Below are 72089 nucleotides of genomic sequence, written 5' to 3'. Positions count from 1 at the left end.
CAAGCAAAATTGTAAAGGAGAGTGAACTTCTGCAAGGACTGATATCATATGCTATGGTGTGCTGCGCTGGGATAGGTTTGTTAGTGTACTGTTGTGCTGTGATTGGTTGATGATGAAACAGATTGCCGCTCTGTGATAGGCCAGTTGGTCAAGTGTAAATTGCATTGAGATTCATTAAAAAGTCTTAAAAAATACAAACTGTGGCAGGATTGGTAAAAAAGATTTGACGTGTATGGAACAGAATCAAAAAACTGAATTGAATTGTATTTATTGTACTGATTATTGTTGTACTTTGAAAAAAATCATGAAATGATTTAACGAATTTAAGAGTTGAGTGAAAGGTGTTGTTACAATTCCGATACAAGAAGGTGAAGAGGCACCTCCTGAGGGTACTCCGGCATATTATGTCACAATTGAATTGGGATTACATACATGTTTATGGCTCTACCAATGGTGCGAGATTACTGTAAAAGAGGGTTTAATGAGTTTTCCTAAATATGGTATCATCATCTTAGAATCATTGAAAAATTGAAGGAGAAGCTGTACGAAATGAAGCCACCTCCTAGACCCAACACAATGCAAAGCACTGAGTATGTGAGAGAAGGTATCATGTGACAGAGAAATAGAGAAATACCATAGTAAGACTAAAAGCGCATTGCATAATTATGCAGATGCTCGATGGGATGAAGCACAGCAGAGATTAAGAAAATCGATAGATGTATCCAGCTATTACCACTGAGGAACCTGAGCTATCGAAAAAGACTAAGACACAGGAGAAAGACAAAAGAAAAGATGAAAAGAAGGATGAAACAGATAGAGATTTGAGGACAATATTTTGGAAGAAATGTTTTCTTCGCATCCTCCACCTTATGCAAACCCCACCACTAGTACTGATAATATTGTAACTGCAAGTACTACAGTGGCTACTGCCCTTTTTTGAACTAAGTATAAGACAGATTGGGAGACCATTTCAGACATTTCAGATTACCCCACCACCTGTTGTTCAGACACCAACACTTATTGGATCAAATTAGTTTACCTGGTGTTACTGCTTCAATTATGACTGTATAATTACCACAAATTGCAACTGTACAGACAGTGCCTAGATCACTTGTGACTGCCCGTATTGTAACTGCCCCACATGCGACTGCCCCAATAAACATTGTCCCGACTCCAGCACCTCAGAGAGCTGTAGGAGGATTGGCTGCATCAGGGTTTATCCTAACCTTTCCAAATTCACAGATCATTGCCTGGAAACCACCACAAACTATTCAGTCATTAAGAGATGGGAGAAGGATTGTGTTTACAAACCCGATAATGCAGGGAGAGGCACATTTATTTTAGAATGGTATTTTCCCACCATAGTTTGAGGAAGCATCAGAACCTAGAAAGATAGAAAGTGCGGAACGACAAGTTACCCCAGAGCCCGAAAAGGAGAGACCAGTGTGTTGTGAGGTTAATAATAGGGCCCGTTCACAAACACTCCCATTTTTACATGCTCACGTTTAAAGTTGACATCATTTTAGACAATGACTTTTAGCATATTTTGCTTCCGTGTTCACATGCAATAGTGTACTCAGAAAGCGTTTCACTTAAAAATAAATTTGTTCGTCGGCACATTATCATACCATCATACATTTTGTCTAAGAAGTAAGTACAGTGGGCAAACTGCACTTGCATATTATTCTCTGTTCGGAGACAGCTCTGAATTGGTAGAATCAACAATGACAGCCAAATCTCAACTTAGGCACAGTGCGAATAAGACCAGTCTTTATTACATAAGCTTCCTCAAGAGGAGTATTTCCATGGATTGTCGTGGTCCTCCATGCCTGAATTCTAGCCCAGCTGAACCTCCTCACTATGCTGAGAGGGACGGCAGCCTGTTCTACACTAGACTGGCTTCTGAATGAAAGACGCACACAGGTAAATCGGGATTTAGACCACTCCAAGGTATCTGGCAGAACTGCATTCCCCCTATGCTCTCTAGGATAGGTAGTACTAGGTAGGAGTTCAATTATATGTATTCACATAATTGATGTAGTAATTATAATGGTTAAATTATTATTCTTTTTCACCTTACTTGTTATGCTGATTGCAATGGACTGTTTCCTTCTATTTATTATTATTATTATTATTTATTGCATTTCTATGGCGCAGCAGCTACCCTGAGGGTTTCCCGGCGCCCTGGATCAGCATTTTAGAAGACGTCTTGTGGCCGTTATAGATCAAATAACCAGGCTTTCACTCCTTTGCGGAATCGAAGATAACAAGGTTCCAGTCTGAGATGGATAGGGAGTGAATTCCAAAGTACTGGTGCTAGGTATGAGAAGGAGCGGCCACCTAGTCGAGCTCTTTTTATCCTGGGTACAGAAAATTTAGCTTGCCCTGCTGAGCGTAGATTTCTTGAGGGGATGTAATTGCTAACTATATTACATAGGTACTTAGGAGCTATTCCTGCATTTATTCTGTGCATATAGCACAGAGCTTTAAACTTTACTCTGCTGGAGATCCGCAGCCAGTGTAAGTTTTTGAGATGTTCTGTCATCCTTGTTCTCGCTGGGAGATTCAGGAGTATTCTTGCGGCGGAATTTTGTACCACTTCTAATTGGTTTAGTGTTCTATTCGTTGTTCCCAGAAATAGGACGTTACCATAGTCTAGTCGCGACATTATTAGTGCCTGGATAACAGTCCTTTGTGCTCCCTCTGGTAATTGCCATAGAATTTTCCTGAGCCATTTGAGGATCTGAAGGCATGTGGAGGCCGTTTTGGCAATGTGTATCTGCATGGTCATGTTGTCATCAATAATTATCCCTAAATTCCTTGCATGTTGGACTGCAATTGGAGTGTCGCCCATCTCATCAGGCCAGTGTGTTGGGTTCCAGAGATGCTTTTGATTACCGAAAATCAATAATTCGGTTTTGTCTCCGTTCATTTTTAATTTGTTCGTCTGGAGCCAGTCGGCCATTTTAAGTAATCCAGCACGCAGGGGCGAGACAGTGTTTTCGTTTGGGGTGGAAAGGGAGAACACCAGTTGCGTGTCGTCAGCGTAGGAATAAATGGTGAGTCCCATTTTTTCCGCAATTTCTGCTAGAGGAGTGACATATATATTGAATAGAAGGGGGCTTAGTATGGAGCCCTGAGGTACACCATAGGGAGATGAGTGTATCTCAGATCGATTATTTTTGGAGAAGACTTGATAAGTGCGTTGCTGGAGAAATTGTTCCAGCCATTTCAATGCCTTCCCTTTTATTCCAATCTCTTCTATTCGTTTGATTAGGATATCATGGCAAATGGTGTCGAAGGCGGCACTCAAATCCAAAAGGATGAGTGCCGACGTGCCTCCTCCATCAAGTTCTTGGCGGGTGATTTCTGTCACTCCAAGTAGGGTAGACTCTGTGGAGTGCCCTATTCTAAAACCCGATTGGGAGGGGTGTAGGAGATCATTCTTATTGATGAAATCTGACAATTGCCTATTGACGTGTTTCTCTATAACTTTAGATAGTGTAGGTAGTAGAGAGACAGGGCGGAAGTTGGAAAGCACCTCCGGATCACTATTGGTCTTTTTTAGTAAGGGGACCACCATAGCGTGTTTCCATTCTTTCGGTAGTGTAGCTTCTTGTAGGGAGGCATTTAGTAGTGCCCTGAGTATCTCGTGCGTGGGCAGCTCAAGTTGTTTGAGGACATGTGCAGGCAAGGGGTCTAAGGGTGAGCCTGATTTGATACTGTTCAGGGTGCTTTTGAACGTCTGCGCGTCTATTGGTATCCATGTTCTAATTTCTTGTTTAACGGGAACACTATGTTGGTCCTCTATGAGGGTTGCAGATGGGGGCTTTCCTCTAATTTCATTCTTTGGTGGGAAGTTATCATAAATAGTGTTTATTTTCTCATGGAAGAAGGTAGCTATTTTATTACATTGGGTGGTAGATAGGGACGGCGGTTCAGGTATAGCTGTGTCTCCTGCTAAATTCTTTAAGACCTTGAAAAGCGTCCCTGGATGACTCTGGGCTTCTAGTATTTTGTTTTTAGTGAAATTTCCCCTAGCTATTTTGCAGGATAAGTGATATGCCTTGAGTGCTGTCTTATACTTTTCTTTACTGTCGGGCTTATAATCTTTTCTCCATGACCTTTCTAGTCTCTTACATAAACTTTTTTCTGTTTTTAGTGTATCTGAGAACCAAGGAGCAGGGAGGCAACAAGATTTTTGTTTGCTTTTGGTTGGGGGGACAACCGTCAACGCCGCGTTAGCTAGCCAGTTATTGATTTTAGTATAGTCCTTCGTAGTAATGTCTTCTATTTCATAACCCTGTTTGGACTTGGATAGCTGAGCCTCCATATCAGGCATGCACAGTTTCCTCCAGTTTCTGACCCACATATCTGTCTTCTGCTGGTTTCTATGCGCTGGAGCCCAGATGGTGAATTTGCTCAGATGATGATCGGACCAAGTAGTGGGTACTGTCGAGTCCCATTTGATACGATCAAAGTTGGTAAATATGGGGTCCAGTAAGTGGCCAGCTTGATGTGAAGGGCCAGAATTCCGTAATTGAATATTTAGGGCTTCCAGGTCTGATATTAGGTTTGCTGTAATTGGGCATTTTAGATTCTCTAAATGTATGTTTAGGTCGCCCAATATGGTAAACATAGATGCTTCAAGTACCATGGGGGCTATAAGATCAGGAAGAGCCTCCGCCCATTCCCTAGCAGACCCAGGGGGGCGATATATCAGAAGTCCGGTCAAAGTGAGCTGGGGCGTCAATGTCAATTTAAATAGACCTACTAATTATTGAGGCACATATATTTTACACAAGAATTAATTTGCTTCAATAAATGTTTGAAATGCCAATTAGCATATTTCTTGTGTATCCCTTTGGGTATGCCTGAGCTAAAAACAAAAGGGTAGATCTGTTTCCATGATTTCTTTGGGGGAATTAGGGTTGTCATGTTCTGATGTTGCAGGTACCAAATGGTGCACTGTGAGCTAGCCAGGAACCAGGTCAACATAGCAGGTCAACAGCCAGCACACCTTTAGTGACACTGTCAAAGTATAACAGGATAATTCTGCCACTCTGGCTGAAACAAACTGAAAATTGAGAAATATGTGGTTAAATCCTGGTTTAAAAGAAGACAACAATCAAGAATGGCAACTGTATAACAGATAGAAACATGAAAAGTAAACAAAGGGAATGCATTGAGGAAGTTAGGGACTGCGAGTTAAACCAAGAGTGAAAAAGAAAAGTGATTTAATCTTCTAAAATAAGAATTGGAAAGTGGCAAACCACTGAAGGAACTAAGGAATTGGGTAATCACAATTATGTGTTTTTACTTCGCGTTTCAAACAGTAGCATTTGTCTCTGTTCAGTGTTGTGAACAGCGGTTACTGTAAGACTTGGGGCCTCATCTACACTAGAGGGAACTGAAATACCTCAACTTTCTGGAGGAATTGCTAACTATGGAATAGAAGCCAATGAGAAATCAAGCTCATGCTTACTTAGCACAAATATGTGCTTTTCTTCCATCTTTTATGTGATATTGTAGCATATCATGTCATTCCTTTAGTTGTTGTTATTTTCACTAAATAAAGAAGTGGAGGCCTTGCAATGAAAAACTAAGATTGTCCATTCACATTCAACAAGATGAACTATCTCAGATGAAAAGATGTACTTAAGTAACAACACATGTCAGATGAATAAACTCTGGGAATGACCAAATCTAATGTAGTAGAATGGTAATTTAATCCTCAAAAGTATTTTGTAGTAAAATGTTTCTTCTTGCTTGCTCCCCATTAAAGCATACTGTATAAACCATACATGTGCGTAGAAAATGTATGCAGCTCATATTTAAAGTCATAGAAAGGGACCTGATTTCTCAATGTTAGGAGCCTAACTTTTCCCATTCATAGAAGGCAAATCTATACTGGATTTCAGGTGGAACTTTACTGAGTTCTTCCTGTATGTTGTGTTTTGTATACTTTTTACTAGTGGATTGTACTTATTGTACTAATATCCTTTGTGTAAATCTTTAAAGTTTAGTCCTCGTTTGTCATTCTCATTGGCAATGTAGACAGCTTAATGCTAATGTAAGACATTTAACCAAGTAGAGGCAGGTCCAACAGGGAGCACCAATGTCCGATAGGGACTACACCTACTCCTGCACAAAAACAATCCTGCCTGCAACACAGGGACACTTGCACCATGGTGCAAGGGGCCCTGTGTTGTCTCTAGGCAGCTGTTTGTTTGCCAGCTCAGGTAAAGAGTAGGAATGTGTCATTTAATGTTAAACACAACATGTTCCTGCCCCTAGATATGGTGATCTCTGGTGCATGGAGGAGTTGGTGAGTGTGAGATCAGATTGGGATGGATGGTAAAGGAGTATGGGTTTGAGGAAAGTAGAGCAGTTGAAGCCCAAGTGTCTGACAAATCGGTTGGAAGTAGAGCTGAGGATGTTCAAAATCATTCCCGGAGAAATTTACCTCTTTTACAAATGTTTTATTTGGGAATTTTAAGCTCTTTATTCAGTGAGTTCCACGGCACCCGACCAAACTTCTATTTAGCACTTGGCAGGCAGCCTACAAGTGCCCAAATAAGCTCAAAATAATGCTCTATGTAGCCAAAACAGCACTAAAGAGAGTTCTGACAGGACTCCTCCGAGCTCCTGAAATTACCCACCAGTCACCAACAGAGCTTATGCATCACCCTATGTAACTTCTGCAGGTAGCCAAGACAGCATTTTCAGGCATCAAAAAGAAAATATATATGAACTCCCCTGAAGGTGCAGGCACACAACAGAACTCCTGCAGGCTCTCCACAGAGATTTTGCAGTCCCATCTGCACTTTGCCTTATGAGCTAAAGCTGACCTCAGCAACAGGCACAGCGAAGTTTTTCCAGCATTGTGTTCCTATTCAGAGGCAGTGACATAGCAGTACAAATACGTTTTTATTGTGGGATATGGCCAGATCTGATTTTTATATAGTTTTGTCTCTGTGTTGGTACTGACAAATCAAAAAGTTATGAATCAAATGTGTTCATAGTACCAAACAGTAGTGTATATTAATTGAAGCAAGGCCATCTGTAAAAAGGTCCTGGAAGTAGGGGTGCTGTAGTACCCCCAGAAATGATTATGCTAGTGTTCAGAAGGAAAATGAGCAATAAAGATGCATTTAAATACTGTGTTTATCCTATCACATTAGCTGCCTGTTCAAAGACAAAGGTCAAATATCAGGTTATGTATTTGAACTGGAGTGTACTATTATTTCTCTGACTACAAAGTGATAGGATTTTATAAAAGTGATCTTGATGATAATCCTGCTGGGGTACAGGAAACAAAGGAAAGGCTGTAGCATGTCCGTTTTTTCTAATACACAACATTTCAAGATCGGGTAATGAACTATACATTTATTCAAATTATACCTGCAATTAGAAAAGCACAAATGGAGCAGTATTTTGTAATTCTGAAGTGTAAAGGAAAGAAAGATTTCAATTGGATCAAAAGAAATCAAGACACTTTACTTGGTGATGCAGAAATCAAATGATAAATATTCACTGAAACACGATTTCCACACATATTTGTTTTTGCGCAATATATTTTTACCAGTAAACTGTATGTCTATGTAAATTTAGTGGCCATTACAACAGACATTTTGCTGTAAATGACAGTCAGACCCCCCAGGATATAGCGGCATGGATTCGCAAATTTAGCGGCACAAATATGAAAATTTAGCGGCACAAATATGGAAATTTAGCGGCATTTTTGCGGCACTTTGTTTTACTCATAATCATTCATTTTCAGCCTTAAATCAATGGAAACTGTTTTAGCAGAGTATTCCACTTTGAATAGGCCACCTGGAATATGGAATAGAGGAAGCAGCCCACAGGTGAAGGCTGTTTGAAATTGCAATTCTCCATTTGCTTTAGTACTAGTACTTCAATGAAAGGAAAGAGGGGCTCCAAAGATGGCTGCCCAGTGTTGTCGACCTTGTGGTAAATCAAAAGTGGGAAGCAGCGCCTCGGGCTGATTCTGGTGTAATGTCGGTCAATCCGTCTACTCAGTGTCAGAAAGAATAATTGGGACGACCTCGTCAGGTGGTGAAGTTGAAGTGCCCGCTCTGGCATGGGTCATGGGGCTGGAAGTGGGGTCAGAACAGGAGCCATAGGCAAGACAGACTCAGATGGTCCAGCTGGCTTCATAGGTGAACTCAAGTGGAAGGCATCTCTGCTCCTTGGGGCCCGAAGGCACACCATAGGGAATAGGTAGGAATGCAAAGATCCAGATCATGCCTACGTGGAACTCCTTGATCTGAGGCAGCATGGCAGTAAGTAAATTAGTTGGCTTTCGCAAGCAGCAGAGCGCCGCTCAAGCCCCTTGTGCTGGCCGTCTAACGATCCATCCATGGTCTAGCCCCTTCTTACCTGGTTGATACTCTTTCACATTACTAACCTTTCCCACCACCATGTTCTGCCAACCTTCACATCCACACTGTTCACAAACCCCCAGCCCCAGTCTTGCTGTGGCACATTCCAGCCACGTGACACACTCCACTGGAGTGCCCCCTTCGATCTCAGATCTGTAGCCTCCGCATCTGCTTTTAAAATTTCCCTGCAGCACTGAACTAACAATCCTAACTCATTAGAAGTTTTCTTGCCTCTCCTTCACTGCCCTCCCACTCCAAAGACATCATAACAGTCTGCGGTGCAGTCGCCATGTGCCATGCTGCTCCTGGCGTCATCATTCTCCTAGACAAGTTCTGACACATATGTACCAAGGAAGCTGAGAGGCATTCGAAAGGGGATTCAGATACTCTCCCTGAGCACAGCAAGAATCACCACGGCTCTATGTTCTTCACTGCTTCAAACTGAGCAGGTAGCAAGTATGTGTTTTACCATTTGATGCACGTGAGCACAGGTAATGTCAGAGTGATCCAGGGGCTCGTCTGTTTGTGGTGGAGCAGGCCTACGACTATGGAGGGGGGGCTTATGCACCCCACTTCTATCAGTCTGTTAATTTAACAGACTGATAGAAGTGGTAAAAGCTTTATTCACGCACAGGGAGGGAAACTGTTTGACCGAGATGTGCAATTACGTCATCTCGCTTTGAAACGCCGAAAATTGCCATTTTTGTGCCAGCGGGCAGCTGATAAGGGCGATTAGCGGGGAGAACATTGGCTGCCTTCCTGAGATCCGTTAGTCATCCCTCCAGACCCCCCAGGATATAGCGGCTTTTGTAAAAATGCCGCGCAATTTCTACAATAGTGCCGATTTCGCGGGCACTTTTGTAAAAATCGCGGCATTTTTACAAAAGTGCCGATTTTGCAGCAAATCGCGAAATCGCGATATCCGGGAGGGTATGGACAGTGTGCTACTACACCAGTGCTCCAAAATCGACCAACCTCTACATATCACCTCTTACTACTCTCCTGCTGAATGAGCATGCCACATTTTCTGCACTTGTGTTTTTTGTATGACCCGGATATTTCACAATCCCTATGCTTTCAGTAATATGACATTAATGGCAGCAACCCCACTCTAAAAATTGCTCCAGCACCACTGCCATCAGTTACTAATATACCTTTTAAGTAAGTTCAGGCACATAAAAGAGACATTGTAAGCATGCAAATTTAGTTTCTGCAGTCACTCGATGAAGTTCCTTCATAGGCCGTACTCCCCCTCCAAAATTTACTAACACTTTGTGTTGGGATTGTGTCACTAAAGTGACACAAACCAGCACAATGTGTGGATTTGGGATTTACTTTCCTGCATGGAAAGTTTCCCAAAATAAAGTAAAGTAGTACTTTGCACTACTTGCATCAAGGGGTCGTCTGTGGGGTGGTACATGGGTGTTTTACACCTATCTTAGAAAAGGGATTATTTCCTTATTGGGAAGTGCTGAATGCTTACTTAAAGGGTTCTCCAAAGTCGGACCTGGAGGGCCGGATCCATGCCAGGTTTTTAGCATATCCCCATTTAGATAAATGTAGTTATCGTAAAAGTCTGGCATGGATCCGACCCTCCAGAACTGACTTTGGAGAATCCTGCTTTATTTTTTATTTATTTTTTACAGAGTTTTATATAGCGCGAACTTGACCCGAAGGTATCGGGTATAAGAGCGCTTTACATGAGCACTAGTGGCGTTACATGAGGACAAATTAATTTTTGGTGGGCACGGGGAGATTTAGTGATTTGCCCAGAATCATAGGATGTAGTTCGTCGCACCCGAGATTCGAACCTGGTTCCCCAGCTCTGAGGTCAACCGCCTTAGCCGTTAGGCCAACTGCTCTTGATCGGACCATACTTTTATTATTATTTCTGTAAATTGATCAGCCTTGTGCATGAGATGATACGCCATGTTAATTGAATCTCACTCCAGCAGAATCTGGTAGCAGAGTGAAGGTTTACGTCTTGTGAAGGAACTATAAAATACTTGCCCAAGGTAGAATAATGCCTGAGTCTCAAACAAAACCAATGCCCAGAACTTGAAGACTGACAAGGTGTGATTTTCAAAGGCCATTGCTGTTTTGGAGGTGTGAGTATTAATAGGGTGATGCCTCATGATTTGTGATTATTTGTTGCGTTTATTGAAAGGTAATTTGAGGTGCATGAGTTGAGTGATTTGATGAATGTATACATTTATTGTGAAGAAGTTGAAGAGTTATCAGGTTCAGCATTGTCTAAGGGCCTGATTATGAGTCTGGCGGTCCAAGGACCACCAGACTCGTAGGGGCGCGGCGATGGTGGTCCAGCAACCACCGCACCGGTGGTCTGACCGCCCTATTACAACTTTGGCGGTCAGACCACCATTGCACCACTGCAGCCGCCAGGGAACTATGTTCCCTGGCCGCCTTATAGCGGTCTGAGAGCTGCAATGTGCTTGTTGGTGCCCTGAGGCACCGGGAAGCATATTAGGACTTTCTTCAGCAGTTACATGGAGGTGCATGCAGGAACTTTGCATTCCCTGTTACTGCATGGGAAGGAATGCATGACTTGGTGCATTCCTATCCATGCAGGAACGTGCACGTACTGTCCTGCAGCAGTGCTGTTTCAACAATGAGCCTTTACCCAGCACCGCTGTGGGACTGCCACGCCGCCTGCCCGCCAGACCACAAAATTACTTGCAATCTGGCGGGCATGCAGCGGCGACTCTTAGCAGTGAGGGAGCGTGGTGGTGATGTGCAGCCGGCTCCTGTACCGCCAAAAGTCATAATCAGGCCCTAATATCCCAGGATATTGAGATAAGTGTAGAAGACACTTTATGATTATCTTGTCTGCTAAAAGGTTTATTGTGAAGATCGTGAACTACTGGCAACTACACAATTGAGATAGGGATAATAATGATCTGCTGTGATTGTGCTTAAATCGATTGATGTTAGCAGAACCTGATTGCTCAAAAGGTGAGGTTAGATTAATTAGGGTAACTCCCCGCTGGTCGAGGTTTCACTTGCTAATGTGAAAATCATTTGCGTGAAAAGTCATTAGGTATGAAGCCCTTAAGATTCTGATTGTTGAATGCCTTTGATTTCTTTTGTTCATTTTCATTTATTAAAAGTTGTAGAATTGTGTGTATGAGAGAAACTGTAAAGGAGGGCGAACTTCTGCAAGGAGTGAGATCATACATCATAGTGTGTCTTGCCGGAATTGGTTGTTTGGTGTGCTGTTGCGCTGTGATTGTTTGATGATTACACAAAATGCTGTACTGTGATAGGTCAGTTGTTGTGCGAATACTGCATTGAGATTGGTTAACAAGTCTTCAAAGATATAAACTGTTACAGAATTGGAGAAGGAGATTTGACATTTACAAAACAGAATTAGAACATTGTATTTAGATTCCTTAATTGAACTAGTTATTGTGAAATTGGATGGAAATCATGAAGCGTTTTAAAGAATTCAAAAGTTTTGTGAGAAGTGATGTTATAATTCTATGTCAGGACCAGAGGCTCTGATTATGCTTTATCTTTCTTCACTTTAATTAACTTTTTCTCCACAGCAGCAAATTTTTTTTTTAAACAATAATATCCTTCCCATGGAATATTCAGAAAACACAGTTCAACAGGTTTCAAATGCCTTGAACGGACTACCAATCCCATGAGCCCATCAGAAACAACAGGTCATAGTCCTTTCTCCATGTCCGCACACCCTAGAAAGGTCCATCACACAAGCTGTCCTTTCTCTTTCTTCGCTGCTCCACAGCAACAGATAAGTCTCTTTCCTTGTTCTGTTCTCGATTTCAATGGATGTTGTTTAATGCCCATTATGTTTTAATGCGGTTGTTGGCGGGTCTCTGCCTCGCCTTGGGGGATTCTGGTGGTTGGTGAGGAGTTGTTTCCCTGCTTTTCTTTTTCATATTCCCCCTGCCGCGAGAGCTCCACTCCTTTCGCGTCTGTCCTGGGAGTACGGCTCCTCTCTGGACTGCTAGTGGGAGCTCACGGCTCTTGCTGATCTCCGCAGCGCGTCTCCTCTGAACGAGCGAGACGCGTTGTGCGAGACACAGTGAGGAGCCTTGTTCCCCACCGCCGCCAAACCCGAACACCCCTGAGGGGGTCTGTATTGCCCGCATTATACTTGTACGCCCCGGCGGGGGTCCGTATTGCGGTCACACCTTGTTTCCAATCACCTTCAGGCAGCTCCGTCCTTTCATTTCATAGCGTGCCGGGTGGCGGCTGGCACCCTGTCAGGCTCGGCCTGAGGACGTGCACGCCTGTGGCCCAGACAGCCCACACGCTGGGGTTTCAACCCGCTACTTAACCTTGCAGTTTGCCAGTCTGCCCATATTCTCATGGTTTAACCCTCGGTGCCCCGTTTGTACACAGTGGTTTGAGAAGCCTGGTGTGTTCTTAAGGGATAGTGTGTTCTTAAGGGTGTTAACCCTTGGTACCTATTTTGAGTGTTAGAGGGGCTGAGGCAGAAGGTGTTTCCTCATGTGTGTTGCTGTAGGGTGGTCTCCTACAAGGACTAGCAGACAATCATGAGTGCTGATGATTATTATGAGGATGAACAGCAGTACATTCCTCTGGATGATCACTTCTTTCAGGCAGTGGACAAGTCCACTTTTAAGTGTGTGCATGATGTGGTCACGCCCATGGAAGTGCGTTTGACGAACCGCATCATTGCTGAGTGTGCCAAGTTGGCCCAGGGCCGCTTGGGCCCCCCCTAATCCCGCCCCTACCTTACCACAGGGGGAGGGTCTCCCGGTACCTAAGAAGGGTCGTGTGGAGGCCCGGGGGTCCCAGGGGGTGGATCTGGATGCTTTCGACCGCCTCAGGGAGGCCTTTGAAGTACCCTGGGGTCTGCTAATCAGGCCCAAGGCCAGTGCTCTGTCTTTAAAAGGTATATGGTAATTGGTGTAATTATAATTGGCCAACACAGCCTACCTATAAGTCCCTAGTACATGGTAGGGCATATAGGTTTAGAGACTACAGTGGACGTAATGCATTTCAGTGTGCACTGCTGTGGTGTTTGTGTCATTTTAAAGCCAGGCCTGACCTGGAGGCCGGTTGTATAATAAAACTGTGTCCAAATTGGACTTCAGAATTAAAACTACATTTTTATTACATATAAGCCTCTCCTAACATCTGTCCTGGGTGTCCCAAGGGTATGGTGCTGTGTTATGAAAAGCAGGGACATTATAAAATATGTTTTTTATGTCCTAGTGGGGAAAAAACTGCCACCGTCATTTTTCCCCATTGTAGTGCTGCTAGCTCCATAGGATAACATTGGAAGGCTTAATTAAACTTTAATCAAGTCTAACCTTTGATTGGACATAAGTAGTAACATAATTCAAATTATCAAAACAATAGTTACAATAAATCCAACAACTTGCTAACGTATAATATGTTATAACTAGTACAGGGAAGTAGTTGTAGGACTTACTATGCCGAAGTTACCTAAAACATCCATGTAGCAGCCTCTTCCGAGTGGCCAGCCTCTGACAGCCTGTGCCAGGCAGCTCTCTGAGTAGGTATGAAGAGGCCTGAGGCTGAAACAATACAACTATTTGGTGGGAGGAGATTTGCTTTTTGGACAAGCCAGGGACAGGAAGGCAGCTGGGGAGATAAACCGGACTTCAAAGGTAGAAGCACAGGTGTCACAGGACCCAGGACAGTCCCACTTCCTTAATATCCAGCCAGATGGGAGCCCCCCCAATTTGATTAGATAAGGAACTGGAAAGGAAATGCGCTGGAAAAGTTAGCCACACCTGTTAGTTGGGATAGGCAGACCTGCACTCCAAGGAAAGAGTTTCTCCTTTTTGATTTTTGGAGCACTGCTCGTTCTGGGTCAACAATATGCCACACTTCCTAGGTGGTTGTATGTCAATAAAATGCAGTGTTTACACCGCACTACCATTACAACGCTGGTTTTACAACGCAAGTCGTTACCACGACATGCTCTGTAGGGTGCTGGACTTAGGAATAGTAAAATTTACTATTACAACATCAGCCTACGTACAGTAGGGAAGGTGTTGGAATAGTAAATCTACTATTCCTTAGCCTAGACCGCCCTCCAGCGCAAGTCATGGTAACGACTTGCGTTGTAAAACCAGCGTTGTAATGGTAATGCGGTGTAAACACCACGTCGTAATGGATGTTCCCCTCCTAGGTAGTGGTCATTGCAGAGGTTGGCAACTTGAACCCCATTTGCTGGAGTGGCCATCTTCTTGCCAGCCCAGAATGGAGGATAAATATGGGTGATATGGGATCTTTAGGAAGGCTCTTAAGACTTGGCTATTCTCTCTGTAGTTATTTTCTGAATCTGGAGTACTAGTAGACTTATTCCGGATGGTGATCAATAGCGCCATGATGCCTTTGGGTAATTGATGCGCTCTATACATTTTCAATCAAATCAAATCAAATCTGCAGTAGCCCCTCATATCAATGCCAGAAACATCTGAAGAAGATGGACTGCCCTGAGAGACTCTTGGAATGCACCACAGAAGGCTTGCACTAAGAAGTTCTGCGCCTGCTGGACTCTCAAGGCTCCAAACAAGAAACACTGTGCCTATCTTAAAGATTAAGGATTGTACGTCCTAAGCAGCAATGTGCATAAAAGTGTTGGAACAAGCCACCTGAACATCCACTGAAAGGACTACTCCATCTGACCAGCTTTAGTTGAAATTTCCTGGACTGACTAGGCGTATTGTAGGATAATGAGTCCCAGACATTAAGAGGCAAATCAGAGCTTCTGTACCCTTGCCTGGTGCTGCTGGACACTTTCTGACCCTCAGAAAACCTTTCAGAAGAACATCTGAAAATCTGGGAACTTTTGACCATGTTTAGTGATAAAGCTGGAGAGGAAGACCAGATCGACGACGCGAGTCAAGCTGGTGAGGTCGAACTGCGGCTCGGCCTGACTGAGCTGGCTTGGTCCACTGTAAGCTCCAGAGACCCTTGCCGTCAAACAAGATGACAAATACCTCCAGGGATCACTGAGGCATCGTGCTGCAGCAGGCCGTCATCATTGTTGTGAAATCCTGATCTGAAGACCAGATCGCTCGACGTCGTGAGAAAATGCACCAAAAAGTTACTATGTCAGAAGGTAAGAACTTGACCGGGCCCAACCGCTCATCATGTCCCACCCACGCTCCATCGCCGTCGGACTGAAACTTTGACTTTGTCCAGGTCCAGTGTGAGGAGTAGTGCATTATGCTTTTTGGCACCAGAAAGCAAATGTTTTAATTTAAAGTTTATACATTCATATCTCTGGTTCTCTACATTGGATTTTTGCCATTTTGGTGTCCTTTTAAAGATAAACATATTCTCAATTTTCATTAATTCGCTTTGCATTTTTATTGTATTTTGTCTGTACTTTTTTACTGTTCTGGTGATATTAAGTTCTTTACACACCTAACTGCTCGTCTGCCAGGGATTCATTTATTGAGACTTGACAGGCCGTTATTAGTGATTTTGATATTTTTACTAGCTGTAGGTACCTACCTGCATCTAGTAATTACCCACTATCCTACAAAAGCTAAAGGTAGAATTAGAGCAAATAATTAGGAAATGTTTGGAGTTTGAACATTTGAACCATTATGAGGTGAAGGAATTGATTTGTCTGAGTAAGGAAATTACTAGATGTGCAGTGATCACACATGATAAGTTGACTGATAGGGCCAAAAAGTATGATGGCAACATTTGAAAAAGTTTTGCTTTGCAGAGAAGTTATTGGGTTCAATTAGATTGAACACTTGAGACAATGCATTCTTCATGAATGTGTTTACAAATAACTGAATTGGTAAAATGCATTTGCAAATGGAATGATTTTGAGATATTTTTATGTTATGTTATACTGCATTTGTAGTGCGCACGGATACTTAAGAGAGTCCCGGCATGGAGTGCTATTGTTGGAAGCAGAGGAGGCTAAGCAAACCAAGGCTTAATCAAAAAGCAGGGTTTTGAGATGTTTCTTGAATAGTCTGGTGTCTTGAATGTTGCGTAGCACCAGCGGAAGGGAATTCCAGATTTCAGCCACTTTAAAAGATAGGGAGCTGCCCTCCAATGCGAGTAAGGCGGAAGCGGGAGATGACTGGCAGACACTGCCAGTAGAACGCAGATGTCTTCGAGGAACATAGAAGGAAAAGTGTCTCCTAAGGTAGAGTGGCCACAATCCGTGTAGAGTTCCATGCGCCAAAGTAAGAGCTTTAAACTGGACATAGCGTGCCACAGGAAGCCAATGGAGGTCCCGTATGTGTTGCTTCCTGCTTGATCTTCCTGGGATACCGAGCAGAACCCTAGTTGCCGCGTTTTGTATTGTTTGCAGTCTTTTTCAATGGTAGCCGGGCAGGCCAATGTACAAAGCATTGGCATAGTCAATGCATGACAGGATAAGAGCATGAGTCACCATTTCCTTAGCTGGCCGAGGACGAAACTTTCTGAGTGATTTCAGTGTGCCAAAGCACACTCCTGCAAGTTTCTTTATCTGCATAGCGAACCGGAGGTCTTCACTAAACCAGACACCCAAGTTCTCAGCAGGGTTGCCAACGGAATTGGGTGGGGGGTATTCAGTGGACTCTCCCTAAAAAGCTGAGGAAAAGATCAGTACAGAAGTACCTCTGACTTATCTTCGTTGCACTTCAGCTGTGCCAAATCAAGCCATTTAAACACAGCAGAAAGACAGTTTTTCACTTTGTCCGGGGACATGTCATTTTACTTCCAGGTGAAGAGGAGCTGGGTATCATCAGCATAGGCAATGATCTTGGCTCCCAGCTCCTCTGCTAAGTAGATCAGCAGGGCCGGACTGGCTACCGGGCAGTTGTGTGTGCTGCCGAGCATTGGGATGATTTCGTTGATGGGGACCTGTGTGTGCAAAACGAAATTCGTTTTTCTTTTTTTATTTCAAAGCGCACGCAGGTCCCCATCAACGAAATAAGCCCACACCACGGAGAAATCATCCCCCTGCTCGGCAGCACACACAACTGCCCGGTAACCAGTCCGGCCCTGTAGATCAGGGGAGTAACATAAATATTAAAAAGCAAGGGACTTAGAGTAGAGCCCTGCGGTACTCCCGTAGTCACCTCTCTGGGGGGCGAAAAGAATGGGGGCTGCCATACCTGCTGGGTTCTGTTTTCCGGATGCCTCAACAAAGGTGGATAACTGTTTAAAACCTGCTTTCTTGCACACCTTTTCGACGGCCGGAAGGAGAGATATTGGTCTGTAGCTAGCAAGTGTAGGGAGGGCTTTTTTAATAGCGGTAACAATTTAGCCTCCTTCCAATTCAGAGGAACTGTGGCAGTCTGGAGAGATAGATTTATGATGGTATTGACCTCAGGGTTAACCACCTCCGCTGTGCCGACAAGTAGCCTAGCCTGGCACAGGTCAGTCGTCGAGCCCGATTTAAGTGATTTAAGAATGGACAGTGTGTCAAGCGTGAAGTGCGAACCCTGTCAGAAGGGAAACTGAGTGGGTGGGAACAGAAATGATCGAACTGCCAAACCCAGCTTCCTCGGGGGAGCTAGTCACCAGACTGTCCTGGATTGCCTGGATCTTATCAATAAAAATGCATGATAACTTCTCACACCATTAAGTGGAGGCAGGAAGGGAGGTACATTCAGCGTTGGGCATTAAAAAACTCTGGACAATAGCAAAAATGTCCTTCGAGTTATTTTTGGACGCAGCCGAATCAATTCTTGGCGAGGGTCTGCCTTGAGGGAATCCCTTAGATATTGGAGAAAGCGCAATGGTCCAGGAGAACTGTATCAGGAACTGGTCAGACCAGGAAACCTGTAGGGGTTCCGTAATATATAAAGGGAAATTTGAACATACTGGATCTAAAATGTGCCCTCCACTATGAGATGGAGCGTTAGTCCATTTAGTGAGTTGCGCCATGTTAAGTGAGTCATAAAATTCCCTGGTGTCACTACCCTCCACACAGTCCAAATAAATTTTAAAATCTCCAAGAAGCAGGAAGTTCAGAAAGCGAAGGGCCGTAGGGACAATTTCCTCATCTAGGGCTTTCAAAAGGGCTCCCTAGGGGCCGGGCGGTCTGTACACCAGTGTTCCGCCCAGTGGGAAGTGTGGGGATATGGTAATACAAAAGTCTAGAGCCTCACTGTCGCCAATGCCTAGAGTTCTTCACAGGTAAAAACCCACGTGTCCCTGAACACCACTGCTATTCCTCCGCCTCTGCCCTCTTTGCGATCGGCCCTCACTAGTTTATACCCCTTAGGAATAGCTAACTCGATAGCTGGTTGCGAGAACTCATTCAGCCATGTCTCAGTCACAAATAATTTATCGAGCTGCTCATCTGAGAGGAGCTCAGATATATCTGGGGCATTTTTAACTAATGAGCGGGCATTGATTAGCGCCGCCGTGTGAGTTTGCCTTTCAGGGTGTTAGAGGGGGAACTGCCGGTGGAATGCTGTTGCCCAACTTGGTACAGAAACTAAACTTAGAATTCTCACACCTCCTGTTCTAGTGGTCAGAAATCACCAATGCCATTCACACTCACCGCATAGGATGTTTAACGCTAACAAATCTGCGTGGCTGTAAAACTGGGGAGCGTCTGACAGTTCTGCTTGAGCACAGGTAGCATGGCCGGCACTGGCCGCTTCCGGGACGCTGACATCGCAGACGGGCTTGCCTTAGGCGTGCTTCGGCGCTCCAGCATCTGCACAGTGCACATCATTTATGCAAGTATGCCCTCAATGACTAGAGTACGCCCTCAGCGAAATGGCAGCCTAGTCTGTATAGCCAGGACTCCCCGTGATGCATGGTGAGTGGGAGAGAGTGATAGTTTTTCAGTCAAATTTTAAAAAGCGTTAAATAGCACTCCAAATTAAAATGACAATAGCAGCAAAGTGGGTTTTAAAACAGGTAGCAACTCATTAGCAAGCCTAAAACACTCTGAACAGCTAAACGAGGTACGAGTAGAGGAGACAGCGTACTAACACCTCCTCGCTCCCAATAGCACTGGCATCCACGCAGTGCGCATCATTTATGCAAGTATGCCCCCAATGACTAGAGGGCACCCTCAGCAAAATGGCGGCCTAGTCTGCACAGCCGGGACTCCTCGTGATGCGTGGTGAGTTTATTAGAAAATAAATGTTCCAAGAAGCATAAAAAGATAAAGAAACAGTCAGAAGTAGATGGGGAAAATAACAAGTCCTTGACAGGTTCACAAGATGAGGAAGAAGCTTAGGCTTATCCACTGAGAGATATAGTGAGTGGAGTATATGACCATGGAGCAGAGGTGGTCTTGCAGCATTCACAAACACTTTTCCAAAATTGACAGACAAATCTATGCAGTGGTACACACAGGTTGACAGATTTGTCAACATTTTGAAAGTCCTCTGGATTGATTTTTACATTCGTTGTTATTGTAGTGCCAAATGATTTGTGGGCTGAATGTAAGGTGGTCATACAATTGCCCTGTGAAGTGCCAGCAAGAAATATTTGCACTAAGGCACCATCTCCTGTAGTCATTGAGCATTAGGAAGCAGTGATTACTTTCTTGAAAGGCAAGGTTATTCTGAAAGATTTTGATTGGGTAAAGATTAAAATGACATCAGAAGAACCCAAAGCGTCAGTGCACGATTATTAAGAACAATTGTTACAGGTGTTTCAAGAACATAGAGAGTATCCCAAACCCAATGATATGGGATTCTTTGCATCTCAGTTTGGTATTGGGTTGAGTCCAGAAATCAGTATGCACAGCCAACAGAGTGTAATCTGCTGGCAGACTAAATAGCTGGAAGAAATTCTGAGATACGCCAAATATTTTAGCAATGAACAGGAAATGAAGCAGCTAAAACTTAAGAAGAAATTCATGGTAGCCCAGACGAAGTTTGCTCAGAGAGGTTTTCAGAACCAGTCCTTTGCAGCAAATCAAGATGGTTTGAAAGGTTTTGGTGCACATGCAGTACTACAGGGTACAGAAGGAGGATTTCGTAGAGGTAGAGGTGTTCTAATTGATCCAGATTCTGGTAGGAATGTTGCAACTCTGAAGAAAAAGACTCCTTGCCACTATTGAAACAAGAGAGCATAGACTTAATCCTGATAGAGTAAATGTAATTGCACAAATGCAGGGAGGAAATCAAATACAAATGCAAAATGTGCCAGTTCTGCAGATGCAAGTGCCTATGTAGAAACAAGTCCCAATGATGCACGCTCCACAAGCCTGGATGGTCCCACAGAATATGGGAAACCCCAGGCTTAATTTAAAGCAGTTTTCAAAAGCAATTCTGAACCCGCTTCAGCACCAAAATCAGACGCCACTCCAACAGTTTACTGTATTTGATAATGATGGTTTTGGCTCTGACAATTCCCAATGATGATACCTGAGGGGGAGGAAGACTGCATGCTTGGCATAGTCTTACAGGCAGATCAGAGTGGTCCATTTGTAGAAGGAGAGGTTAATGTCCACTCAGTGTCGTTCCTTATCAACACAGGAGCTAAACGTTCCACTGTCAGAACAGGGAAAGTCCCAGACCTACCCCGCTAGGGAAAGAAGATCCAAATTGTAGGACTGTCAAATGAACAGATCACAAACTCAGTGTCAGAGAAAGTTCCTGTAAAAATAGGTTTGGTCAGGGAAAAACACCAATTCGTAATGTGTGATTTAAGCCTTGTACACTTGTTAGGGAGAGATTTGTTGTTTAAGTTAAATTAAACAATTTAGTGGACACTTGACGGTATGGAGTTTCAGACCCGTGATGAGGATTTGTGTTTAAAATGGCTTGACAAGATTCAGTTGTAGGATTGTTCCTAGTGAGAACAATTGAAAAGTTACTCCTGATTTGAAAGAAACATAGAACCCAGAAGTATGGAATTTCACAGTGATAGATATCGGAAAAATCGAAGGTGTAGAACCAGTCGGAGTCACAAGCAAACACATTGTATCCAAGAACACCACCATATGATCTGACACCAGAAACGGTTGCAGAAATAAGACCAGTAATTGACATGCTGAGCAAAGGAATTTTGAGGGATTTGGTTGGGATTCCATGCAACTCTCCGATTATGGGTTTACAGAAACCCGATGGAAAATATCAGATTGTGCAGGATCTCAGAAAAATTAACTGTTTTGTTCTTCTATGTTGTCTCGTGGTACCGAATCCAGCCTCCATACTTTTACAGATCCTGTGACAAAGTTTCTTCTCAGTGCCGTTGCACATAATTAACTAATGTCTTTTTTCCTTTATCTTTCAGCAGAGAGTTGTGGCATGGTGCCGAGTTCCAAAAGGCTATACAGAGAGTCCTTCCAACTTTAACTAGATCTTGAAAAATAATCTGAAGTAATTACAAATGCCCTAAAATATATATAACATTTTAGTGGCATGAGAAACAGAAGAAGCCTGTAAGCAGAATATGACTGCACTTTTAAATCACCTGGCTGAGAATGACCATGAAGTGACGCCAGGTAAATTGTAGTACTTTCAAAAAGAAGTTCAGCATCTGGCACATAACATTGACAAGTGAGTAAGAACATTTTCATCAGGAAAGGTAAAAGCAATTCTGCATTTGAATCCACCCCAAACACTAAGAAAAGTCAGGATATTCTTGGGAATGATTGGCTACTGTAGGCATCAGATACTTAATTGTTCCCTAGAAGTGAAGCCTTAACTGAGGCTGACACACAAAGATGGGTCTGATCCACTTCCATGGAACAACAATTGTTTGAAAACTTTCCTAGAGCCGAGAGAAAGTCTCTGTTGTGCCCCAGAACTAGGAATGCCTGATTACAGAATGATCTTTACATTGGTTTGCAGAGAGCGAGGGCTACACTCTCTCAGTGCTTACTCAAATGCATGGAGATGCTTAAAAACCTGTAGCTTACTTCTCAACAACTCTTTACTCTGTAGTCGCAGGACTGCGGTGCTTCTTTAAAGTGGTCACAGCAGTTTGTGTTAGCATTAAGAGGAGTAAAAGCGTAGTGATGGGACATCCTTTAACTGTAATGGTACCACACTCTGTAGAAATATTGCTTACCTGAACAAAAACCCAGTACTTGACTTACAATAGACTTACAAAGTATGAGCAGCAGATATGAGTTGCCGAAAATGTGACTTTGAAACATTGCCAGGCAAATATCAAAAGCAATAAAAAAGGAGAGCGGTGATGCGTGACCCCTCTCCAACTCTTATTCAGCCCTGTGGACCTCATGTCTTGGGGTCAAATTGTATATTAAAGAAACCCTTCTTGAGCCCCTGGGGTCTCATCCCCCCCGGGCCAAATCCTAAGGGGAGAGGGGCATGTGGCTCTCTACCAGAGCCTTTATAATCCCCAGAGACCTCATCTCCTGGGGGAAAAAAGAAATTAAAAAGGGGAGTGGACACACGCCCCCTATTCCCAAACCTTGTTAGGCCACAGGAACCCCATCCTCCAAGGCCACAATTCTGGAGTCACAAATGGGTGCCCCAGTCCCCAAGTTGGGATACCCAGTGCCCACCCAGGGCACCCACAAACCATGTGTTGGGCACTGCATGGGAGTCCCCAGGGACCCCAGCGGCCACAGTTGTCTCCCTGCATGATACTGGTGCCGGCATTGCTCTTTCCTGGAGAGAACAGCTATCTCTGCTTACTCTCTCCAGGTGGGAGCAAAGTAGGTTCTGTTTTCTTGCCCACAGTAGTGAGGGCAGGGAAACAGAACAGACATCTGTTCCCAGCTGGCAGGAACATGTTTAAATCTCCCACCGTCTAGGAGCTAACTTGCGTTTCCTGTCCACACTCCTGCAGGTAGGGAAGCCATGTCTGCTCCCATCTGGTGGGAGATTCAAAAATGCTCCTGCCAGGCAGGAGCAAAACACGTTTCTTTTCCTGCATTAGTGTGGGCAGGAGAATTTTTTTGCATGCATTCACAAAAGAGGATGGTATCCTTCCTCTTTGCGAGTGGGTTTACCACGTAGTTAAAGTTGGTTGTAAAATGCAAATGTATTACGACTGCATTGCGGTCGAAGAACTCACCGTGCCATGTATGAATCATGGCACTGCGAGTCGCTATTAGGAAGGAATTCCCTTAAGACGTCCCTTCCTAATACCAAATTGCAAAACCCAAATTGAGATTCGGTAACAAGCTACCAAATCCCTATTTGTGTTTTGTACATGCCAAAAATCCTTTTTTCATTCAACGAATGGACCAGTTTGTATATGTGGCCCCAAGTCCCTGAGTCCTGTAATGGCTGCCAGCAACATTTTTCTCATGTTGTTGGCAGTCAGTCACAGAATCGCTCCTGCAGGAATCTGACTCCTGTGGGACCAAATTGGCTTAGGGAAAAAAGCTCCCTAAACCAATCAGAATGCTTTATTTTTGAATTGCACTCCAACGAGACTCTCCAGAGACTAACATGGATCCAACCGTCCAGATACACAAATATTTTCGTACCGTAATTTCTCAAAAGCAACTGAATGAATTTACACCAGCTCACAAAAAGCACAATCTGTAAACCAAGATATAGGGGCCAGATGTAGGTAAGTTCCATTTACCGATTCTAAAATACCGAATTTTACCGATTCGGTATTTTAGAATCTGTAAATGGGATGTAGATAAGTATTCTGTAAAAAATACTGAATCGGTAATATTCGGTAATTACCGATTCGGTAAATACCGAATCGGTAATTCCCATTCATTCCTATGGGCCAGGAGGCCCATAGGAATGAATGGGAATTACCAAATCGTATATTTACCGATTCGGTAATGGGGGAACACATTCAAGGGTGGCAGGGTGTTACGTTGACACCCTGTTGCACCCCTGAATAGTGCATGGGTGCACATGTGGCACACATACATGCCCTAAAGGCATCTATGTCTGCCACATGGCACTTTTGAAAAAGGCACAATTTTGCCTTTTCAAAGGTTTTCAATATTTACCACCGACTTTTATTTGGTGGTAAATACCGAATCCTTAACCATGCAATGCACTCATTTGAGTGCTCCCTACATTTCAGATTCGGTAATTTACCGATTCGGTATTTTAAGGAATCGGTAATTTACCGATTCCTTAAATTACCGATTCAGTAAATTACCGAATCTGAAATGTAGCCACCTACATCTCAATAGCCTAATACTGGTCGGTAACGGCCGAAATACAGTAATTTTGTCCGTTACCGACCGGTATTGGGCTACCTACATCTGGCCCTAGGTTCCTTACAAATTTGGTGTAATTCCGTTCAGCAGTTTTTGCGGTGGCGCTGTCTTAAAAAGTCTATGGAAAATGCATGGGGATTGTTAGAAATTGGGGTCTGTAGTTGGCAGAGGTAGACACCTTTGTCCAAATAGGGGCCCTTGCTTCTAGTCAGGGTAAGGGGGATACACACTTTAGATAACCCCTGCTCACCCCCTTGGTAGCTTGGCACGAGCAGATAGGCTTATCCCAAAGTCTATGTGTAAAGTATTTGTACCTACACTCACAGTAATACAGTGATAGCACCATAAATCGGCACCACACCGGTTTAGAAAAAAATCAAGTACCTTTATCTGAACTTACCAAGTTTTAAGAAAAATAACTTTCAAAAGGTTTTAGCAACTGAGTTCATAGAAAACTATAGATGCGTAATTTCTTGCAAAATACTTGTTGTGTCAACAAAATTCACCAAGCCAAACAGCCGCAGTGATGAGAAGCGTTGATAAACAAAGAGATGTGTCGTTCCTGAGGCCTTCTTGGATGCGATGCGACAGTTCCGCTGTACACAGGGGAGCGATGTGTCGGGTTCGGTCTGTAGAGGCAAGCGATGTGTCAATTTTAAGATGAGTCCAATCCGCGGGTGATGCGTCGGGGAAAACTTGGCTCACAGGGACGATGGGTGGAAATCAGGGATGCGTCTGCAAACGATGTGGCACCGGCGAGCAGCACTGCGTTGACCTTTTCAGCCACGATCCCTCGATGCTTCGATTCTTGCTGCAGCGACATGCACAGCGTTGGATTCGGATGCGGCGCGGTAATGCGCGGAGATTCTTCTTGCACCACGACATTGCGTTGGAAAAACTGTCGCAAAAAGAGCGATGTGTCGATTTCCTTGTTGTTGCATTGCTTTTTCAGCTCCCAACAGCAGAAACAACCTCCAGAGGCCCAAGACAGTCACAGGCACCTCTTGACAGGTCAGAACTCCCAGCAAGGAAGTTCAAAGGAGCTGGGGTGAAGTCTTTGTGTTCTTGAGACTTCAAAACAGAGGAGGAAAGCTCTACTCAAGCCCTTGGGGAATTTCCTCAAGCAGGGGACACAGCACACAGCAAAGTCCCTTTCCTTGGTGGAAAACAGCAACTGCAGGCCAACCCTAGAAACACAGCCGCGGCAGTACTTCTCCTCAGTTTCTCCAGCTCTTCTTCCTGGCAAAGGTTCCTCTCGCGAGCGCACACTCACACACACACAAACACACACACACGCACACACATACACACACAGTTTTACAGATTGATGAGGTACGATTACAGCATTTACACCTATTAGGGCACAAACAAAACCTCAGCTCATGGCTTTTCTTAAAGAAAGATGAATGAAGTTTTGAAGGATTACAAAAATATAATTAAAATTATCGCCCATATAGGTCACCGTTTTTACCCTTTAAAAAAGGATGTATATTGAGTACAGACAGATAAGTAATAACTCCACTTTATTGTGTATTTTTTAAGTCACTGGGTTCAATTTTAGTCACCAGAATATATACATAAAAAACGCTTCGAAATGTGAGAACATTCTGAGCAGGGTGATAAAATTAATTAACAGCTTGAGGCGTTCAGTGTGGGGTGTACAGGTGAACTCGTGTGATGCCTCAGTCTTTAAAAAAGAGGATTAACGGGAGCATGGTATTACTAGATACATATTTAAGGAGCATACAAAACACAATAAGGATCATTTATTCAAAGTAAACCTATTTATAGACATTATACAACTAGCGACATTGTGTTCAGGTTAGAAAGATAGGAAGACATAATGAAGTGGGATCAGTTATCACTAGCCCCCAGTATGAGGTGTTTGGAATCTTTCTAGTGCAAGACATCACTGGACCTAGTTGAAGTGACGTGTACTTTATTACAGAGTTGGCTCTTGGTCTTCATCAACGTGTTGAGAATGAGGTGTTACTGAATCCCCTCTAGTTGCATGACACTGTGATTAGATATTTAGGAGTCTTTGTTAAACAATGCATCTTCATAATTGAGAATGCATTACGCCTCCAGATATGGACAGAATTAATGATTGTATTTCTGTGATCCAATGGCAAGAAATAGGGCTCACCATAAAAAACATACCATATGCAGCCCAAAGTATTCATGTCAAAACACAACATCTGGATAGAGTGTGATATTTGAAGAAATAGGCAACTAATATACCCGTTCCATCATTGCACAGTCTGTTAGTTATTCACTCTGAGCTCCTAATTGTGGGCAGCCACAGGACTCTTTTTAGTCTAAAGTCCAGAAACAGTACCACCTCGTAATCCAATAAAATATAAGATTTGGGATGTGGCCATAGCACCACAATTTCCAGTTCCTGTGCTTACGATACCATGGGGGGAGATTTACTAAAATGTTATGCCTTGTTTGTGTCACAAAAGGGATGCAAATCGGCGCAAAATCTTTTTTCTGATTTACTTCCCAACTCTAACATAACGTGAAAGTAGAGCAAAGTGGCACATAGCGATGATTTGTTTTACTTAGCGCCAAAGGAGTGTACGCATTAGCGTTCCCATGCAACCACCCAAGGTTTCTGATGCTAAACACTACTTACTAAATAAAGAAGACAGGGTTTAGTGTCAGCAAACTGTGCCCTTTCGAAGGTGGTGCAACAAAGGGTAAATGCTTTCATTTCTCCCTTCTTTTCTGACATTGGACATGCCCTGCACTTTATAGCACACATACAAAGAGGGAAAATGGTTAAAGTCAGTCTATGCATAGTATTTTGTACTGGAAGGTTATCCTTCCAGTACAAAACCTATGTTAGACTCAAAGAGACAACCTTGCACTATGGTTCAAAGGTGTCTCAGTGGCACGTGACAACTAATTACCGTGCCGGTGATAGGGAAAGGGTAGTGAGTGCCACATTTCAGTAAATTGGGTGGTCTCCTGCTCTCTCCTTCTCACACAGCGCAAAACAACGCAGCATTTGCGGCTGCTGCACTGCGCTGCTTGAGTGAGTGGTAAATCTGACCCATGTCTGACCTGTGAGTCAAGAGGTATACATGTAGTGTGACCCATATGTCCCAGTCCCACTTGTTATTGGAGTGAGGAGGGAGTTTGCTTCAGACAATCTTTTGCAACACACCAAAGCCTGAAGCTTTGCAGGGTTAGGGGACCCTTAAACCACACTTCCACAAATCTTCTCCTAGCAATCAATCAGGCCAGGGCTAGGAAATCCTCATTGCACTAGCGACTTCATTTATACAACTCAACCATGTTAGGAAGGATCTTTACATGTTACGTCCACCATTTCTGTCATCATGAAGGAAATAGTATCCCAAAACCAAGTCACATAAGATGGAGCGACAGACCATGCTAAGTCTATGAAGTCAGCATCTGGATGGGTGCAGCTAGGGCTAAGCCTTTATTTTTGTAGACCTTATTTTTCTTTTATTGTTTAGACGTATTGCCTTTTAATGTGCCATACCCAAGAATTATTGGAGTTAAGCTTTAAACTTTCATTTAGGGTATTTACATGAGGTAGAAATCTTGAAACTCTGCACCAGCTTTTGATTGAGGCTGCTAATTCGGAAAAACACTTCTAAGACTGATCAATAATAATTATTTTCAATTTCAATTTCAAAGTGCTTTATTCGAGTATAACTCATAAAAGCAGACATACAAACACATAATAAGATACAATTAAATTACAAAGATCGAATATGACATAAGCACGTTACACGTAAAAATAAATACAATTACATTTCAGCATAATTCATACAATCACAGATGTAAAGTTCATATAAATAGAATCAGGTTAAAAAACAAATCCAATTTCACTATTAAAAGTCAATAAAAAGTGTTGTCCGAAAAGACACATCACGTGGGACGGAACAGAGAATAGATAATCTAGCAGTCTCTGATCGACTAAGCAGAGAGTAGTTACCCTACTAGCAATCTCTGCCTAATTACCCACGCCCACCCCAGATACTTTGCAGTCGCTATTATAATCCAGGTTAAGGTGGTAGATTTTACAATACGCAAAGCTACCATACTACTTTTAGTACCCAGGTTTCTACACATGGGTGCCAACCAAACACGCCTTGGAGCGGAATATACGTGACAGGAGAACAAAAAGTGACCAAGCGTTTCCTTTCCTTCCCCACATACTGGGCAAGTAGCTGGACCTCCATCTCTCCACTTTGATGTTAAGTTGCGGAGAGGAAGAGAACCAGCCCTCAGTTGGAAAAACAGTTTCCTATCCATGGGTTTCGATATATAATCCCAATACAATTCATACATAGGAAACAGCTTAACCTCAAGGAAAGCAGTAGTCATGGACCCGTTGTTAGTACTGAGCAAACTCCGTTTTCAACCCGTTCCCAAAATAGGTTTTTTAAGGTTGACTTAGAGGGGAAGGATGACCCGGCTGGGTCGGACCACAATGCATTTAATCCCAGTTCACATAATGCTAATTTTAGTGATTTAAACCATCTAATTTTGTTAAATCGGTCCGCTTTAATAACATCAGCAAACCCTTCAGCGTAATGTGAAAGCTCAGGGGTGGTCCAAAATCTGCGCCAATATAATATCGGACGTAGTTTACCCTTTGCCGAGATTTCTTTCCTGCCAAGCTCATATCTCAGAGGCAAAAGCGGACTGCTCTGTGGGGTGCCTGTAAGTTTCCTTAGGAAGTTATTCTCCGATGTTTGTAACTCCTGCAGGTTTTCTTGCCCCCACAACTCAGCCCCATACAATGCTGACCCTATTGCTTTAGCCTCGTATATGATCAAGGGTGGTTTGATCGGTTTGGTCAACGATTTACTGTGTTCCTTAACGATGGTACCAGCCAATTGCTTATGTCTCAATACTGCAATACTTAAATGTTGGTTCCATCTGTTGTCATTAGAAATGTGAATACCCAGGTAAGTAAAAGAATTTACTACTTCAAGGTAGCGCCCACTCATGGATATTTTGGATTTAAAGTTTCTATGAGGATTAAAAACCATGAGTTTTGTTTTAGAAGCGTTCACCTCCAAGCCGTGATCACCACAAAACTTATCAAAAATTACCAGTGCTTTTTGCAGACCGCTAGGGGATTTAGATAAAATTAAGGTGTCGTCGGCAAACATTAAAATAGGAACTTTTACACCTGCGAGAGAGGGAGCATCCACAGCCTGAGATTGCATGCGGGAAACAATGCCATTGATAAAAAGGGTAAACAATGTTGGTGCCATTGAGCATCCCTGTCGAACCCCACGCTCAACAGGAAATTCAATAGTATCATTTCCATAGCCACCCCATTGAATTTTAGCGTAAGTACCTTCGTGGAGTCTCATGATCAAGGTCAGCAGGGTCCCTGGGACCCCCAGAGTTGCCAGCACGTCCCACAATTTCGCCCTTGGTACCAGGTCGAATGCAGCCCGTAGGTCAACGAATGCTGCATAAAGACTACCTCCACCCAGTACCACAGTCCTCCACTGAATCAGTTGAAAACGGAAGACCTGGTCCACAGTGCTGGTTGCTCTGCGAAACCCAGCCTGAAAAGGAGATAGAACGTTCTGGTCCTCTGCCCAGTCAGGCAAATTGTTAACAATCACTCGCCCCACAACCTTTTGAACAGTGTCAATTAAGCTGATAGGGCGGTAATTACAAGGTTGGGCACGATCTCCCTTTTTATATACAGGAATAATGACAGCACCCAGCCATGATACCGGGATTTCAGCACCCTTGGCAATATGGTTTAGTAGTAAGTAAATGTATTTGCTCCACCTATCGGTGTCATTTAAGAAAACATCCGCAGGGACCCCATCAATGCCTGGAGCTCGGCCACTGTGTACGGATTTCAGGGCAAACAGTACTTCACTCTGAGCAAAGATGTTGTCATCTGCAAACAGATAAGTAGGGCAAGTACTATTTACGAACTGGTCCCTAGTAGAGTACTGTTCGCTAAAAAATTTGACCCATGCATCATGAGGAACATTGTTATTACTAGCTTCTGCAGGCCTTTCGTGACCCCATTTGACAATGTGCCAAAATAATCTAGAGTGTTTGCAATCACTTGCACATTTCAATTTCTGCCAGTGGGCTTCGTCCCAATCTCTTTTTGCCCTAGCAATAGAATTTTTGTAATGCTTCCTAGCAGATCGAATCTCACCCAGGTTATTGCTCTTAATAGCAACTCCTAGATTGAATCTTGCCACCCTACAGTCATGATTATACCACTTTGCAGCTCTATATGCACAGACCCTCTTGTTATGTACAGGTTTTAAAAAATAACTTTTAACTTCGTTAAAGAGAGTCACGTGTTCTTTAATTATGTCTTCATGGCCCTGTGAAGTCCCAGCTACGCACTCCAGGGCCGCAATGGCCTTGTCAGTCGCTGCTCCTATTTTTTCAAGGACCTGCTGGTCTGTCCTGACACCTGACCACCTTAACCTGCGCATATCATTAGTTGGAACAATCGTCGGAGGCAAAAGTTGGTCACAAGGGGTCGTTACAATAACTTTAGACAGCCACCAATTGTGAGAGACACATAAAGGGTCATGGTCGCTTTCTGGCCTTGCTGTTACCAACATGTCGCTAACAGATGACCATATAGATATGCTGCAGATGACATAATCAATGCGGCTTTTGTTTCGCCCGTTATTAAAAGTCATGGCAGGGACTCGATCTGACTTAGTTCGACCATTCAAGGCTCGTAGCCCGTACTCCAGGCACATTGCATTTAATCCTAGTATGTCAGCCGTCCAGCGGGTTATCGGAGGAATATCTAATGTGGGGATATCCCATAGCTTATCTTCCTCTTCCCCGAAAGGGGTGTCACCAGTGATGAGAGGTTCAAAAGTGCGATTTAGATCGCCTGCAATTAGTATATTTTTCCCTGCAGAATGGATCTCAAGGAGATTAAACAGGCTCAAGAGAACCTCAGATTTACCTTTATTTCCGCCTCTGGCATAGATATTATAAATGTCTATGGAGATGGGTAGATCACTAGTGAGTCTGATGAGCTGGATATCTTTTTGGTCAAGCTCCACACATTTTACTACAGTTTTTAAAGACTGCCTGACCCATATGGTAAGACCCCCCAACGGACGCCCTTTAGGGCCCTTAATAGCAGGGACATGAAAATTTATGTACCCCAAGGCAAAAACAGGGTCACAGGCCCAAGTCTCTTGGAAGATACAAAGATCATACTTATTAATAAATCCAAACCAATCAGCACAATCCAATTTGGAACATAGACCAGCCACATTCCAAGACAAAAGGTTCCCCGTGTTAGTTACCATGACAGAACTAGGGCTTGTAACAATCTCATGCATCATCTTTCCAACAATATCATTACAATTGACATTTCCATTGGTTAGACCAGCTGGAGCCGCAAAAGGGGACCCCTTAGTTCGATCTTTAGTTAAGTAGCTAGCCTCCCCAGTGGTGCTTAGATCGCAAACAATTCGTGGCATAAAGTTGCAGTTAGGTGGTTGTCAATCACAGGCATCCAAATTTGAAAATGCAGAGAAACGATTTTCCAGCCCCAGACCCCACTCTGCAGAGGCAGTATCCTTCCTCCCCCTCTTGGTCACAATGTTCCACTTTGTTCTTAAAATACTTGAATTCAGACCACTTCCCTTCCTAGGGTAGAAAAAATCCAAAGTCAGTGGAACAATTGAAGTTGATCTCCGCTGTGGTGGTAAGATGTTGGGCAAGATATTAGGCAAAACCCCAGGGTCTGAAAAGTGAAGGACAGCACACTCCCCCTTAAACTTTTTGACCCTGTCCCCAATCCACTGGACCCTTCTCGCGTTTACAAGCTCTTCCGAGAGTTGCTGCTTTCCCCATGGGGAAATTATCATGTTGTTGGTCAGCCATGATAAAGATTTATTTATTAAGAAAGATGTTGTTTCGTGTTCTCCTTGGGCCAAGGGAGGGACATTAGCAAGGACAAGAACCAATGGGGAAGCTTCAACTACAAGCTCAAAGGTCCCTTTCCCAGTGATTGGATCAGCAACAACGGGAGCTGGGATCGTAGCATCTGGGACACCACCAGGGAAGTTAATCTGGGCTGCCATTGGAGGATTTAATACAGGGGTAGGGATAAATCCACTGTTTACTACAGTGGCTGGTTTGCTCAGAGTAGACTTAATCCTAGATAAGACAGATTCTGGGAGTTTGCCTACTTCCCGCAGGGTTTTTTCTAGCAAACCTTCTAGTCGATTAACCTCAGAGGTTAACTTATCTATTTTACTGACCAGAGGTTTAACTGCACCTTTAATTTTTGTTTCCATCATGATCAATAATTTATTGAATTGGGCATTTGAAAGTGTAACATAGGCCTCACTAGTCAGATCAGCCTCCTCGTCCTCTGATAATTTCCTCGGAAGGTTTGCAACTTTATTCTTAGCTGACCTTAAACCCTCCCGTTTTGACATAGCCTTTTGGTTTTCCCCAATAATCCTCGGGACTAGGACGGGTGCTGCAAGGGAGATTTGGGACTCATTACTAGTGGATATCTCTATCAAAGCTTCGTTAACACTAGTATCTTCAATATCAGCGACAGTACCACTAGGCTGGATGATGATAGTATCAGGCAGAGAATCAAGTATTTCACCATTTGAACTACTATTTATCTGATGCGCAAAAGGATCATCTAGCTCTATATCAATGAGGGGAGATTGATTAGGTGAATCTATTCCCAAGGAAGATCTCCTATCACTATTGATTCTTTCTACAACATGTACAAGATAGTTGTCAATAGTATTATTAGGAGTAGTTTGCTTTTTCGCAGGCATATTTCACAAAGCACAACAGTTACGAATGGATGCGCAAAATAATGATATCTGAAATGAACAAAATACTGCAACTAAGTATATATCAAGTCAAACAAAGTTCCGGGCCCAACCCAACCCTGGCCAACCTCGGACGGCCTCAGACGGCCCACCCTTTGTCCGGGCTTCGTCCGGGCGTCCCGCTCGCGTCCCGCGACGCGGAGGGAGCAGCGTTTTTCAAGCGCCTCCGGGCGCGGTGACCCCACTGGAGTGTTTCCGGTTCGCTGGGCAGTCTGGGAGGTGTAGTCTCCCTCCACTCGACGGCTCGCTAGGGATGACAACAGCGGCGGCGGGAGGGAGACCGGGGCTCTGCCAGGCAAGTAGAGAGTTTCTGCGGCGCTGCCAGCAACAGGCAAGTTCCCTTCTCAAAATAATCAACACCCTCTCCACCGAGGGAGCAGCGTTTTTCAAGCGTCTCCGGGCGCGGTGACCCCACTGGAGTGTTTCCGGTTCACTGGGCAGTCTGGGAGGTGTAGTCGTAATAATTATAAAAACAACAATAGCAACAGCAATAACATTTATAATAATATTAAATAACTTTCTTTCATAAAGCACTCCATAAAACACACCGACCATTTCTAAGTGCTGTAATTAATATGTGTTATTAATAGAAAATGTAATTGAACTCAATATTCCGACCTCAGAAGTTTAGAAGGCAAGTGACCTAAATGTTATAGCAGATGGCAGCAGTAAGTGATTCTGAACTACCGTTTGTTAGTCTCACATAGTACTTGCCTTCTAGTTTTGTAAATATATATTTAATTGTGTTTTCAACAATTTATCACTAGAATCACATTGTGCATATCTAAATATCTCCATCCATGCCAAAATGGCTCTGCCTTTCTTCAGTGGCCGCAGGGTGTCACCTTCAGTATGAAACATGACTACTTTGAACATGCAACCAGATCATTTAATTGGAGAAGAGAACCCTTGTTGTGTATAGACTTTAATTTTATAGGATGAGTTTCACAAAGTGTTGATACTGCTTTGAGTACCATAGGAGCTGTCCAATGTAACCATTGCCGTGTTGAAGGTACTGCAAATTGTTATATGTTGCGTGATATTTGGTACTTCTATGGCAAAAAGACCCACATGATACCTGAGCACATTTAATCTCCATTTGTATGCTGCAGTGGCAATGAAGTCAAACAGCAAAGCACATTCAACATGGAACTTACTGGAGTGGTCCACCTTCTACCGAGCCATGCATAGGTGGATCAGGCACGGCTCAAGCAAACCTGCAGGAGGCATAATTGCAATTGTGCCAGCATCTAAATAGTCTCATGTACTGAAGTTGTTTAGTAGTAATGCTTCATATGAAATTCTAATTCGATCACCCCAACAAAACATAAGATCAGCTCTGCTTAGAAACCTGTGCATTTGGTCACTGATGTGTTCTGCAGTCTCTATCTTTCTGCTCTAAACTGCACCACTCCCACCTTTTTTTTATTACATTTATGCTGTTGTTCAATATTATAAACATTTAAATATAATAGCAATAAAAATAGTGATTGCATAACTTGTATTAACTTATTGCAGAATAAGCAGTGGGATGGGTAATAAAACATGGGCTTTAAAGAGAGGAGGACAGTAAAAGAATGCCAGGCCTACCTATCCCCCTATCCTGTCCCCCCTAGCCAGATGGCAGACGTAGGACAGGAATGTGCAGTGGTCTCTGGTGAGAATTCATCCATGTTGGATTTTGGAAGTGTATTACTTTGTGGGACAAGAAGATGTCACACTTTTGGGTGTCACCCAGCATCTCATTGGACAGAGGTGCCCCCCTGCTTGCTGCCCCAGAACACTGAATAAATATGTGAGAGCTGCATAGCCTCTCAGATCTGCTGCCCTAAACAAGAAGGAGAGGAATGACTGCCCTGCTGGAATCTGGATCTAAAGCAAAAGGACTGCACTCGACCCAATGTCAAGAGTCAAGACAGTCACCTTTAACCACGACCAGACCTGGATTTTAAGGTCATCCTTCTGAAAGCTCCGGAGCCCCAGACTTCCCGGATTTGCCCGGAGTCTCGCAGAAACTCAAGCCGGTGAACCAGTATCAAATCCACCCTGTCCCTCACTATTTAAGTAAAAAAAATATATAGCCACCGAGTTCACCTGCACTTTACATATGCACCTCAAGTAGTATTAATCGAAAATTTTGTGAGTGTGATGATTTTAGTTTACACACCCATTTCTACTGTATACCTCTACAAATACTGTAACAACTTCTCTGTGGGGATGTCTTTTATACTAGTTTATATTTTTTAAGCCAAGGAATGAGAAAAAACGTAGCAGTAATGCTGCTACTTGCGTAGTATACAATTTTTAGCCTATTTTATTTCGCATCTTAAAACAGAAATTTACCTGAAATAATATCAGTTACTGTCAGTAATTAAGAAGTCTTTTTACTATTCTGTTTGTTTGCGATTTTAACATTTACTGGCTTTCCCATAGAATATATTATGGTCTTTATTAAGTCAAATTAACTTACTTTCACTCTCTCAACTCATCTTTGCACTTACTATGGAACCCCTGGCCAATGCGATTAAGAACATAGAAGAAACTAGATTGGTGGCAATTGGACAAGACACCCATAAACTAACCATGTGTGCAGATGACATCTTGGGTCAATACAAGAGCCAGTTGATTCCCTGGGTCCCACCTGGAGGAACTGGAGGCATATAGATCAGCTGTGCGGATTAAGGTAAATACAGAAAAATCTTAGGCCCTTCTGCTAAATCCCCAGCCTAACCAGAATGCAGTACTGTAGAAGCTCATATCTATAAACTGGGGGCAAAGACCATGAAATACTTGGGACTTCAAATGGTTAATTCCATTGACCAAGCAGCCAATTTAAACTACATCTACTTTCGGATCACGGACATAAAATTAAAGCATACAATATTGAAACAAAAATATCAGAAGAAAATGTCATTAACAGAAATATCACCTTCCCATACTTAACTAATAAAACCACAAATATCGAGAACACAAATATAATTGTTAGAAATGTCTATATTTATTTATATCGAAACAAAAATTTACAAGAAAAATACTGTCACCTTTAAATAAACACATATATATGTAAAAAATATTGATTCACACAATATCGACTATAATAATATTGCACAAATAACCACATTATCATTAATACATTTTTAAAAATACTACTCTTTACATTAAACACGGATTTAAAACAGAAATTAAACAATACATAGACATTTTTGAACAATAAAACTTATACAACATCATCATAATATTCATAATTCACACAAACCTTTTTATAACTAAACTGATAACAACATAACCAAAAGAAAATATTTGCATTAAGTACAAACATTTATAAAATAATCTACATATTAATATATATTAAATATACTAAATTAGCAGTTAACGTAGATGGACATAACTGATCAAAACAAAAATCAATCCAAAACTAAACTAACCAATAAAATCAAACTGTGAACAACCGGAACCAATAAAATCAGACAAACAATAAAATCAACAATATAAAAGGTACACTAATTTTATCAAGTAAATACTTCAAAAAACACAAATGCTGCAAGATGAGGAAACTGCCAGATTCTCTGAGCAGACCCTTAAAAATGAAATATATATATCTCAACAACCACCTTGTCAAGTAAGTAAAACCTATATTTAAACTAAAGTTACTTGTAAGTAAAATAATACATGTAAAATAGCAAATAAGTTACAAACCACTCTCCAACTTCTATCTCATTACATTTACTTCCTAGAAGAAAATACTACAACTTCAAAAAGTGCTAACTTGGAGAAAAACAACGCCAATCATGAACCAGCAAAAAGATATAACAAGGTAAGTATATATAAATTGTCATAAAAAGCAAACTCACCCCAAATGCAAGGAAAATACACCTAACAAACTTAACCTTGACAAACTACCAACAAATAAACATTTTAAAGGAAATTGATCACATGCTTCATATTACAGCACCCTTAGCCGCAAAGCTGCAAAAAGGTGTGACACGTCTATCAAGTACATATACGTAAGTATGAATAACGAAAGTAGTTACATAATTTTATACATAAATAACAAACTTATAAACTTGTAAAAATTATATTTATTTATATGTTTACACTACTATCAGATACAATGACAGAGAGAGCAAAATATATAACATTCAAGAAAGAAAAGCAATTACTAAGTCACGTAAATACACCTACAACCAAGAAAGTATATCAATGGAAAATGTGAATTGGAAATCTACTAAATATTATTCTAATGAACGATATGGGAGGGCCACTACAAAAGATGATAAGAGGGGCAAGTACTAGCTCCCAGTAATCCACACCTAAATTCCTAAAAGATATACTCCCAAAATTCCTTGAACATGTCACAGGCCAATTTAAAAAAGTTTAGTTGCACAAACAAAAAAGCCACCAACAGTACTCCTCCTGCCCCTAGAAAATACCAAAATACCTGAACGTTTAAAAATAACACATAATGAGGAACCCTTCCATTTATATAACAAGCTAAACAATGACAAATTAATCCTAATATTTTCTACAGCACATCATTTACTAAAACTGAACCATTCTGAAACCTGAATGATGGATGGGACCTTCAAAATGCATCCCAAACTATTCCCTCAGACAAACACCATAGATTTTGAATACCAAAACACACAAAAACACATACAAACACACACACACGTGCATGCGCGAGCGCACACTCACACACACACAAACACCCACACACGCACACACATACACACACAGTTTTACAGATTGATGAGGTACAATTACAGCATTTACACCTATTAGGGCACAAACAAAACCTCAGCTCATGGCTTTTCTTAAAGAAAGATGAATGAAGTTTTGAAGGATTACAAAAATATAATTAAAATTATCGCCCATATAGGTCACCGTTTTTACCCTTTAAAAAAGGATGTATATTGAGTACAGACAGATAAGTAATAACTCCACTTTATTGTGTATTTTTTAAGTCACTGGGTTCAATTTTAGTCACCAGAATATATACATAAAAAACGCTTCGAAATGTGAGAACATTCTGAGCAGGGTGATAAAATTAATTAACAGCTTGAGGCATTCAGTGTGGGGTGTACAGGTGAACTCGTGTGATGCCTCAGTCTTTAAAAAAGAGGATTAACGGGAGCATGGTATTACTAGATACATATTTAAGGAGCATACAAAACACAATAAGGATCATTTATTCAAAGTAAACCTATTTATAGATGCGATGACATTATACAACTAGCGACATTGTGTTCAGGTTAGAAAGATAGGAAGACATAATGAAGTGGGATCAGTTATCACTAGCCCCCAGTATGAGGTGTTTGGAATCTTTCTAGTGCAAGACATCACTGGACCTAGTTGAAGTGATGTGTACTTTATTACAGAGTTGGCTCTTGGTCTTCATCAACGTGTTGAGAATGAGGTGTTACTGAATCCCCTCTAGTTGCATGACACTGTGATTAGATATTTAGGAGTCTTTGTTAAACAATGCATCTTCATAATTGAGAATGCATTACGCCTCCAGATATGGACAGAATTAATGATTGTATTTCTGTGATCCAATGGCAAGAAATAGGGCTCACCATAATAAACATACCATATGCAGCCCAAAGTATTCATGTCAAAACACAACATCTGGATAGAGTGTGATATTTGAAGAAATAGGCAACTAATATACCCGTTCCATCATTGCACAGTCTGTTAGTTATTCACTCTGAGCTCCTAATTGTGGGCAGCCACAGGACTCTTTTTAGTCTAAAGTCCAGAAACAGTACCACCTCGTAATCCAATAAAATATAAGATTTGGGATGTGGCCATAGCACCACAATTTCCAGTTCCTGTGCTTACGATACCATGGGGGGAGATTTACTAAAATGTTATGCCTTGTTTGTGTCACAAAAGGGATGCAAATCGGCGCAAAATCTTTTTTCTGATTTACTTCCCAACTCTAACATAACGTGAAAGTAGAGCAAAGTGGCACATAGCGATGATTTGTTTTACTTAGCGCCAAAGGAGTGTACGTTGGGTGGTGCATTAGCGTTCCCATGCAACCACCCAAGGTTTCTGATGCTAAACACTACTTACTAAATAAAGAAGACAGGGTTTAGTGTCAGCAAACTGTGCCCTTTCGAAGGTGGTGCAACAAAGGATAAATGCTTTCATTTCTCCCTTCTTTTCTGACATTGGACATGCCCTGCACTTTATAGCACACATACAAAGAGGGAAAATGGTTAAAGTCAGTCTATGCATAGTATTTTGTACTGGAAGATATCCTTCCAGTACAAAACCTATGTTAGACTCAAAGAGACAACCTTGCACTATGGTTCAAAGGTGTCTCAGTGGCACGTGACAACTAATTACCGTGCCGGTGATAGGGAAAGGGTAGTGAGTGCCACATTTCAGTAAATTGGGTGGTCTCCTGCTCTCTCCTTCTCACACAGCGCAAAACAACGCAGCATTTGCGGCTGCTGCACTGCGCTGCTTGAGTGAGTGGTAAATCTGACCCATGTCTGACCTGTGAGTCAAGAGGTATACATGTAGTGTGACCCAAATGTCCCAGCCCCACTTGTTATTGGAGTGAGGAGGGAGTTTGCTTCAGACAATCTTTTGCAACACACCAAAGCCTGAAGCTTTGCAGGGTTAGGGGACCCTTAAACCACACTTCCACAAATCTTCTCCTAGCAATCAATCAGGCCAGGGCTAGGAAATCCTCATTGCACTAGCGACTTCATTTATACAACTCAACCATGTTAGGAAGGATCTTTACATGTTACGTCCACCATTTCTGTCATCATGAAGGAAATAGTATCCCAAAACCAAGTCACATAAGATGGAGCGACAGACCATGCTAAGTCTATGAAGTCAGCATCTGGATGGGTGCAGCTAGGGCTAAGGCTTTATTTTTGTAGACCTTATTTTTCTTTTATTGTTTAGACGTATTGCCTTTTAATGTGCCATACCCAAGAATTATTGGAGTTAAGCTTTAAACTTTCATTTAGGGTATTTACATGAGGTACAAATCTTGAAACTCTGCACCAGCTTTTGATTGAGGCTGCTAATTCGGAAAAACACTTCTAAGACTGATCAATAATAATTATTTTCAATTTCAATTTCAAAGTGCTTTATTCGAGTATAACTCATAAAAGCAGACATACAAACACATAATAAGATACAATTAAATTACAAAGATCGAATATGACATAAGCACGTTACACGTAAAAAAAAATACAATTACATTTCAGCATAATTCATACAATCACAGATGTAAAGTTCATATAAATAGAATCAGGTTAAAAAACAAATCCAATTTCACTATTAAAAGTCAATAAAAAATGTTGTCCGAAAAGACACATCACGTGGGACGGAACAGAGAATAGATAATCTAGCAGTCTCTTATCGACTAAGCAGAGAGTAGTTACCCTACTAGCAATCTCTGCCTAATTACCCACGCCCACCCCAGATACTTTGCAGTCGCTATTATAATCCAGGTTAAGGTGGTAGATTTTACAATACGCAAAGCTACCATACTACTTTTAGTACCCAGGTTTCTACACATGGGTGCCAACCAAACACGCCTTGGAGCGGAATATACGTGACAGGAGAACAAAAAGTGACCAAGCGTTTCCTTTCCTTCCCCACATACTGGGCAAGTAGCTGGACCTCCATCTCTCCACTTTGATGTTAAGTTGCGGAGAGGAAGAGAACCAGCCCTCAGTTGGAAAAACAGTTTCCTATCCATGGGTTTCGATATATAATCCCAATACAATTCATACATAGGAAACAGCTTAACCTCAAGGAAAGCAGTAGTCATGGACCCGTTGTTAGTACTGAGCAAACTCCTGTTTTCAACCCGTTCCCAAAATAGGTTTTTTAAGGTTGGCTTAGAGGGGAAGGATGACCCGGCTGGGTCGGACCACAATGCATTTAATCCCAGTTCACATAATGCTAATTTTAGTGATTTAAACCATCTAATTTTGTTAAATCGGTCCGCTTTAATAACATCAGCAAACCCTTCAGCGTAATGTGAAAGCTCAGGGGTGATCCAAATTCTGCGCCAATATAATATCGGACGTAGTTTACCCCTTGCCGAGATTTCTTTCCTGCCAAGCTCATATCTCAGAGGCAAAAGCGGACTGCTCTGTGGGGTGCCTGTAAGTTTCCTTAGGAAGTTATTCTCCGATGTTTGTAACTCCTGCAGGTTTTCTTGCCCCCACAACTCAGCGCCATACAATGCTGACCCTATTGCTTTAGCCTCGTATATGATCAAGGGTGGTTTGATCGGTTTGGTCAACGATTTACTGTGTTCCTTAACGATGGTACCAGCCAATTGCTTATGTCTCAATACTGCAATACTTAAATGTTGGTTCCATCTGTTGTCATTAGAAATGTGAATACCCAGGTAAGTAAAAGAATTTACTACTTCAAGGTAGCGCCCACTCATGGATATTTTGGATTTAAAGTTTCTATGAGGATTAAAAACCATGAGTTTTGTTTTAGAAGCGTTCACCTCCAAGCCGTGATCACCACAAAACTTATCAAAAATTACCAGTGCTTTTTGCAGACCGCTAGGGGATTTAGATAAAATTAAGGTGTCGTCGGCAAACAATAAAATAGGAACTTTTATACCTGCGAGAGAGGGAGCATCCACAGCCTGAGATTGCATGCGGGAAACAATGCCATTGATAAAAAGGGTAAACAATGTTGGTGCCATTGAGCATCCCTGTCGAACCCCACGCTCAACAGGAAATTCAATAGTATCATTTCCATAGCCACCCCATTGAATTTTAGCGTAAGTACCTTCGTGGAGTCTCATGATCAAGGTCAGCAGGGTCCCTGGGACCCCCAGAGTTGCCAGCACGTCCCACAATTTCGCCCTTGGTACCAGGTCGAATGCAGCCCGTAGGTCAACGAATGCTGCATAAAGACTACCTCCACCCAGTACCACAGTCCTCCACTGAATCAGTTGAAAACGGAAGACCTGGTCCACAGTGCTGGTTGCTCTGCGAAACCCAGCCTGAAAAGGAGATAGAACGTTCTGGTCCTCTGCCCAGTCAAGCAAATTGTTAACAATCACTCGCCCCACAACCTTTTGAACAGTGTCAATTAAGCTGATAGGGCGGTAATTACAAGGTTGGGCACGATCTCCCTTTTTATATACAGGAATAATGACAGCACCCAGCCATGATACCGGGATTTCAGCACCCTTGGCAATATGGTTTAGTAGTAAGTAAATGTATTTGCTCCACCTATCGGTGTCATTTAAGAAAACATCCGCAGGGACCCCATCAATGCCTGGAGCTCGGCCACTGTGTACGGATTTCAGGGCAAACAGTACTTCACTCTGAGCAAAGATGTTGTCATCTGCAAACAGATAAGTAGGGCAAGTACTATTTACGAACTGGTCCCTAGTAGAGTACTGTTCGCTAAAAAATTTGACCCATGCATCATGAGGAACATTGTTATTACTAGCTTCTGCAGGCCTTTCGTGACCCCATTTGACAATGTGCCAAAATAATCTAGAGTGTTTGCAATCACTTGCACATTTCAATTTCTGCCAGTGGGCTTCGTCCCAATCTCTTTTTGCCCTAGCAATAGAATTTTTGTAATGCTTCCTAGCAGATCGAATCTCACCCAGGTTATTGCTCTTAATAGCAACTCCTAGATTGAATCTTGCCACCCTACAGTCATGATTATACCACTTTGCAGCTCTATATGCACAGACCCTCTTGTTATGTACAGGTTTTAAAAAATAACTTTTAACTTCGTTAAAGAGAGTCACGTGTTCTTTATTTATGTCTTCATGGCCCTGTGAAGTCCCAGCTACGCACTCCAGGGCCGCAATGGCCTTGTCAGTCGCTGCTCCTATTTTTTCAAGGACCTGCTGGTCTGTCCTGACACCTGACCACCTTAACCTGCGCATATCATTAGTTGGAACAATCGTCGGAGGCAAAAGTTGGTCACAAGGGGTCGTTACAATAACTTTAGACAGCCACCAATTGTGAGAGACACATAAAGGGTCATGGTCGCTTTCTGGCCTTGCTGTTACCAACATGTCGCTAACAGATGACCATATAGATATGCTGCAGATGACATAATCAATGCGGCTTTTGTTTCGCCCGTTATTAAAAGTCATGGCAGGGACTCGATCTGACTTAGTTCGACCATTCAAGGCTCGTAGCCCGTACTCCAGGCACATTGCATTTAAGCCTAGTATGTCAGCCGTCCAGCGGGTTATCAGAGGAATATCTAATGTGGGGATATCCCATAGCTTATCTTCCTCTTCCCCGAAAGGGGTGTCACCAGTGATGAGAGGTTCAAAAGTGCGATTTAGATCGCCTGCAATTAGTATATTTTTCCCTGCAGAATGGATCTCAAGGAGATTAAACAGGCTCAATAGAACCTCAGATTTACCTTTATTTCCGCCTCTGGCATAGATATTATAAATGTCTATGGAGATGGGTAGATCACTAGTGAGTCTGATGAGCTGGATATCTTTTTGGTCAAGCTCCACACATTTTACTACAGTTTTTAAAGACTGCCTGACCCATATGGTAAGACCCCCCAACGGACGCCCTTTAGGGCCCTTAATAGCAGGGACATGAAAATGTATGTACCCCAAGGCAAAAACAGGGTCACAGGCCCAAGTCTCTTGGAAGACACAAAGATCATACTTATTAATAAATCCAAACCAATCAGCACAATCCAATTTGGAACATAGACCAGCCACATTCCAAGACAAAAGGTTCCCCGTGTTAGTTACCATGACAGAACTAGGGCTTGTAACAATCTCATGCATCATCTTTCCAACAATATCATTACAATTGACATTTCCATTGGTTAGACCAGCTGGAGCCGCAAAAGGGGACCCCTTAGTTCGATCTTTAGTTAAGTAGCTAGCCTCCCCAGTGGTGCTTAGATCGCAAACAATTCGTGGCATAAAGTTGCAGTTAGGTGGTTGTCAATCACAGGCATCCAAATTTGAAAATGCAGAGAAACGATTTTCCAGCCCCAGACCCCACTCTGCAGAGGCAGTATCCTTCCTCCCCCTCTTGGTCACAATGTTCCACTTTGTTCTTAAAATACTTGAATTCTGACCACTTCCCTTCCTAGGGTAGAAAAAATCCAAAGTCAGTGGAACAATTGAAGTTGATCTCCGCTGTGGTGGTAAGATGTTGGGCAAGATATTAGGCAAAACCCCAGGGTCTGAAAAGTGAAGGACAGCACACTCCCCCTTAAACTTTTTGACCCTGTCCCCAATCCACTGGACCCTTCTCGCGTTTACAAGCTCTTCCGAGAGTTGCTGCTTTCCCCATGGGGAAATTATCATGTTGTTGGTCAGCCATGATAAAGATTTATTTATTAAGGAAGATGTTGTTTCGTGTTCTCCTTGGGCCAAGGGAGGGACATTAGCAAGGACAAGAACCAATGGGGAAGCTTCAACTACAAGCTCAAAGGTCCCTTTCCCAGTGATTGGATCAGCAACAACGGGAGCTGGGATCGTAGCATCTGGGACACCACCAGGGAAGTTAATCTGGGCTGCCATTGGAGGATTTAATACAGGGGTAGGGATAAATCCACTGTTTACTACAGTGGCTGGTTTGCTCAGAGTAGACTTAATCCTAGATAAGACAGATTCTGGGAGTTTGCCTACTTCCCGCAGGGTTTTTTCTAGCAAACCTTCTAGTCGATTAACCTCAGAGGTTAACTTATCTATTTTACTGACCAGAGGTTTAACTGCACCTTTAATTTTTGTTTCCATCATGATCAATAATTTATTGAATTGGGCATTTGAAAGTGTAACATAGGCCTCACTAGTCAGATCAGCCTCCTCGTCCTCTGATAATTTCCTCGGAAGGTTTGCAACTTTATTCTTAGCTGACCTTAAACCCTCCCGTTTTGACATAGCCTTTTGGTTTTCCCCAATAATCCTCGGGACTAGGACGGGTGCTGCAAGGGAGATTTGGGACTCATTACTAGTGGATATCTCTATCAAAGCTTCGTTAACACTAGTATCTTCAATATCAGCGACAGTACCACTAGGCTGGATGATGATAGTATCAGGCAGAGAATCAAGTATTTCACCATTTGAACTACTATTTATCTGATGCGCAAAAGGATCATCTAGCTCTATATCAATGAGGGGAGATTGATTAGGTGAATCTATTCCCAAGGAAGATCTCCTATCACTATTGATTCTTTCTACAACATGTACAAGATAGTTGTCAATAGTATTATTAGGAGTAGTTTGCTTTTTCGCAGGCATATTTCACAAAGCACAACAGTTACGAATGGATGCGCAAAATAATGATATCTGAAATGAACAAAATACTGCAACTAAGTATATATCAAGTCAAACAAAGTTCCGGGCCCAACCCAACCCTGGCCAACCTCGGACGGCCTCAGACGGCCCGCCCTTTGTCCGGGCTTCGTCCGGGCGTCCCGCTCGCGTCCCGCGACGCGGAGGGAGCAGCGTTTTTCAAGCGCCTCCGGGCGCGGTGACCCCACTGGAGTGTTTCCGGTTCGCTGGGCAGTCTGGGAGGTGTAGTCTCCCTCCACTCGACGGCTCGCTAGGGATGACAACAGCGGCGGCGGGAGGGAGACCGGGGCTCTGCCAGGCAAGTAGAGAGTTTCTGCGGCGCTGCCAGCAACAGGCAAGTTCCCTTCTCAAAATAATCAACACCCTCTCCACCGAGGGAGCAGCGTTTTTCAAGCGTCTCCGGGCGCGGTGACCCCACTGGAGTGTTTCCGGTTCGCTGGGCAGTCTGGGAGGTGTAGTCGTATTAATTATAAAAACAACAATAGCAACAGCAATAACATTTATAATAATATTAAATAACTTTCTTTCATAAAGCACTCCATAAAACACACCAACCATTTCTAAGTGCTGTAATTAATATGTGTTATTAATAGAAAATGTAATTGAACTCAATATTCCGACCTCAGAAGTTTAGAAGGCAAGTGACCTAAATGTTATAGCAGATGGCAGCAGTAAGTGATTCTGAACTACCGTTTGTTAGTCTCACATAGTACTTGCCTTCTAGTTTTGTAAATATATATTTAATTGTGTTTTCAACAATTTATCACTAGAATCACATTGTGCATATCTAAATATCTCCATCCATGCCAAAATGGCTCTGCCTTTCTTCAGTGGCCGCAGGGTGTCACCTTCAGTATGAAACATGACTACTTTGAACATGCAACCAGATCATTTAATTGGAGAAGAGAACCCTTGTTGTGTATAGACTTTAATTTTATAGGATGAGTTTCACAAAGTGTTGATACTGCTTTGAGTACCATAGGAGCTGTCCAATGTAACCATTGCCGTGTTGAAGGTACTGCAAATTGTTATATGTTGCGTGATATTTGGTACTTCTATGGCAAAAAGACCCACATGATACCTGAGCACATTTAATCTCCATTTGTATGCTGCAGTGGCAATGAAGTCAAACAGCAAAGCACATTCAACATGGAACTTACTGGAGTGGTCCACCTTCTACCGAGCCATGCATAGGTGGATCAGGCACGGCTCAAGCAAACCTGCAGGAGGCATAATTGCAATTGTGCCAGCATCTAAATAGTCTCATGTACTGAAGTTGTTTAGTAGTAATGCTTCATATGAAATTCTAATTCGATCACCCCAACAAAACATAAGATCAGCTCTGCTTAGAAACCTGTGCATTTGGTCACTGATGTGTTCTGCAGTCTCTATCTTTCTGCTCTAAACTGCACCACTCCCACCTTTTTTTTATTACATTTATGCTGTTGTTCAATATTATAAACATTTAAATATAATAGCAATAAAAATAGTGATTGCATAACTTGTATTAACTTATTGCAGAATAAGCAGTGGGATGGGTAATAAAACATGGGCTTTAAAGAGAGGAGGACAGTAAAAGAATGCCAGGCCTACCTATCCCCCTATCCTGTCCCCCCTAGCCAGATGGCAGACGTAGGACAGGAATGTGCAGTGGTCTCTGGTGAGAATTCATCCATGTTGGATTTTGGAAGTGTATTACTTTGTGGGACAAGAAGATGTCACACTTTTGGGTGTCACCCAGCATCTCATTGGACAGAGGTGCCCCCCTGCTTGCTGCCCCAGAACACTGAATAAATATGTGAGAGCTGCATAGCCTCTCAGATCTGCTGCCCTAAACATGAAGGAGAGGAATGACTGCCCTGCTGGAATCTGGATCTAAAGCAAAAGGACTGCACTCGACCCAATGTCAAGAGTCAAGACAGTCACCTTTAACCACGACCAGACCTGGATTTTAAGGTCATCCTTCTGAAAGCTCCGGAGCCCCAGACTTCCCGGATTTGCCCGGAGTCTCGCAGAAACTCAAGCCGGTGAACCAGTATCAAATCCACCCTGTCCCTCACTATTTAAGTAAAAAAAATATATAGCCACCGAGTTCACCTGCACTTTACATATGCACCTCAAGTAGTATTAATCGAAAATTTTGTGAGTGTGATGATTTTAGTTTACACACCCATTTCTACTGTATACCTCTACAAATACTGTAACAACTTCTCTGTGGGGATGTCTTTTATACTAGTTTATATTTTTAAAGCCAAGGAATGAGAAAAAACGTAGCAGTAATGCTGCTACTTGCGTAGTATACAATTTTTAGCCTATTTTATTTTGCATCTTAAAACAGAAATTTACCTGAAATAATATCAGTTACTGTCAGTAATTAAGAAGTCTTTTTACTATTCTGTTTGTTTGCGATTTTAACATTTACTGGCTTTCCCATAGAATATATTATGGTCTTTATTAAGTCAAATTAACTTACTTTGACTCTCTCAACTCATCTTTGCACTTACTATGGAACCCCTGGCCAATGCGATTAAGAACATAGAAGAAACTAGATTGGTGGCATTTGGACAAGACACCCATAAACTAACCATGTGTGCAGATGACATCTTGGGTCAATACAAGAGCCAGTTGATTCCCTGGGTCCCACCTGGAGGAACTGGAGGCATATAGATCAGCTGTGCGGATTAAGGTAAATACAGAAAAATCTTAGGCCCTTCTGCTAAATCCCCAGCCTAACCAGAATGCAGTACTGTAGAAGCTCATATCTATAAACTGGGGGCAAAGACCATGAAATACTTGGGACTTCAAATGGTTAATTCCATTGACCAAGCAGCCAATTTAAACTACATCTACTTTCGGATCACGGACATAAAATTAAAGCATACAATATTGAAACAAAAATATCAGAAGAAAATGTCATTAACAGAAATATCACCTTCCCATACTTAACTAATAAAACCACAAATATCGAGAACACAAATATCATTGTTAGAAATGTCTATATTTATTTATATCGAAACAAAAATTTACAAGAAAAATACTGTCACCTTTAAATAAACACATATATATGTAAAAAATATTGATTCACACAATATCGACTATAATAATATTGCACAAATAACCACATTATCATTAATACATTTTTAAAAATACTACTCTTTACATTAAACACGGATTTAAAACAGAAATTAAACAATACATAGACATTTTTGAACAATAAAACTTATACAACATCATCATAATATTCATAATTCACACAAACCTTTTTATAACTAAACTGATAACAACATAACCAAAAGAAAATATTTGCATTAAGTACAAACATTTATAAAATAATCTACATATTAATATATATTAAATATACTAAATTAGCAGTTAACGTAGATGGACATAACTGATCAAAACAAAAATCAATCCAAAACTAAACTAACCAATAAAATCAAACTGTGAACAACCGGAACCAATAAAATCAGAAAAACAATAAAATCAACAATATAAAAGGTACACTAATTTTATCAAGTAAATACTTCAAAAAACACAAATGCTGCAAGATGAGGAAACTGCCAGATTCTCTGAGCAGACCCTTAAAAATGAAATATATATATCTCAACAACCACCTTGTCAAGTAAGTAAAACCTATATTTAAACTAAAGTTACTTGTAAGTAAAATAATACATGTAAAATAGCAAATAAGTTACAAACCACTCTCCAACTTCTATCTCATTACATTTACTTCCTAGAAGAAAATACTACAACTTCAAAAAGTGCTAACTTGGAGAAAAACAACGCCAATCATGAACCAGCAAAAAGATATAACAAGGTAAGTATATATAAATTGTCATAAAAAGCAAACTCACCCCAAATGCAAGGAAAATACACCTAACAAACTTAACCTTGACAAACTACCAACAAATAAACATTTTAAAGGAAATTGATCACATGCTTCATATTACAGCACCCTTAGCCGCAAAGCTGCAAAAAGGTGTGACACGTCTATCAAGTACATATACGTAAGTATGAATAACGAAAGTAGTTACATAATTTTATACATAAATAACAAACTTATAAACTTGTAAAAATTATATTTATTTATATGTTTACACTACTATCAGATACAATGACAGAGAGAGCAAAATATATAACATTCAAGAAAGAAAAGCAATTACTAAGTCACGTAAATACACCTACAACCAAGAAAGTATATCAATGGAAAATGTGAATTGGAAATCTACTAAATATTATTCTAATGAACGATATGGGAGGGCCACTACAAAAGATGATAAGAGGGGCAAGTACTAGCTCCCAGTAATCCACACCTAAATTCCTAAAAGATATACTCCCAAAATTCCTTGAACATGTCACAGGCCAATTTAAAAAAGTTTAGTTGCACAAACAAAAAAGCCACCAACAGTACTCCTCCTGCCCCTAGAAAATACCAAAATACCTGAACGTTTAAAAATAACACATAATGAGGAACCCTTCCATTTATATAACAAGCTAAACAATGACAAATTAATCCTAATATTTTCTACAGCACATCATTTACTAAAACTGAACCATTCTCAAACCTGAATGATGGATGGGACCTTCAAAATGCATCCCAAACTATTCCCTCAGACAAACACCATAGATTTTGAATACCAAAACAAATATCCCTTTTATATATGACCTACTAACAAATAAACAAAGTCACCATCCTGCTCCCACACAGTCAAGCCCATGTGCTCAACGCCCACCAGATTACAACTTTTACAGTCACTAGTAGGCGGTCTTTAGCTTTCACACAGTGGTGCTTAGGAAATAGGCACTGCATGGGAATGTCAAAGGCAGTGCCATGCCGTGTAGGTACTGGGGTGTATGCAAACAGGAAGAAACAATGTGCCCCCCTACATGCACCTCATGTCCCTGAGGCAACAGGGGGCCCTGTAGGACCCCTTTGTTTCCTCTCCTCCATGGCTTTCATAGAGGGACTGCCATGAACATCATGGGTGAGAGGACCTTGAAATATGCTTGGGGGGATGGCGGCAGTCCCACAAAGCATACTGCTGCCTCAAGACCGCTGCGCCACCGCCAAGTATCCCTGGAAGTTGCAGTGGTGCAATTTCGTAACAGGGCAGTTGGACCGTCGGTGCCCACACCAACAACAGAGCTATTGATGTCATAATTGGGCCATAAGTGTAGAATATGCTACAAACAGTCAATTTGCATTTGAAATAAAAATAATTAGAGCACTAGCCCATGTCCCTTACACAGAGGTAGCTAACCTTTACAATTTACTAATAGTAAGTCCTTTCTACCAACAAAACAAAGACAAACTAAGCCCCTAATGGATCATTTTGAAGACACTTGGGATGGCAGACTGCATTTACCCAGACAGAGACAGCAACCCAAATTGCAAATGCCATGGTGGAAGTCTATGACAGCATCTTGGCACAGGAAGCCCAAACAAACATCGCAGTGGAAGGATGACATAATGCCTTCTGATTAACACTAGGTAGGACCCAACCTACACTCTATAAATGTATGGAAGCATTACAAAAAGAGCAAATATACTAACAACTATGAATGGAGCAATCTGCTACCTAAATTGCACCTAAACTTACCAAACAAACCAAAAGAACATACAACATGTTATGCTTTAAATTAAAACTCTTCATAAACAACAAATGAGTAGATTAACAATAAAATGTAACATTTTCCATTTATTTTATTTATTTATTTTTGCAATTTATAGAGTGTGCAAATACCCTGGGGTGTCTCGGTGCTGCAAACTAGGTAGCGGTTGAGGCCAGAGGTGTGTTGTCTATTGATTGAAAAGCCAAGTCTTGATCTGCTTCCTGAAAGCGAGTAGGGATGAACAAGTTTTGATATGCTGGAGCAAGGTGTTCCACAGTTTAGCAGTGGTGACTGTGAATCTTCTATCACCCCTGGCTACTTTCCTTGTGAGGGGAATGTGCAGGAGGTTGGCCGTTGAGGAGCCGAGGGTTCGGCTGGGGGTGTATTCACATAAGGCTTTCCTCAGAAAGTCTGGTCCGCTGTTATGAATGGCCTTAAAGGCAAGGGAAAGGGCTTTGAACTTAATTTGGCTTGTTATGGGTAGCCAGTGAAGGCTTTGTACTATTGCTGAGATTGGATGGTACTAGGGGGTGCCTGTTATCAGTCTTGCTGCTGAGTTCTGCACCATCTGGAGTCTGTTGGTGACCTTTTTCTGGGCGTTGATTAGAAGGCCATTGCAATAGTCGATTTTGGACATGACTAATGTGTTAATGAGGGTTTTCCCAGCATTGGGTGGAAGGAAGGGTAAAAGTTTTTTGATCATCCTTAACTTATAAAAGGAAGATGAGACAATAGAGTTGATATGTGAGGTGAAATTCAATTTGTCGTCAAATAGAACACCTAGGTTTCTGACCTTAGACACCGGGGGAGGTGGTGGGCCTAGTTCAGTAGGCCACCAGATGGGGGACCACACTGGATAGAGCTTGCCGAGTATCAGAACCTTGGTCTTGTCGGAGTTTAATTTTAGGCAATTTTTGGCCATCCAGGTGCTAATAGAGATCGTGCCAGTTTGGAATGAAGAAAATTATATAAATATGACTTTCTGTTCTGTAGCTGCAGACCCTCTCCTGTATTCACATAGTCAAAAATAATAATCCACTGAAAACAAGAAAAAAACAATGTAAAAAGATCAAAAACAATAAAAACATAAATCTAATCTAATAGAGATCTGTTGAACCTGATACTCGTCAATTAGCATTTCACTAAAGGTTTTTGTATTTCCTCCTGGGTTTGCTGATTCTCCTGTGAGGCCTCCGGGCTCGGGGCACTTCATCACTGTAAATACAATGTAAAAGTGCATGCGCCCTTCCTACCCATGTTGGGAAGTGGCGCTGACTCGTTGTTTTGAAACATGTGCTGGTCTGCCACCACAGACTGGTGTGTGCGCCCGGACAGCTAACATGATTAAACTCATGAGCAGCCCATTGCAGGCTGTTGTATGTGTGCACCTGCCCCTATGCTGCCAGTGCTTGCATTGGCAGCCTGCCATTGCAGGCTTGTGCATGCACACTGACATGCATATTATTTACACCTTTGTCCTGTCTGTCATTGCAGACTCGGGTGGGCGCGCCTGCACCCCTTGGTACTGGAGACTATATGCCTGATTACGACCTTGGGGCAGTTGCACCAGCTCGCAGCTGGTAGGGCTGTGCCAAAGCCGCAGAAGAACCGCCGGACTGATTACGAGTTGAGCTTGTGCAGGCGAATGGTCCTTTTGCCTTTCCCACGGCAATGCCAGAAAAACAAGCGCCGCAAGGGAAATGGCAAAAATGTTCTAGCACGGCATGGATGGTGACGTCCATGCCGTGCTTGAACTGGGAGTGCAAGCAGACAGGGGGGCACATGTAGTGCCCCGCTGAATGCATCCTCATGGTGTGGGGGCCCTTTGTACCTCCACCACCAGCCTTTTCATGGCAGCAAGCCCGCAAAGAAATAGCTGGTGGTGGAGGAACTCGTAATTTGCTCAGCGGGACTGTGACAGTTCTGCTCAGCATGGTAGACTGCGCCTCTGCTGCAACACCGCCCGTCAGGGAATGGCAGTTCCCTGGGCCAGGCGGCGGTCCACCACTGCTACAACTTTGAAAGTCATAATTTAGCAGACGGAGGACCACCACTGCTGCACTACCACGAGTGCAATAGTTGGAAGACTTGAAATCAGGCCCTATCGCAGGTCTGTGTGAGCCCTAGCGCACCTGCGCCCAGGTAGTGAGGAATGCCTATGTGTGTTTTCACTACCTATGAGGTTTGCTCTTCCCATAGGTTAACATGGGGAAATGATTGACACTACTTCAGGCTGCAGTAGTGTATTGCAGTGGAACAGCCTCATGGTATTTCCTGTCAATGGATTCGCCATGCTAAATTCTTTCCAATGGTAAAGGGGTTATTGGCATATCTTGTTTAAAAATGCCACTTATAGAATATGGACATTTCTATATTCTGAGAGCCTTGTGTGCCAAGGTGCATGGATCCGGTGGACACCAGGAGTCGGGGTAGCACATTTGTGCATTCCTCAGTGAAAATCCTAAACCATGGGCATACCACTAGAAAAACAGACCTCTGCCAGTTAAGCCGACGGGATAGATTGTAGAGAGAGGTTTTAACACTTAGCCTCTAGGGGCGAGATCATGCCCTGCTATATATTAAGATCTGCATTCCACAGCCTCATTCCAGACAGGCCTACAATTTCGGGGACACATATGTGGTCCAAAAGGGAAACCAATATAGCACCCCTAACTTTAAAGATACACAACAGTATAATTACTGGTGCCATCCTTCACCACAGGGTGAGATACGCTTGCGGGGGACGTGGGATCAGAGAATCCAGACTGCATGGTGCACATTGCAAATTTAAACAATTTATGAACGTGTATAACATGTTTTACATTAAATATAATATATATTGAAATTATTTATAAATAACTATTTATAAAAAAATAATGTAACAAAATAAATCAAAATTGTTTATAATATTAATTTGCATATAATTAACATTGAATTTACATTAAAATCTTTTCAAATCTCCCCACCCTTTATCCCTTAAAACCCAAAAAAGCCTATTACTTAAAAAATATTTGAATCCATTATTTTTAGACTGTAATACAATAAAGACAAACTTTAACAATGTAATAATTAATAATTAACTACTAAAAACACAAATAAGAAATTTATAATATATATATAGCCAAGCACACAACAGTATATAGCATGCAAAAAACATACAAACAACATTACATACAACAATATTTTCTAAAGCTATATTTTTTAGAACAATTTAAAAAAAAACACATAAAATGATCTTCTTACCTTCGATATTCCTGTCAGCAATATTTTTGACATCCAGATGTTCTTGAGAGGATATTTTTGTAACTTGATATTTTGTATTCAATATTATGTCCAAACACCCTAGATACAGAGAGATTTATAAAGGGATTTTAAAAGCTGGATGCTTTAGCACCACTACTGTTTGGGGAAGGTCAGTATCATTAAAATGTCTGTCCTACCTAAATTACTCTACCTCTTTCAAATGCTTCTGACAGCCGATCTACAGAAAACTGTAAATCGAATACAAGTGATGATATGGAAGAACAAGACACCCAGGGGCCTAGTACGATGTCGGTCGGAGTTTCCCCCGACCGACAGCGTGGCAGAAACGGTACCAACCGACCGCCTGTCGGTGGTCCCGACTGCCTAATTATGATACGACTGCACATGGTGCAGTCACATTCCCACATTTCCCTATGGGAGTATGTGTTACGGCTGTAAACCGGCTGTAACACATGCTCCTATAGGGAAATGATAGGTTGTGTTAATCTCCGCACCCTTTGGTAGGCGCCTCAAGGTGCCTGCCACAGGGTGCAGTGATTAACAGGGGGACCCATAGGTGCCCCCTCAGCTCCCAACCAGGGGCCGCAAGGGAAAGGGGTCCCTGCTAGGGGACCCCAAACATGCTTTCTGACAGGGTATCCATGACAAAAACGCCAGCATGGAAACCCTGCCAGAAACTGTGCATCGTAAACTGCTGCCTATATAGATTATGGGCTGGTTTCCACTGAATGACGGACTCCGAAGGTCAGATGCTTGACGACCAACATCGTAATCAGCCCCTTAGACTAACAGCAACACACACACTTCAAACAACAATGTCTGCCGGAGGTAGGGGAGGATATTGCTTGCATTTGAGAGCAACCAATTCCCTATTTTACTCTATGCTAACAACGTAGTGTTAATTGCACATACTACTAATGGTTTGAAAATTTTATTGGACACATTTTCTATTTTTATGAGTACCTTGGATCTCAGGGTATATCTATCTAAATATTATTTTATGACTTGCGGGTCATCTACCACTAAAACCAAAACCTACATCTTTGGTAATTCCAACCTGGAGAAAGTAAATGTGGATGACGGACAATTGTCTGCAGCTCAATGCAGGAAAGACGGAGGTGCTGCTCCTCGGTAAGAACACCAATTACTGGAACGAGCACTGGTAGCCTTCATCCCTGGGCACCATCCCACCTCCTAAATCCCTAGTTAAAAACCTTGGTGTCTGGATGGACTCCGCACTTAGCTTCCAGACCCACACAAAAAAAGTGGCAGCTACCTGTGTGGGCCTGCTGAGGAGCCTCAATCCCATACTCGGATTCTTCGACCCCAAGATTCGCCAGCTGATTGTCCAAGCCACAATTCTCTTCCGCTTGGACTACGCCAATGTTCTTCTACTAGGCGCCAACAAAGCGGAGATTGCACGACTGCAACGCGTGTAGAACACCGCGGCAAGAGCCTTAGTCGGTCTCCCCCGCAGATGTTCAGCCAGAGCCACGATTCGAAAACTGCACTGGCTACCCATCGAATCGCGTATCCAGTTCAAAACACTCATTATGATTTTTTAAATACTTAAAACTGGACGCCCAGAACTACTTCGCCCACTCCTAACACCTTATGTGCCACAACGCAACCTTCGCTCATTAGGTCAACACCTACTGACTGTTCCCCGGACGAAGCTTGCCCGCACTGGCGGACGCTCCTTTAGGGTGTTGGGAGCCAAACTATGGAACACCCTTCCTCTGCACATCCGCTCACTGGAGAACTTGACTGCTTTCCGAAAAGCTGTCAAAACCCATTTGTTCCCCTCTCCCTAGTTCCCCTAGCTCTTTCCCTTTCTTCCTTCTGGAGCTGATGTGGTCTTCTTAGCGCCGGGACGCCTCTTTGCTGGGGCAGCTGTCGCGCTCTACCAAATGCTAACATAACATAACATAACATAACATAACATAACATAAATGCTTTTAGTTACCTGGGGATTTTCTGCAGTTCCTCCTCTCAATGGAAATGGCTTTTAACTGCTAGGACACAGAGCCTTAAAAGCAATATAGAGGCAATTTAGAGATTTTCTAAAAAGTTGGGACAGAAACCCATTAGGGATTTGCTTTATCTGTACAAAATAAAATGTATTTCAGCAGGTGCATTTGGCACAGGCCTGTGGGGGTATTCCCATGTGGATATTCTCCAGAAAGTTGAGAATTATATTTAACGTAGACTATTAATCATCCCACTGGACTCTGGAACTTTCATTTGGCATGAATAAGTAGGTCTCCCTTATTTTGGGGCTGGCCCCACTATTATTGTGGATCAAGTTATGGCTAAGTCCAGAGGCAGAGTAGGTCCGCTTTTAGATTGTCTGGTACTGAATGGGGTGGCACAAATTCATTTGGTGACCTTTTTAAAGACTTTTGCCTTAATAGGTAAAAAGGATATTTTTGAAAATCCTCTATGATCACCAAAAACAGTAAAGAAGAAGAAAAATCGGGAACATTTTTTAAAAGAAGTAAACTTAGTTCAAATGTCAGGCTTCAGAAATGCCAGTCCATGGTAGCAATTCAAGTATATGTACAGATCTCTACAACAGACAACGTGGAACCATATCTTGTATAGACAACAAAGCCCAATTATCATTGCTTCTTATCCGTTTTTAGACTTTTTAAGATACTTTTAAAGTAGTTTTTCCAGTATTATTGAGCTTGGACTTATGACTTACCGCCCTGCACATGTGACCAAACTAGCAAACAAGACACTAGTCACTTTATTCACGTTTGCCCTCTATTTAAGCACCCCAGTGTAGGAAGGTAGGATCTGACTGCATGGTTACCCCCACTTTTTGCCTGGTGTTTTGCTGGTTTTTGACTAGTCTGACTGGTATTCTGCTAATCGGGACCCCAATCTATCTGCTTTCTCACTAAAATGATTATGCATGTACTTTGGCACACTCCAGATTGGATACTGGAGTACCCTTATAAGTCCCTAGTATATGGTACCCATGTACCCAGGGCATAGGTCCCCAGAGACCTCCAATGGGCTGGAACGTGTATTATGCCACCCATGAGAGGCCATACAAAATGGAACTACAGGTCTGCCACTGCAACCTGTGTAAGCTGGTGCTTGCACAACTTACTTTAGATATAGATTCACTATATCTATTGGTCACTACACGTAAAACTTATAAGTCACCCCTATAGCAGGCCTTATCAATCCTGAAGGCAGGGTGCTGGGTTTAGGCGAGAGTATACCCCTGTATGAGCAGAGCCTCTCTACAGCCTATGGAGACCATTCTCCTGGGTTGACTGAGACTCAGCCGGACATATAGGTAAAGGTGCATTATAACCTCGTGGTAAATGCTATCTCGAAAACAGCTGCATAAAAACATATTGTGTTTGGTATCAAACACCTTGAAATCATACCTCCACACCGATAACCGGTGTGGGAGGTATGATTACACCCTCCTGAAGCGAGCTTCGTGGGGTCACTGGTCTATGCAGGGCCAGACTTCTCGACCCAAACAGCACAAAATGGATGCTGCCGACCAGAGACACATTTCTGCCCTCCTGCTGCTGAGCCAAACTCCGGCAGAGGAAGGCAGCACAATAGGTATCCTGCCACAGGGAAGTGTGACCATCTCCCAGACAGGATTTAGTGTATTGGGGCTGGGTGGGTGCACTCTGATAGTGCCTGAAAGTCTGCACATGGGGTACATTTGGAGTCCCTGTGCATAGTGCATTTTACACCAGCCACTGGCTCCTACTCTGCTGCGAAACTGGACAAAAGACGTCGAAGTGATCTCCTCTCTTTCCTGCCCCTCCCTTGGAGGGTCCCCTGAATCTGTCCAACCCTCTGCTGCGGGTACAAAATGGCTTACCTGGCTGTAAGACTTTAGATTTTATGTGGACAAGATTCTACAAGAAGAAACCAATGACCTTTCTACTGCATGGACACTCCGGAATTCCCTAGACCTTGACTGAGCTTGACCTTTTCCCCCTTTCCGTTCGAAGCTTTGTCTGTGCCTTTGCTCCATACAGGACCTGTGGTGCACTAAGCACAACTGAAGAATCTCCCTTGGGGTGAAGGAGTCACTCCCCTGCATTTGCCGGCACCTCAATGCAACTGACTGGTTTGCTGCTCCAGAGTTCCTGTGGACTCTGTAGATTTCAGCAACACAGGAGGTGGGTTATGAAGGTTTCTGAGGTTGATCTGTCCTCTCAGCAAGTTTGAGACCAGTATTCCTTGTGGGTACTACATAACCCGAACCCCTGCGCCCCTTATCCATTTGCAGTTGCATATGCTTGTTGGCAATTCCCGAGCTTGTACATTGGACTCCGTGCAGTCCTGTCCCTGTGTAGTATTTGCACTAAATAACTCTGGCCTCCTCATACGGAGTGCTCCGTGGGCTGGTATTTTGCAATCTTGCTCGAGGTCCCCTCGCAACTCCTGGTCATTCAGCCTGTGGGCCCTCCTGAGGGTCATGTTGATTTCTTTTGAGCTTTCCTGGTTGCTCCAGATGTCCCCCGACTCCTCAGTGCTTGGTGAGTCCCCTGGACCTTTCTGGTCCACACCATAACCTACTTGACCTTCCTGTGTGGGTTGCTTTTGCCAATGCTTGTTGGTACTCCAGCCGGACACGGACCCCTCAGCACTCAAAATTCGTCATGGGACATCTCACATCCAGCTCCAGGTCATCGTCGACATCTCCTGGTCCTCGTGGCTGCAGAGTCAAGCATTCCTACTTTGCACTTGAAGCACCCGACATTAGTGGGCATTCGTCTACCAAGCCCCTGGTCACTCTGAAGTGACACGGATTCTATCCCCTCTGCTCTCAGATTTCTTCCTTCCAGAATACAGGCTTGGATTCCTCCGGACCCTTTTCACCTTCACAGCAGCAGTACTTCTTCACAGTCCTCCATTGAGAATTACAGAGGTTTCCGACACCATTCCAGACCCATGCTCCTGGCTCTTCTGGGATTGGTAACTCGGGTACTGTGGTATCCACGGGTGGGGTGGCTTTCCAACCTCCTAAGTTCCAAAGGGATTGCTCGAAGTCCTCCTAGAAGGGTCCTTAAACTTTTAAATTGTAACTAAGACATCCCCATAGAATTGTACGGAGCCCACAGTTGTGTTAGAACACTGCACCTTCCTCCGTGGGGTCCCTATCTACTCGCCTTGCGTGGTTCCTTAGGGTCCCAATGATTATACGTGCTCCCGACCTTGTCTTCACTCAAGCCGTGATTGTTATACCACTATTTTAGTATATGGTTTGGTCTCCCCCTGGAGCCCACTCTGTACTGTGCTACTTAAAACTGTTCTATTGATCTTGTATTGCGTGCTTTATTTTCTATCCTAGTGTAGAGGATAGTAGAGAGTGTTACATTAATAAATACATATTTTTATATAACTACTGTGTGGTTCTCCTTTCATTTGATTAATTCAGGAGGTGATATTCTGGTATAATAAGCTGCTTTACATTACTTCGAGATTAAGCCTGCTCTCCACAGCTACCACTAGGATAGCTTTTTAAAGGTTATCTTTGACCTCATACATCATAAGTGTTGTTTGGACTGGTGCAAGGTTCCCACATTAATGAGTGGACATCTTATACCAGGCCATCTACTCACACCCAGAAATTATTTTTTAATGACCTGTATTGTGGAAGTCCAAATTGAGAACACACCAGGAGGGCTTAACTTACCTACAAAGTATTGTGGCTAGGGAAACCTGCTTCGCTGTTTTGAATTTTAGGAGAAAAGCAATAGTTATTAGAAAGAGATATAAGAAGATTTCTCTGTGATAAAATATGGGCGAGAATGTACTGTCATATGCTGTTATGGGTGAAAATGTATTTTTTATATGTTGTTTCAATATAAAGGGACCTATTACGTTGTTGGGCGGACTTGCGTCTGCCCGACACCATCTCGTAAATGGGACCCACTGACCTCTGGTGGGCGGTCCTGACCGCCTCATCTTGATGCAACCAAACACTGTTCGGTTGCAACCTCCCATTACTCCATGGGAGCTCATGTTACGGCCGTCAACCAGTCGTATCACAAGCTCCCATACAGGAATGGGAGTCTGTGTTCATCCCTGCACCGTGTGGCAGGCACATCAGGCATAAACATCCGTTTGTTAAACATAATAACAGCTACTGTGTTTATCTTTTTCTTTATGACAGAAGGTATTCCTGAATTCTTTATAAACTAAACTCATGGCAGGGGTACATTTACCCCAAGGAGATGAATGTTATATAGTAGGTGTACTTGGTTGTGTGCACAACGCATTCCCGGTTTACTTGAAACTGAAAACGGTTGGATTTAATTTGAGCTATTTCTAGAAGAGAAAGAGGTTGGTGTTAGTTTGTAGTATATTTGTAGTGTCCTAGGAACGTGTTGCAGTCCTTGTTTTGCTGGTAATATTGTTTGCATATAGTAACCAGCTAATCGTTGCACCTTCCAGTAGTAATCTGGGTGCTGGAGTTTTCCATGGCTGATGTCATTCAAGTATATATTGAATAGAGTTTGGCCCACATACAAGCCCTATCCCACTCGTTATTGCTTGAATGTGTTTGTCTTTTTGATGTATAGTCGAGCACTGCATAGAAAGCATCATATATTTTTGCTCTTAGACAACGTTCTGTGGATTTTTGGAAACGATCTTAGTTCCAAATTGAGTGGAAGGTGTTTTATTTGGAAGACCAGAACGTCTGTAAATATGTCACATTTTTGCATTCTTTGGAAATATTTATTTTATTAATGCATGCCCGTTGTACATGTGGTCAGTGAACCTGAAACTAGTATATGGCTCTGTTATTGATGTATTCCTGGATTCTATTGTGTAGAAGCGCATAGAACACTTTTCCCTGGTTGCTTCTTACACAGATACCTCTATAGTAGTTGGAATTAAACTACTTTGTTTTTGTGTGCGGCTGAGATAAGTCCATACTACCACGCTATTCAGAACTGACCGAAGATGAGTTCCCAACTAAAATAAGTTTGGCATTGCTCTGCTCATCTTAGTTTGATAGTACTGTATTTGGGCATCAGTTCATTATCTCTTCCTCCGTTTCCTGATCCCAGTCATTTAATCGAGTTTTTAGAGCGTCCCAGACAGACTACTCTAGCACAAACAATGGCCAAGAAAGATTTGTTCTCAACAATTAACAATGCCTTTCTTCCCTTTTCATCATGAAAGATAGGCAGCCCTCCAACCCATATCCTTTCGCCCTCCAGACCGGGAGATCACCCAATATTAAATTTAATAAATACGGAAATGAAAAAGTAAAAATATGCCTGGGTGACAAAATTAAGGAAGGAGGGTGACTAGAGAACTGGAATGAGGAAAACATGGACTAATGAGATTACCGGTAATTAATTAATTAATTATTGTGCCTGCCGTGGTTGCTTTGCCTTGACTTTATACTTCTTAATGGCCCCTTTAGCTCCTATAATATCACTGTGGAATTTAGAAGATGTTGAAGCTAAAGGGGTGCTTAATCACATGTTTCAGCTTGTAAGACTTTGTGATTTGGTCAGGTTTCATTTGTTTTCTTTTCCTCGATGAGTGGATACCTGAGTTTGTTGAGATTTGAAAAGAGCTGTTTCCATATGTTCCTGTCTGCGGCACCTTGTTCTTTCCCTTCTTTCATTCATCCAGGTTGTGAGGTCTTAAAACACAGTCAAACCAGGAGTTCATGGTTTCTAGTCTTTCCCTGTATCTATTTGTATTGCAGCCAACACTGCAATGCTAACTTTCTTCAGGATGCTTTTGCCATCTATTGTGATCTGTTGCGCCCACCTTAGCATTCTGATTGTGCTCACCCAGTAGAAAGAGCTCCAGTTGCTTTTCTGTTGCCTCTCTTATAGAACTGTGTATCCATTAATGTATGGTGTGGTTCTCCCACCTATACCTGCATGGTAGGTTCCTTGCTGCTTTGGTTCACTGAGACTACTGTTTCCCAGACACTGCAGATGTATATAGGGTTAGGATTGGTTATGGTTCCAAAATTGTGTTTGTGGACTCACATTGAACACTTTGAAGATGCTTGTTGGCATGTTAGTCACATATAGTTTAGGTCACTGCTGCATAGTTAGTAACTGTGAATTGGCCCCAGTGACTCCCCTTGTGTTCTGACACTAATAATCTGATGGCCCGAAGCTTTGCATATACTTATGCAGTAATGTTGTCCGATGGCTGTTCTGGTTTCTGGCCTGTTTCTTTGTAACTGGTTGTGTTTAGGTTGGGGTGGTTCTGTAATGTGATCCATTCTTCCATGTTCATATTTTCTATTTCTTTGTCGGTTCTCATGATTAGTTCTCTTTACTTCACAAATGTGTCTATGGTTTTGGGGAAACAGGCTCTCTGATGCTGTGTTGTGGCTTGCATTCTAATCGGCATGTGTGAAGCATAAGAAAAGCATGCATCACTGCCTATCTACCGGGCTGATCTGTGTTTCAAATGCACACAAAACTCTCCTTCCAGGATACACATACGTTTCTAAAATATGTTCATATTACACAAGCAGAAAAATGTCTGTGCTGGCTCAAAGTGGGCAAATGCAAAACAACAGTTGATGGACAGAATGCAGAACAATGTCATACATTCACCCCAGTACAGAGATCTGGGCCTAAATCCATCGTTTTTTGCACTCCACACCACCCCAGTTCAGACATGGCCAAAGTGGGCGACACAGGAGAACGTAATGGCCTTGTGCAGGATTTGTATTTTATTGCACAGACCTAATATCCTCCCCAGAATTCGGAGCTCTGACTCTCTATCTATAGCTCCTTGAACAATGGTGGTGCCAGAACACAACAAATCAAAATGTATTTGGTATTCTTTCCGATTTTGGACAGCTCAATTTTTGGGCGGGCTGCCACTTTCCATCTGCTTTGAGCTCATGGAACCTAAATTCAGTAAAACCTTGAAATACTGGCTGTTTCCTCGTTACATTTTTATTATGTACTTCTTGCACATCCGCGTTATAGTGCCAAGAAACCTCGGCGATCGTGTGGCTGCAAGTGATTTTTAACGTAAGATAACACATTATAACATGGCCCCCTTTGACGATCATGTTTTAGTATGTGATCTCAAACTTTACTACACAAATTGCTCCAGTAATATAAATGAATGCACACACAGGTCATTTCGAGAAAGTCAGTTTTTAATGCACATCAACTGAAATCATGTTTTAGTGATAATAAACAGCAGATGGCAAGACCATCATGGCTGGAGGGCCAAAGAGAGCGTATCTGCCCAGAAAAATAGCCCTGTACCGACAGTATGTTGACCTCATTAGCAATCTGAGCATACCATTTCTGCAAAGTTTTTGACTGCCCCTCAAAAGACAGTACAGCTAATTTAAATAGATAAATGAGAAACTAAAATTCAAAGAGCACCGAAGAAAGCGATATTTACGAAGTCAATATTTTACGAAGTGCTTGTTATTAATTAATAGCCAGAGCTGAATATGAATACGGATATCGCACAAACCGAAAGCAAAGTTAAGCTTGTTTGTAGAATGTTTCCAAGTGAAAAGCAACTGCTTCAAAGATTCTATGACCAATAAGCCACGGTCTCAGATACCAAAAGGTTGGATTTCGCATCCTTCCTTTCGAAAATTAATAACATTAGCTCATTGTGTAATAGGAGCACCTGCTGTTTTCTGATGCTTTTAATGTAATATTATTGTTGAAAGGCAGAGGCATTATGAGGTAGGTGAAATGGGTCACATTTAGACTACTGACTCTTTATATGTGTGGAAAAGGCTGTTTTATTGAAACAGGTGGGACCACATATGCATCATCGACCAAAGGCCTTACAGAACTAAAACCTCACTATATATTCAATAGCCTATATGTGATACACCCCTCCCCTAACCCCGTCCTCATAAACATACCCTTCAAACTTTGACATTATGTGCTGAACATGAACTTCCTATGATGTTACATTTCAACTCCAGGACTTCCAGTGTGGGTTTGCAGGGACCCTCCCTTTCGGCCATCCTCCTGCTTAGCCTATATTAGACAAAATAACCTTAAGTAAAGTCCTGCAAACTTGTGGGCCAACCGCCACCAAAACAAAGGCACCAAATGACTTTTTCTGCCCCCATGTTGCAAACTCATTCTAACCAAACACTTCCTCAACTACAACAAGTATAATCTCAAACCATACTCTGAAATAATCCTCTGATGTCAAACCTTGATCCACCCGGGCCCCCAACAGTTCAGATACCCTAAAGGCCCCAAACAATCTACAACAATAATGTGGAAAACAAGACAACTTCAACCTGTGAATAATAAATCTTTGGCAGACTATGCCTCACTCCACAAAAAAAACTGCCAAGAAAGAGGCTTCCTCTTGTGTCCTGACCTACCCTGCTCCCTAGCGCAACCCTTTAACTCCCTCTTCCCCATCTCTCCTGCCAATGGTGCATAATCCCACAACAATTTCCCCATGAAAGAAATGCCTGCCAGCTTCCCTGAGATCGCAACTCTGTCGGCATCAATATGAACCGCACTACGTCCTCCACTCTCTCCCATTCCTTCTGGTGGCGAAGAGCACCTAAGCTAAAAAATTCACCGAAGCCTGGTATATGCATTACGCGTAGACTCTGCCAAGGACACAACTACCAGTTCACACATCCTTTTCTCCTGCTGTCCATAACTCCGGTGGCATCTGAGTTCTGTCCCTGTCTGCTTCCATCGCCAATCTATGGAACCTCTCCCACTGTGCAACTGCAATTTCATTGTCCAAGCATCATTCTGGGTCTGAAGCCTTCGCTCAGTTCCACTGGCTTCCTATTTGTGAGCACAGTGACTTCAAAGCACTATGTATGGCGTTTAAAGCATTGAATGGCCTTGGCCCAGAATATCTGAAACAGAAATTAATTTGGTACCGCCCATCTAGAGTCCTACAGGTCGTTCTCAGCCCACAATGTTGTGGTTCCCAAAGTAAAGACAGCATACTCAGGAGGCAGGAGCTTCATTCACCGTACAGCCAAAAGACTGAACTCCCTTCCTCTTTCTCTTAAGAAATGCACAGGTCTTCCTGCTTTCAGGAAAGCCTTCGAAACATAGCTTTTTAAACAATAGTTTTTTTTACTTTTCCCCTTGTTAGGATCCCCTGCACAGACTTCCTTATTCTCCTGTTTCCTCTCTTCCAGCAGCACGAAGAGCCTAGATGCTTTTGGGCAGAAGTGCGCTATACAAAACTATTTTTCATTTCATTTAGGAGATGAAGCAGGCACAGTTTTAAGCAGATACGCAGTGACATTTTTGGAGCACTAATACCTTCGGTGGGGGTAGCATTAACTGGCTTTAAGATTAGAAAATTATCAACCTTAGTAGATAGACTTGCTACTAATATGGCAGGTGCCTTAACAATTATTAACAAAGAATTGCTGGCTATGAGAGCTATTATAATAAAAAATAGGCTTACTTTAAGCATACTTCTCGCAAAGGACTGCAGAGTCTGCAATGTAATTCATGCTAGAGAGTGTTGTGCTTACATCCCACGGATAGATAACCAGCTTAATAGTTACATTGAAAACTTCACTAATATCACTCATTAACTAACTGAATTGGAAGAGACATGTGCCTGGGAAGAAAGAAAGAAGTACAGTATTCAGAACTATTGGAAAGGGACTTTCCAGGATAGGCGAACGGTTAGGGAGAATAGGAGGGGGAATGCTAAAATTGCTGTTGACCCTTCTCTTGGTCATACTAATGTTGTTGCATGTGCGCTTTTCTTACTAAAACCTTTGCGAAGTAATTTTATCACATAATGGGTTAAAATGTAGGATCAAGAAGCTGTCAGCGACAAGAGGAAGAAAAAGAAATAGAGTCAATATAAGGGTAACTAGTCATGTAACAATAATCAAAATATAAATAGAATTACTATTTCACTACTTTTACTACGGACCCTACTCCTTTCACTACAAGTACTGCTGCTACTACTACTACTATAACAATTAATAATAATATTAACATTGATAATAATAATATTAAAATAATGATTGTTTTCTACAATGCTTATCAATGCATATTTACAGTTTGGTCCCACTGTACATAAGAGATGTTAAAGGTTAAGTGCTGTATTTCTTGTTTTGCACAAAAGTACTCAAAGGGACTTGATCGCTTTAAATCACCTTCATTTAACTTGCTACCTAATAAGAGACCTCTCTATTGGGTGGGAGGCAAACACAGCCCATTCCTTCAATCAGTACTGAGTCTGCCCATGCTTTGATCAAGGATAGCTGCTGTGGAAGCTTTTGCCTGCTTGATTGAGATTGACTGCAAACATCAGACCTGACAGACCGATCTTTAACAAATTAACCCCTGTGACCTAATTAGCCATACATGAAATGCAAATGAGATGTTACGCGTTCTTCTATCCTGACAGTTCACACAGTGGCAGTCGTCGTTTCCCTTAGCTAAGCCAGCACGCTCATGACAATGACATTTTAGAGACGCGTCACAATGGATATGAACAGATAACCATATCGGTTTTGTACTTTTAGAGCCATGGGCAGAAAATAAAGGGCATGTGATTTCCTAACTGCGTTTCTGTGCAAATCACAATTAGGAAATCGCAATTCCAAATGTACAAAAACCTATAAGGTGAAAATAGCCATTCCTAATGGGGTCACAATAGACCTATTTTATGAATATTAAGGAGGTAGGTTGCAGTTTGCGACCCATTAGGAATTACCACCATCACAGGGATGGTGGCCTGGTAAGGTCAGAAGACCACCATGTAACTATCTGATTGCTTTTTAATAATTTCTTTTTAAAATGTAACTTGTTTTCCTTAAAGGGAAATTGGATGGGTTTAAAAGGTAAAGAGCAGGCAGTGATCTCTTGGACCAATGCCTTCTCTTGAAAAAAACATTGGTTTAAGCATTCACAAAGGGGAAGGATCCCATGGGGACCTCTTTACATTTGCGAATGGTTAGTACCACCCTTGAGGTGTCGGTAAACAATGAATGTTTTACAACCAGAAGTCAGTCGCAAAACTTTCATGCATGCCACTGCAAATCAGTATCTGGAATGGATGCCCTAAACACGCCCCTTTAAAATACTGAATCACTAAACGCAAAGTACGAAATGGTAACATGTTACCAAATTGCTATTTCGTTTTTGTACATATTAAAAAGCATTTTTGCGTTCGGAAACTGCCCGACTCTGTGAATTGGACCGTTTCCGACTACAAAAAGGCTTTTGTACATATGCCCCTTAGTTGCAAGTTTAGAGTTTCTGGTCTACAGCCTGAACTGCTTGTAGACAGCACCCACTAGAGGGAATGCCAATCGCTAACCATATTAAGTAAAGAAATCAACTTGTTTAATTGAGTCCTGACCTCCAGGATGACCTTGCAAGTTACTCACTCGCTGTCCAGTTATGCGATGATCTGCAAGTCAAAAGTTCAACACCCTACAAAACCAACTCAGACTTCCATCCTTCAGAGGTACCTAACTTGAATACTGTTACATTGGGGATTAGTAACTGCTACTTACAGTGCTTAGAAACAGCACTGGTATGGTAAGTGCTATGTATATAAAACGTATTATTAAACAGCTGTCAGATTTTGCATTCGAGTGGTGCTTTCATCAGGCACCCAATGAGGTTTCTCAGCCTTGGCATCCCATACCATACCATACTATACCATGCCAAACCATAAAATGACAGGCCATAACATACTGTACTATACAATGACAGACCATACCATGTCTTACCAAACTGTACCATAAAATGACAGGTCATATCTTACCATACTTTACAATGACAGACCATGCATTACCATAGAATGACAGGCCATACTATACCACATTATACAATGATAGACCATACCATACCTTACCGTACCATACCAATTAATATGGGATGACTTACCACATGTAATTTGCACACCAACTCCAGCACTACAACTAAGCAGGTAAGGTGTTGTAAGTGGGCCAAAAAAGGGATCAAAAGGTTTATAAACAATCATAAAGTTATCAGTTTTGGGATATTCACCACATTCCTAATTGTTGCCCACGCCACCTTAATTGGACCAATCCATATTTCCACCACAGCTCTAAAATCTCCACTGCAGAAAATCCACTCTCCTTGGGATCTTCCGCAGCAAGTTTCCTCAAGGTAAGTGTCTGCAGATCATGCCTAATTTCTTAAGGGTCGGTCAATTGCATCCACACTGTGCACATTTTGTGAAATGTTATTTGTGCAAAAGAGGCTAAGAATCAGGCATTATGGGAGTTGCACTGCTTTGATAAACTTTCATAAACTTTGCTGACATTTTTGACCAGTGCCAAAGTCCGACTCCATTGGTAACTATTTGCTCAATAAATCTGGAATAGCGGTCTGTCGGTACGGTGGAGCCTGTAAGGTCTGTCTGATGGTGACAGGTAAAACATGCTTCAATGTGACTCTCGGGTAATGCTGCACATGCCTTTGTGCAGGGGCCAGATATTTGGTTCTAGAGAGTTAATATACTTTATAATCAGGTTTAGTGGATTACTGCAGCCCGGTGTGCTGAATAAAGCGCGTTTTCCTCATATCCATAAAACTCAATTTATGTATTATTGAAATACACTTCATTGTTTTTCAAGGATGTATAAGAGGACAGACAGGAGTTTGTGATGTATTAATTTCCGGTTCCTAAGGTCAAATACTCGAATAAGTCATCGAGATGGATCCTTATTCGACAAATGGCACACAGTGTTGCAGAAAGCAAAGTGGGAAGGAATCCGGGGGCAGCTACATCACATGTTTTGGAATGTGAAAATGACTTTTCACCTCCTGCTATACTTGCGACATACTTACCAGCCGGATTTGTGAATGTGCGAATTTAGCGAATCACATTGCATTTTTCAAAAAACAGTCCTTTTTTTCAACTGAATAAACATTATTTCAACGTGCAGAAGTGCTAATGCAGTGCGCATTTCTTTTTCAACAAAGCATTGCATCTATAAAATGTATGAATATGTGAAATATTCCTTCTTTGACAACCCCTCCCAGGCGTGCGAGTTCCCCCATCCTTCTAGGCCATCATGCATCGTCCCCTCTCCAACCATTCAGGGGACAATAGTTTGTGGTGCATAAAGGCAGGAGTTTATTACAAAACATGGATCATACATTTCGCAACTTACTGGTCGGTCATTCGCGATCCATGTTTGTTTTTTGCATATTACATTTATCATTCTGAATATTTTCCACTGGTTTCCCCTCCATTCCTGGCTGCCAGCACTGCTGCTGTGCGATGGCACTTTCACAGGTGTCTTTGTGTCTGCGGGTTCTAGGTCTCTAATCAAAGAGATACCTTGCTACTGTCTCTAATCAAAGAGAGAGGGACCCAACAGCCAAAGGGGTGGGGTACCAATAAAGACAATTGTCTAAAAAGAAGTCCCCTTTGGGTAATATCACACGACCAACATTGATTTTGCCATGAACACTTATTCCACACCAATAGGATGAACAAAGGGGAAATGTAAAAATAAAATATTAAAAATATACCATTTATTCAAGAAATTATTAAAAGCATATCAAAACACCATTTAAAACATAATCCAGCCCTATCATCAATACATTTCTAATCAATTAGGAGGAACAAGTAGATTTGTACACAACATTTCATAAATAAAACATATACAAAAACAATATAAAAACAATGTAAAAACATAAAAATGGGAATAACAATAAGGAAAGAATAATTCCTATTGGAAGAGGGAGAATACAATAGTCAAAAGGGGATCAATTCTGATTTATATTCTGAGTTTCTTTCAGAGTAATTGTCTCCACAGACTTAAAGTGATTTCCACTCATATCGGCATCATACCTTGCTACTGACCTTGTGGGCCGCCGTCAGACCCAGCCCAGGCTGCAAGTGCCATTTCCCCCTGCTGTGAGGCATCCCAAGGACACTGTCTGAGCAGCTCTTCTACCTGAGATATTCTTTTCTCTGGGTCCCCTTTTTGCTGCCTCAAACACACGCTCCCAGTGGTTTACTGATCAGTGGCAGCTCCCACTTTCGCCCGTTCATCAGAAACCCAGCTGCTCCAGGACCACCACTATGTTAAATAGGAACGTGTCCATGCCTACCCCGATTAAGTGTACCCCATCCTCTAAGTGGTAGCCTAGGGTCCTGAGGTTGATCAGCCCATGCCACATTAACCCCAGCTGTTTTCCCTACATATCTTTGCCATGGTGATATTGAGTTTACACCTCGACCTATCGACTACCCCCTGGTCGACTCCACCTCTCTATACCCTGTGGGCTATTATCTCAGATCATATGATGTCTGCCAGGTGGATAAGCCTTGCCAGGGCTGCTAGCCCCACTGCCATTGCCCCTAGCAGATCCCTCCCACCCTACATGCCAGGTCATTCCCCCCAGGTGAATAACCATGGCGTCCGGCAGCTCTCCAGTTTGCAGTTCCTCCTGCAATGCAGGGAGCAGCTGCTCCCATCTCATGCCCGATTACCCCAGTCACATCTCTGCTGTGTTCTGTAGCCATATCGCCTTGAAGGATTTCCACGCCGCAGCCAACTGTCTTGTCCGTGTGATGTAGTAATGTCCCAGGATCCACACCTTTCTCCGGCTCCTCATTCGACCTGCTGGGAGAGAGACTTACTTCAGATCCCGGTGCGGAGGATGTAGCCTTCTAAAGAGTCCGACACCCAGGTGCCCAATTTCTTAATCTGCTCGGCGTTGAGCCCTAGATGGGCTGCAGTGGTTGCCGCCTCTATACAAAGTGAGTGCAACCCAAACTCTGCAGGTGGGAACCCAGCCTTCCCTACGGCCTTCTTCATTACTGCTGTGAACTGAAAATGACTGAGATATTACCCATCCCCATGTGAGAACAGTGGCCCAGCGGCGTGGACCCCTTGACTCATATACTCCTGAATGAGGTAAACCGGGCAGCACACCCTGTTCACCATACAGTTGATCCTTGTGTGTTTCCCTCTGCCCTCTTGGTCTTTCTTTGACCATCTGAGGTGAACTATCATGTACCCGTTCTCCATACATATGTCCCCTGTGTACACACATGATGTACCTGAGGTCCCTTTTGATGGAGCTGCCAGCTCACTAATCCTGTAAGCCCTGAAGAAAGTTAAGGCAAATGCTGCTGTGAACAACACCACCTAATGGTGTCCCATACATATCCCTAGTAGTGTGTCCAGTATCGCCTTCAGAACCTCGTAGTCGATGCGTCTCCTTCTATCCAGTTTCCTGGGTTGCAGCCTCCCCCAGCCTTTCATTGCTGCACTACAGAAAAATGACCCCGTCGGGTCCCTTTCCATTGCCAATTTTGCACAGTGAGCGAGCCATGGCACCAAGGTGTGCTTGTGCCCATGACTGGGTTTTCCAGTTCCTGAAAGCCCATTAGAAGGAAGCTACGTCTGTCTGGGCGACCCTGCTCAGGCTTGTTGTGACAGTCAAGCTTCTAATCACCTCACTGCACTTACGCTATCTTATTGCGGTTTTGGGGGCAAATGCATTTTCCACCAGCAGTGCTATTCCGGGTCCATAAGGTACCAGAGGTAT

The sequence above is a fragment of the Lissotriton helveticus genome, chromosome 4_1 (assembly GCF_964261635.1).
Source record: "Lissotriton helveticus chromosome 4_1, aLisHel1.1, whole genome shotgun sequence".
NCBI lineage: Eukaryota > Metazoa > Chordata > Amphibia > Caudata > Salamandridae > Lissotriton > Lissotriton helveticus.
The sequence above is the reverse complement of the archived record's forward strand: the minus strand, read 5'-3'. Positions refer to the sequence as shown.